This window comes from Poromitra crassiceps, assembly GCF_964638095.1.
Source record: "Poromitra crassiceps genome assembly, chromosome: 3".
Classification (NCBI taxonomy): domain Eukaryota; kingdom Metazoa; phylum Chordata; class Actinopteri; order Beryciformes; family Melamphaidae; genus Poromitra; species Poromitra crassiceps.
Genome location: NC_139625.1, coordinates 7,447,152 through 7,514,308, shown reverse-complemented (window position 1 = coordinate 7,514,308; position 67,157 = coordinate 7,447,152). Strand labels below are relative to the sequence as shown.

The 67,157-nt window shown below is 42.1% G+C and overlaps 3 protein-coding genes across 3 annotated transcripts in view; 1 reads left to right on the top strand and 2 right to left on the bottom strand.

Moving 5' to 3' along the window:
• gpr180 (G protein-coupled receptor 180) overlaps nt 1-4,805 on the bottom strand; it is a gene marked incomplete at its 5' end in the record, with an annotated part of 26,758 nt that extends 21,953 nt beyond the window's left edge. Inside the window, 3 exon segments of the mRNA XM_083634319.1 lie at nt 318-412; nt 2,064-2,207; nt 4,661-4,805. Of these exon segments, the coding sequence (XP_083490445.1) occupies nt 318-412; nt 2,064-2,207; nt 4,661-4,805 (384 nt within the window).
• Nucleotides 4,806-6,865: 2,060 nt separating this feature from the next.
• Nucleotides 6,866-46,578, top strand: tgds (TDP-glucose 4,6-dehydratase). The gene is made up of 12 exons (XM_083632439.1): nt 6,866-7,036; nt 15,446-15,512; nt 17,778-17,846; nt 20,678-20,768; nt 20,919-21,067; nt 21,875-21,973; nt 22,664-22,723; nt 28,484-28,527; nt 37,420-37,585; nt 39,611-39,666; nt 41,857-41,954; nt 44,509-46,578. The coding sequence occupies exons 1-12, from the start codon at nt 6,990-6,992 to the stop codon at nt 44,601-44,603; spliced, it is 1,041 nt and encodes a 346-aa protein (XP_083488565.1). The 5' UTR covers nt 6,866-6,989; the 3' UTR covers nt 44,604-46,578.
• Nucleotides 46,579-57,190: 10,612 nt separating this feature from the next.
• LOC310773733 (putative ATP-dependent RNA helicase an3) overlaps nt 57,191-67,157 on the bottom strand; it is a 97,076-nt gene continuing 87,109 nt past the window's right edge. Inside the window, exons 16-18 of the mRNA XM_083633671.1 lie at nt 65,632-65,785; nt 59,962-60,086; nt 57,191-57,324 (exon numbers count right to left, since the gene is read on the bottom strand). Coding sequence (XP_083489797.1) covers nt 57,242-57,324; nt 59,962-60,086; nt 65,632-65,785 — 362 coding nt within the window. The 3' untranslated portion in view covers nt 57,191-57,241. The remainder of the gene's footprint in view (nt 57,325-59,961; nt 60,087-65,631; nt 65,786-67,157) is intronic.

Below are 67,157 nucleotides of genomic sequence, written 5' to 3'. Positions count from 1 at the left end.
TTGGGTTGAAAGTAATGTATAATAATTTCGGAGGCACACAATTACTAACATAAGACCCTAAATAACATAGTTAGAACGTTTTTGTGGATTTTGGTTTCCAGGGACTTTAATTGGGTGTTTCAGCTCTTTTGTCTGGTGAGGAGAAAAAATGTAAGCCAATGTTGATAATGAGAATAATATGGCTCAATGATGGGCGAGGAAAAACAAAAACACACATGATTCGACGATCAGTCGACGATAAGCAAGAGTTGACCAATCAGATTTGACTGTAAATTCCTAGTCGGGGACACGCCTAGTAGTAATAATAATCTTGTTACCTGACATGTGTATCTGTCGGCGTAGAGGGTCTGCCAGGCTGTAGGGGAGGACTGACGAGGAATGGTCTGGTTGTGCTCCTCCTGACTGAGAGAGACTGGGGGAGGAGCCAGAGGAGAGCAGGGAGATATGGTGATCGTTTAGTCCAGGGCTTCCCAAACTTACCCTTTAACCCAACCCTTTAATCACAACTCTGATCAACACACGAGACTAAGATGATGTATTTCTGCATATATATTTTTATTTCATTAACAGAGCATGTGTGAACTTAGGCATACGGCAAATTAATAACCCATCTACATACAAAACATTTTGGCAAAACACCGAAAAGCCAGATTGCCCACATTTTCTCCCCCTTCTCTTACGCATCAGTAATATTTGCCTGCACAGTGGTTAAAGTGGGATTTTGGCAGGTGATTTTGAATAGAAAATGCACACGCACACTTCCTACCCCTCTCCAAACAATGCACTGCAATATTCTTTGCTTTTAGCTCGATTGAATTCAAATGTGCCTGACATGGTTTGAAAGCTCGCAGGCTGGGTGGGGTACATCACCCAAACCACGTTAGTAATGTTGCTGTTACAATGCGTTAGCTCTAACGGGTTCATGTATGTGGATGGAGTATGCTACCGCCATTAGCGCCATGTATAGTAAAATAAAAACACTAATTTGGCAGCTCTAACCTAGGTTGCATCATTCAGGCCTTCCATTTTTTATTTACCTGTATTTTATCTTTTTCATTCTAGCCTTCTAGTCAAGTACGGTCCATTTGGTAGTATGTATGTAATGTATTCGTAAAAAAAGAAAACAAGAATCTCCTGGCGGCCCACCTGCAGTACCTCCACAGACCACCAGTGGGAGTCACTGGTTTAGAGGAACCAGAGGAGAGCAGAGCAGAGCTGTGACACAGAGCTGCTGTTTGCTTGTTTATTCAAAAGTGTATTCATATTAAAAGTGTTACCTGTCCAAATTACACCAAATCCGGCACTAGTCGACACCTCCTCGGTAGTCTCTCAAGTCAGAGTACCTCTTCTAACATCAGCCAATGCTCCATAGACATTTTCCCATAAAAGATTTGGCCAGAGGCAGACCGGAATGGTATTCGACCAATCACGAGTCGACACATGTAAACGCCGAGGCAGGTGATTGGGGAAGTGAGCGCATGTCCCACCACCTTGAGCGGACGTCCTGCCTTAAGGCGGCACATCTGTTTTAACCCATTGATGCAGCATTTGCGTGTATATCCCTCATTTGTGTGAATGAATGAATGAATGAATGAAAACTTTATTTAACAGATTGCAGATTGGGTACAATACCGTACGGCTCAATACACACAATTGTTAAGGGGATGCAGACCAGAGAAAGACGTTTGTCTTGTTTACATCAGGGTCCCCCATTTTCAATTCATTGTGGTGTGTGTGTGTATCCCTTTAAGACCGCGAACCGCATCACGTGGTTCGCGGTCTTAAAGGGATACACACACAAATGCTGCATCAGGTATCAATGGGTTAAGAGACTACCTTTTCAGGTCCCCAGCGATACACCCGCCAAGTGTGAAGTCGATCGTACGAACGATTCTCGAGATAAGGACAATCATCCAGACACAGATGCCCCTGGCTATATATGAGTCTCACCCTGGACAATCATCCAGACACAGATGCCCCTGGCTATAGATGAGTCTCACCCTGGACAATCATCCAGACACAGATCCCCCCTGGCTATAGATGAGTCTCACCCTGGTACTTACTGCTGAGCTGTGCTCTAGCGAGCCTCTCAGGGCAGCTGAGGTTGTCTAGGCCTTCGTCCATGTCCTGGTAGAGCAGCAGCCTGGACTCTTTCTCCACAGCCAGAGGCGAGTTGTCCAGCCTGCACACCAACAGACCATGGTCTCCTACAGGAAGACGAGAGAGAGGAGTGGCTCAGATGTCTGATAGGATGAACGTGAATGTGTTGCACCTGTCTCGGTTCATTTAGGTTCACACTGCCTAAGAGTGTTGGATCCTGGGAACATAGGACCCTAGTGGGAACATAGCATCTTGGTAACATAGGACCCTAGTGGGAACATAGCATCTTGGACCCTAGTGGGAACATAGCATCTTGGTAACATAGGACCCTAGTGGGAACATAGCATCTTGGACCCTAGTGGGAACATAGCATCTTGGTAACATAGGACCCTAGTGGGAACATAGCATCTTGGTAACATAGGACCCTAGTGGGAACATAGCATCTTGGACCCTAGTGGGAACATAGCATCTTGGTAACATAGGACCCTAGTGGGAACATAGCATCTTGGACCCTAGTGGGAACATAGCATCTTGGTAACATAGGACCCTAGTGGGAACATAGCATCTTGGTAACATAGGACCCTAGTGGGAACATAGCATCTTGGACCCTAGTGGGAACATAGCATCTTGGTAACATAGGACCCTAGTGGGAACATAGCATCTTGGACCCTAGTGGGAACATAGCATCTTGGTAACATAGGACCCTAGTGGGAACATAGCATCTTGGTAACATAGGACCCTAGTGGGAACATAGCATCTTGGACCCTAGTGGGAACATAGCATCTTGGTAACATAGGACCCTAGTGGGAACATAGCATCTTGGACCCTAGTGGGAACATAGCATCTTGGTAACATAGGACCCTAGTGGGAACATAGCATCTTGGACCCTAGTGGGAACATAGCATATTGGGAACATAGGACCCTAGTGGGAACATAGCATCTTGGACCCTAGTGGGAACATAGCATCTTGGTAACATAGGACCCTAGTGGGAACATAGCATCTTGGTAACATAGGACCCTAGTGGGAACATAGCATCTTGGACCCTAGTGGGAACATAGCATATTGGGAACATAGGACCCTAGTGGGAACATAGCATCTTGGTAACATAGGACCCTAGTGGGAACATAGCATCTTGGACCCTAGTGGGAACATAGCATCTTGGTAACATAGGACCCTAGTGGGAACATAGCATCTTGGTAACATAGGACCCTAGTGGGAACATAGCATCTTGGACCCTAGTGGGAACATAGCATATTGGGAACATAGGACCCTAGTGGGAACATAGCATATTGGGAACATAGGACCCTAGTGGGAACATAGCATCTTGGTAACATAGGACCCTAGTGGGAACATAGCATCTTGGTAACATAGGACCCTAGTGGGAACATAGCATCTTGGTAACATAGGACCCTAGTGGGAACATAGCATATTGGGAACATAGGACCCTAGTGGGAACATAGCATATTGGGAACATAGGACCCTAGTGGGAACATAGCATATTGGGAACATAGGACCCTAGTGGGAACATAGCATATTGGGAACATAGGACCCTAGTGGGAACATAGCATCTTGGTAACATAGGACCCTAGTGGGAACATAGCATCTTGGACCCTAGTGGGAACATAGCATCTTGGTAACATAGGACCCTAGTGGGAACATAGCATCTTGGACCCTAGTGGGAACATAGCATATTGGGAACATAGGACCCTAGTGGGAACATAGCATATTGGGAACATAGGACCCTAGTGGGAACATAGCATATTGGGAACATAGGACCCTAGTGGGAACATAGCATCTTGGTAACATAGGACCCTAGTGGGAACATAGCATCTTGGACCCTAGTGGGAACATAGCATATTGGGAACATAGGACCCTAGTGGGAACATAGCATATTGGGAACATAGGACCCCAGTGGGAACATAGCATATTGGGAACATAGGACCCCAGTGGGAACATAGCATATTGGGAACATAGCATATTGGGAACATAGGACCCTAGTGGGAACATAGCATATTGGGAACATAGCATATTGGGAACATAGGACCCCAGTGGGAACATAGCATATTGGGAACATAGGAGAGAGGAGTGGATCAGATGGCTGATAGGATGAATGGACGTGAATGTGTTGCACTTGTCTTGGTTCATTTAAGTTCACACTGCCTGAGTATTGGACCCTGGGAACATAGAACCCTGGGGATATAGCATATTGGGAACATAGGACCCTAGTGGGAACATAGCATATTGGGAACATAGGACCTGGGAACATAGGTAGGTAAGCTACTTATCAATACAAACATATTGTCATCAACTGATTTGATAAGCTAGTCGCATCGATGGGTGAATCAGTCAGTCAGATGACAAGTTAAAACAGCAAGACATGCAACAGTGCTGTCTATTAACTTTACACAATGAATCTCCGACATGTTTGACTGATAATAATGAACAAATAACGAAATAATAATTAGCCATGGTGTCATCAGACACGTTAGCAGCAGCAGCAGTAGCAGCTCTGTGTCCAATCTGTCCATACAGTAAGAGGGAACGGTGTGACGTCATTACCTTGGAACATGAACGTAGTGATGAACTGGCCGCTCTGCTCTCGCGCCGCCTCGCTGTTAAAAAGTCCCGTGACGGTTTTACCGAGAGCCCCGAGCCTGCACGTGCACAGCACAGCAGCCAGCAGCACGGCTACTAAATGGCACATCTTCCCTCTGTCAGTGCATGCTATCATACAGAACCGTTAGCCTCTGTCAGTGCAGCATGCTATCATGTTATCATACACACAGCCCTGTATCAACTGTCCACGAAGCCAGAAGTGAAGCAGCTGTGTCGAGCTAGCTGGAGTTAGCCAGGATAGAACGGGAGTTAAGCCGATTGTACCTTCAAAATAAAAGCATGAACATGTCGTTTAGATTCTACATATTTCCCAACCAGTTCTGTATTATAAATGCAGGACTACAGCACACACGCACACGCGCACACACACGCACACGCACGCACACACACACACACACACACACACACACACACACACACACACACACACACACACACACACACACACACACACACACACACACACACACACACACACACACACACAGAGATGGGCGAAAATACATCATAAAGTATTTTGATACAAATTACAAATACTTGCTCAAAAAATGTATCACAATACAAATACAAAATACTGGTCTGAAAAAGTATTTGAGATACAAATACGTATTTTGTATTTTGAAAATACATAAAAATACATTTTATAAAAACCGATAAAGAGCTGCAACAATTAGTCAATTCATCAATTCCCTAGATATCTGACATCATAACAGTATCCCTGGAGATGATGTGCCATGGCTGCAGTTATGGCCGGCTCCACGGGCTCCCAAAATCATGACTGACAGACAGACAGACACCGCCCACCCACCTTGGTGCCATCGTGCAAATGTGCGCCATCGGCTCATACTACATCAGAGTTGCTCGAGTGACATCACTGATGACATCACAACTGCCTGAGTGACATCACAGTTGGGCAAACAGTTGCTTGAGTGACATCACTGATGACATCACAATTGATCAAGTGACATCACTGATGACATCACTGATGACATCACAATCATGACCCACACTGCCGCCACACACACTGCCACCCACTTTTCCAATTTAAATAAGAAGATAATTAGTTGTGTCTTTCTAATATGACACACTGGTTTGAATATGCAGTAAACCGTTTAATTTGCAGATAGGCCAGTGCATGCAATATCTAATCATCAATTTATATTAGTAATTTATCTCTGGGGGAATTTCCACCAATACAAGGCTTCATACTAGACGTAGAAGTGATGTGAAGTCTGACTCAAGACCCACCCTACTCTGCCTCTGATTTGTGGTTGAGTTTGTTCTGAGGGTAAGCCAATCAGAGGTAGAGTAGAAGTGACATGTCAAAACATTTTTCTCCACAGTTTAAACCTGTGTCAATGGTAAGAATGTGTCAATTTGAGAATAAAATGACATAAAATTAAAGAAAAAAGTATTTTATGTATTTAAAATACACAAAATACAAGGTCTGAAAGTATCTTGATACAAATTACATCTTATTTTTCTCGGTCCAGCCAAATACAAATTACAAAATACACAAATGTATTTGAAATACATGTATTTAAAATACTGCCCATCTCTGCACACACACACACACACACACACACACACACACACACACACACACACACACACACACACACACACACACACACACACACACACACACACACACACACACACACACACACACACACACACACACACACACACACACCAAAAATATTCTAATTGGAATCATTAATGTTACATGTAAAATGGATGTATTTATTGTATTGGTATGATATTGATTGGTATGGTGTTGTTATTTTAAGGCTTACACTACTATGGCCGAGGAACACAGGGACATCCTAGAAAGCTTAAGAGGACGTCTATTATCCGAAATAAATCACACTAAGTCCATAAACACTGGCACAAAATGTTCGCAAAGTCAACACGGCTTATATTGTGAAATCCATCAGCGGAAGTTTGCCCATTGTATTCTAACTAGCTTAACACTGGTAGAGCAGACCGAACAATATGCACCGCCCAGTTTCCTACGTGTCCACACTACCGTAAAACGGCTACTAACTGTCGCAAGTTGCACAATGTTTCTACCGTACTACTGGAGAAGAGTAAACAGTCCAGATAGATACAGGCTAACGGTGGCAGGCGGGAGGGAGAGCAGCTAATGTGTCATGTTGGAGTGTGTAACTGTAGAGGGGTAAAGATGGGCTTGTTGCGGGTACAGCAGAGCTCGCTGTGAGCTGACAGACAGCAGAGGCGCCTGGAGGTGTTCCGAGCCGAGCAGAAGATGGACTTCAGCAGGACGGTGCTGGTCACTGGAGGTTCTGGATTCATGTGAGTGCATCATAACGTTATAGCCTAGGTGTAACCAGTAACATTAACGAGGTCCCTGGCACCCGGGAACACCAACATGGTTGTTAGGAACCTATAGGAAACATAACAGGTGATTGTAAATAATTAACGTGTGATTGCAGTCAAATGACATACACACACAGCCAATGAGCCGTTTAGTTTTATTAGTTTATTTGTTTGACTCAGATTAAAAGGACAAGTCCATCCATGGTTGCAATGCAACACCCAAAGTACGAGTACCTGTTGTAAAGGACCATAAAGCTCTATTCAAAATCTGACAATTGATCTGACTCTTATCAGTAAACAAACACACCTCGAAGAACATGACTTCAGATAGGTTGATGAATCATAGTTTGTTGTAGTACATTTGGCATTCACCTGATTCATGAGGTAGCACATTGTTCAATTCAATCTCAACTTGTTGAATTGGTTCACACTGCTGCTGGCTGACAACCCCCCCCCCCCCACACACACACACACACATAAAGTATTGTGGCCGAGGAAGACGGAGGAATAACATTAGAAGAACCAGTTAGAAAAGATTATCAATTCTATTGAAACAAGTGCTGCTTAGTGTATTGGATGCACACCAAATTGTTTGACTGTCTCCTAACTATACTGAACAAAATATTAACACTTTTGCTCCCGTTTTTTCAGGAGTTGAAATAATTAAATCAAATATTAAAGACCTGGGGGGTACGGTGGTGCAGTGGTAAGCGCTGTCGCCTCACAGCTCGAAGGTCCTGGGTTCGATTCCCACCTGGGACGCTGTGAGCGCTGAAGGAATGCGTGCCCGTCCGCATGCCCGCCGCCCGGGTGGGGTCGTCAAAAGGGCCTTTCTGTGTGGAGTTTGCATGTTCTCCCCGTGCCTCCCGGGGGTTTCCTTCATATAGGAACCCCCTTCACCAAAACATGCAATATCCTGGTTGCTAATGTGGTTCCTCCTCTGGTCGTTAAGGGCGCCTGTTCAGAGGGAGGGGAACTGGTTGGAATAGCGTGATCCTCCCACGTGCTATGTCCTACCGGTGAAGCTTCCCCTGTCAGGTGAAAAGAAGCAGCTAACTGCCCATGTCTCGGAGGAAGCATGGAGCCAGTTTCGGCTCTCCCCAGATCGGCAGAGGGTGGAGCAGCAACCAGGATAAATAAATTAAATTAGCACTAATGGGGGATAAAAATGGGATAAAAAATCAGGGGGGAAAAAAACTTAAATATTAAAGACCTTATATGCAAACAACAGGCTTATTTCTCACAAATGTTGTTCACACTGTGTTTAAATCCGTGTTAGTGAGCACAGATGAGATGAGATGATTGTCCCCGGAGGGAAATTTGTCTTGGGCATTAAAGTGCACATAGCCGCAACCCAGCGTTCCAAACAACGTCAAAGACAGAGACAGACGGGGGACAGATGCTGATTAAACATCAGGATGATTGCACAGGTCGTGCTTTATGCTGTCACAATAAAAGGCCACTCTGAAATGTGCAGCTTGACCACACAACACAGTGACACAGATGCCACAAGCTGTGAAGCTGCCTGCAGGAGTGTCCTCCAGAGCTACTGCAGCCTGGGAATTGAATGTTAGTCATTTTCACTCCCATAAGCCGCCTCCAATGTGTCACAGGGCGTTCAAACCATATACGCCGAAGCAACGCTCAAGCTACGCTGAAGCCACAAGGTTCATTTCGGCATCCTTGTTAACAGGCGAGGAGGCCGCTCACACCAGCCGTGCGCGTGCCACCCTCAAGCCGGGCTGAAGCGATCGTTCAGGATTCAGTTCTATTTTCCAAGCGTGAAGCGTGCAGCTGCCAGGCGTGAAGTCAATGGAAGTTGTGGGCGGGGTCAAGGCACACCGAGCGAGGCGCTGACGAAAAGAGAGTGCTTCTTGTCTGACCGGCTTAGCGTGAGCTCAGCTTCAGCGTAGCTTTAGCCTTCAGCTCTGCTTCTGTTAAGCATGTGGTGTGAACAAACGCTTACTGTATGCTGCCTTCAATGGAACTTGTGGTTATAACAGGGTTATGATATGGCAGGGTTACGACATGGGAAGTCATGTACACGAAAGGCAGAGGGCAGCATAGCCCCTAGGTTATGTCCCCGCCACTTCAACACCAAGTGACACCCTTGATCCACCTGATGATGATTATTATAGCATGATTATTGCACAGGTGTGCCATAGACCCTTTTCACAGCAACCGTTTTGAGGTAGTAAAGCCGGAAGTAAAGCCGGTGTAACCGATACCATTAATGATCGTTCCATTCCATTTAGGTGTTTCAGTGCCAGGGCCCTCATTAATGTTGTTGGTCATACCTGCTTCACTTCCTGCTTTACCACCTCGAGAACGGTTGTTGTGGAAAAGGGCCTATTGGCTGGTCACAATAATGCTGCCTTCAAATCAGAATCACTTTTATTGCCACACTATGCAAGTTACATGCGACGAATTTGTCTTTAGTGTCTTTCTGTCTGTCTGTCTGTCTGTCTGTCTGTCTGTCTGTCTGTCTGTCTGTCTGTATGCAGCGTAGCGGTCAGGTCAATATACAGAGATAAAGAAGTAGGAAAGATAACTAAAAGACAATCACAATGTTGCAACTTCAATCAAATATATATATATATATATATATATATATATATATATATATATATATATATATATATTAGGGCTGTGTTTTTTTTTTTGATTGATTGAGTTCTTTATTGATAATGAATACACAGTATATACACTATACATATATACATACACAGGCCCACCATTATCAAAAGGATAAAAACGCAATAAAGCTAACAGCTTATTTCCATTGCGGTCCTCATGGTGACTGTTATAAAATGTGTACTGTTGTGTGTATGTCTGGATGTGTGTAAGTGTATAACAGTGTGAGTGCCACAAGCACTTGTTAGAGTCTGAGGGTATCGCGTGGGTGTGCCTGCCACGCAGGGGGGAGAATAATATGGCAAAGTGGGGCACAGTGAATAACCAATAAAAATAAGCATAAAATAAAATAAAAGACAATTTGTGCTATTAAAAAATAAACCCATCAAATCCTAATAAAAAACATACATTAAAATATAATCAAGTAAAATAAATAAAATAAAATAAGATCTAATAAAATACAGGGTCGAGTGAAACACCGGCTCAGTTACTGGCTGGCCGACAACAGGTCGCCCCCCACCTCAAACACCTTGGCTACCATCAAATCCAGCATACATGTACCTATACTGGACAATATATTATAAGATATTATAGTATTACATATCATTACCATACAATATTATATATTATATAATAATATAATACCACAATATAACACAATACATTAAATCCAGGTTCTGCTTCTCCTGATCCAATTCTTGACTTTTACTTTGAAAGAAGGATATGGGTTGATTGTCTTAATCTCAGCTGGGAGACTGTTCCAGGCTACTGCCGCTGAGTATAGAAATGAATTCTGGCCAATGCATCTTTTGCATTTTACTGGGACCAAGTCTGTAGGGCTCCCTCTAGTGCCATGACTATGTACGTCGCTGACCTTGGTGAAGTAATTTCTGAGGTATTTTGGGACTACATTATTGACTATCCTGTGGACCATGCCGAGTTTGATTTGTGTTACTCTTTCATCTACTCTGAGCCACTTGAGGCTGTCGAAATGAGACTGTAGTAGGTGAGTCCTGGGGTTCAATTGTAAAATGAGTCTAACTAATCTATTTTGCGCTGTCTGGAGCCTGTTTTTCAGTGACAATGTGATGCTGGTGTACCTTGATGAACATGCGTAATCGTATTGCGTAATCGTATTGGCGATTCACTTATCTCCCGATTCGATACTATCACGATTCTTGGGTGCCGATTCGATTTATATTGCGATTCTTAAGTATTGCGATTCTACGATTATTGCGATTCGATATTACGATTTATTGCGATTTTTGTTTCTTTTTTTCTTTTCTTTTTTCAGTTTGTTTGCTTTTTTACACTAGATTAGAACATGGGAAAAGTTGAATCATACACTAGAGTAGGGGTGGGAATCGCTGAGTAGCTCACGATACGATATCGTCACGATACTTGGTCCTCGATAACGATATTATCACGATACAGCGATACTGCGATAATCGATATATTGGAAGACGATACATCACGATACCTGTGTAACTGAAGAGAAAAAAATACCCCTAAAAGGCAAGAAGCAGGTATTATGTATTTATTAGCAGAATTGACATGAACTCTCTCAGAGTTCACTCACTCACTCATACCATTTTCGATACCACGGAGGAAAAGTTACACATTAAGTCTTTTTATTATTATTATTAAAACAAGAAAACCTATATAACCTACCTACCTATATAATTTCTAAAAGTAGATATTAATGATCAAACATTTCCATTCATGTAGCCTACAGTATTTATGTTTTTGTTTCAACATAAATACAAACATAAATAAACGTCAACTTGAAACTATGTTTGAACTACCACACACAGCATAATATTTTAGCCTGTTTATTAAAAAAATAAAAAAAATAAAAATAAAAATAAATAAATAAATAAACATATTGATACTTGGTGCCAGTGTATCGATAACGTATCGCAAGTGGAAATATCGCGATACCGTGAGTATCGATATTTTGTCCCACCCCTACACTAGAGACTGTATATTATATCATGAGTAGGGCTGAATCAGAATCAGAATCAGAGTTTAATTCATGTCCCAGAAGGGCACTTTGGTTCACATCAGACAGTAGTGGATAATTACAACATCATTACTAGTTTGAGATTAGTAATAAAGGCACACTTCAGAATTGAGATACATTATTACTAGTTTTAAAGTAATAAAGGCGCACTTCAATATTATACAATACATAAACATTTGTTGCATTATGTACAGATTCCAAAGGACCATCTACTGCCCTCAGCCGGGTCGCCACGTGCGCAGCGCCACCGATGCATTAGCTCCTCAAACAACGCAAGTGGCTCGCTGTGATCAGCGCCAGATGGATGTATATCGGAGGAAGAGGGAGAGGCTGGGCGATATAGTTAAAAACAGGGGCGGATTGGGATCATAATTCAGGCCGGGCATTAGATACCAAGCAGGCCAGGCCGATATGGGCCGACGCGCGTGAAATTTGGGCCGCTTGAAGCCCAATTTGGGCCGTTTGAAGCCAGATTTGGGCCGTTTGAAGTCCAATTTTACAATGAGATGCACCCACTTTAACCCTGAAGTGTAATTATTACTTCAGACTAACTAATAAAGTAATAAAACCACTAGTAAACCAGTAGGCGGCGCCTGGCCTGCTGTTCAGTGAGTGGCCTGACTGCGGGCACCCAATTTTTTTGTTTTTTTGTTTTCTTTGTTTGCGATTATCGATTCTGGAATAAAAGATTGATTAAAAAAATCGTGACATTAAAAATCACGATACTTAGGTGAATCGATTTTTTCCAACACCCCTAATATATATATATATATATATATCCAAAGTTTCCAAACAATATTCAAAACTATATATGCTCACAATGCTCACAATTAAAAGGCCACTCTGAAAATGTGCAGTTTGACCACACACCACAGTGACACAGATGTCACAACAAGCCATCTGGAGCAATTTGGGGTCCACTGCAGTATTTTGCCCAAGGGCACTTTTTGACATGCAGACTGGATCCAACCACCGACCTCTTTTCACCCAAGAGATTAGTGGACAACCTGCTGGACCTTCTGACGATATTGTGAACTCAGAGATTTCAGAATTTGTTTTCACTTCCCAAGTCGTGAATACCACAGCAGGGGGGGCGAGGCATCCTTATGGACTCTTCCCGTGAACACGGTAAACATGACCCCATTTGAACACTCCTCCACTCATGTACATATTGTATATATATATATATATACAAAGTTTCCAAACAATATTCAAAACTATATATATATATATATATATATATATATATATATATATATATATATATATATATATATATATATATATATATATATATATTTAGAACACGGCTCTCTTGAATACTCGATTCTGATTGGTCAATCAACAATATTCACCGGTCATTATTTCTCGACAACCGACCGCTGCTCTGCCACACCTGGATTAGTCAGTTGATAAGAGCATTTTGTCAGCAAGACACTACTAATTAGGCCAACCAGTTGCAGCTGTGGTGTCTTGTGTGCCAATTACGAATGAAACCGCTTTGTCGTTGAAAACGCTATTAAAAAATCTATTTGAATAATTATTTTTGTCAGATTATTGAATGATTTAGTTGTAGGCCGTGTTCTAAGCGGGATAATGTATATTGAGGCGGTGATTACTGGGAAATAATGACCTTCAGGTTAAGCCCTCCGCTGGCGCGTCGGGCTCAATCCACCTGTCGGTCATTATTTCCCCCGTAATCACCGCCTCAATATACATTATCCCTTACATATATATATATATATATATATATATATATATATATATATATATATATATATATATATATATAGTTTTGAATATTGTTTGGAAACTTTGGATATGTATATGTATATATATATATATATGTGTATATATATATATATATATATATATATATATATATATATATATATATATATATATATATATATATATATATATATATATATATATATACAATATGTACATGAGTGGAGGAGTGTTCAAATGGGGTCATGTTTACCGTGTTCACGGGAAGAGTCCATAAGGACGCCCCCCCTGCTGTGGTATTCACGACTTGGGAAGTGAAAACAAATTCTGAAATCTCTGAGTTCACAATATCGTCAGAAGGTCCAGCAGGTTGTCCACTAATCTCTTGGGTGAAAAGAGGTCGGTGGTTGGATCCAGTCTGCATGTCAAAAAGTGCCCTTGGGCAAAATACTGCAGTGGACCCCAAATTGCTCCAGATGGCTTGTTGTGACATCTGTGTCACTGTGGTGTGTGGTCAAACTGCACATTTCAGAGTGGCCTTTTAATTGTGAGCAGCCCAAAGCACGACCTGTGCAATAATCCTGTTGTTTAATCAGCATCTGGATATGCCAACCTGTCAGGTGGGTGGATTATCTTGGCGAAGGAGAAGTGCTGAGTCACTACTAACACGGATTTAAAGTTACAATCTCAAAGATGTCCATGTAAATAAATGTCTGTTTAGTCACTATCTATCGCAGGGCAAACTGAGTTAACACACTGGTGATTGAGCCTATATGGCCCATTGATGGAAGCCTTTGCATTTTCAGTATTGCAGCATTTATGAACCTGGTGTCTGTGGTGGTGACACGGGGTGGGCGGAGCTAACGCAACAGACTCACTCTAATGTTACGGGAGGTTCGTCTTGTGTGATGTAGGATAACTAGCTACTTTTTTACGGTCTCTGCTAGCATTAGGGGTGGTTACTAAACTATGGCTGAACAAACTGACAAACTGTGTCCCATAATGCAACACTATTTGGATCCCACCTGCAATTACCACTCATCGCCATAGGTGTTGGCAAAGAGAATGAAATGGAAATCTTTGAGATTATCACCTTAAACAAATTTGTGAAAACTGAGAGAAATAAGCCTTTTATGTGCATAGAAAAAGTCTTGGAACTTTTATTTCAACTCGTGAAAAATGGGAGCAGAAACAAATGTGTTGTGTTTATATTTTTGTTCAGTATTTGGAAAATGTCTCAACTCAAGTTGTGCTCGGTCTGTACGCTACAGGTTTTCTGATGCAGCCTAGTTGCTATCACCTGTAGGCAGTGTTGGGCAAGTTACTTTCAAAATGTAATATACTACATATTACTAGTTACTTTCATTTGAAAGTAATAACTTACTTTACAATATTACTGTCTGTGTAGAGTAACTCATTACTTATTACACTACTTTTGCATTACTTTCACCAAAACAACAGCAGCAGCAGAATGATATCACTGTCCCGGAACATCCCGATAGATAATGTCAACCGCCTTGAAGTCGGTGTAAACAATCCAAAATTCAAAATGTTATTATTTTCCTTTGTTATTGTCATCTGTAGTGGTTATTTGCATAATAACAGACAGTTTGATTAGGAAATGATTGTATCTTTATTTAAATATGTGCTTTGATTTTTTTTTTTTTACTCAATTTGTAACTTGAGTTACTTGACAAAGTAACTGGTATAATATTACTGAAATCCTATAAGTAATAAGTTATATTACTGAGTTACTGCTAAAAGTAATATATTACATGTAATATGTTACTTTTGTAATGAGTTACCCCCAACACTGCCTGTAGGACACACAAGAGCCATACGATAGCCTACAGAAGTGCAATTTGAGGTGCAGGACGTGCAAGGACAAAGTGGTTACACAGCCATTCTTCTTCATGTGTATAATAATTTGCGACATGTGTTTACAGGGCCATTCTTCTTCGTGTGTATAATAATTTGCGGCATGTCTCTCTCTCCAGCGGCTCCCATCTGGTGTGTTCTCTGGTCAACAGACATCCTGACTGGAGAATCATCAACTTGGATAATGTAAGTCATTCTGCTGTCTGTCTCTCTTTGGGAAGCCTATGTGCTGTTATTAGCCATCAGGTCTATACCCACTCACTGTGGCCCTCTGTTCTCATAGAGACACTGCGCCGCTCTCCATTCACCTCCATACACCAGCGTCATTTTCCTTGAATTAAAGGAGAATTTCGTTTTTTTTTAACCTGGAGCCCTCTCCTCACATTAATTATTATCTGACGACTCACCCAGTGTTCTCCGCAGCGATTTGGACCGTCGTAGGCATTGTTGTGATTGAAATAGTACTCCAAGCCAGTCCTTGAATGCGCTCCGTCGGGACATGGCAGCGTGCTCTTCCTCCATGTAAATAGACAGTTTTCTTCTAGTTTTCGACCCATATCGTCATTATATATATATAAAGAAACATCAGACTGCCAATCTCCCCCGGGCTATTCGGCATTTACAGGGGTCTCATTTCCTCCTTTCGGGTCACCTCTTTCGCCACTCACCAACTCTCGTCAAGTCAGTCCACAGGCCAGCGGCAGGAAAGTCTCGCGGGACTTGGCGAGAGTTGGTGACACTGACCCGACAGGAGGAAATGGGATCCCTGTAAACACCGCTGGAAATAGCCCGGGGGAGAATAGCAGTCTGATGGTTCTTTAGGGATCAGATTATGACGATATGGGTCGAAAACGGGAAAATAAAACTGTCTGTTTACATGGAGGAAAAGCACGCTGCCACGTGGCCCCCACGGAGCTCCATTCTAGGACTGGCTTGCACACTATTGATCTCAAAACAACGCCTAGGATGGACAAAAATGCTGCGGAGAACACTGGGTGAGTCGTCAGATAATGATTAATGTGAGGAGAGGGCTCCAGGTTAAAAAAAAACGAAATTCTCCTTTAAACATGGCTAAAACATCCACCGTCTAAAAATATGGACAAAGTCAGCGTGACGTCACCCATTGGTTTTGAAGCCTAGAGGATGCGGGTGTGGCCGTCGCCCGGCTCACGTGAGACGACACGAGACCAGGGGTTTCCCGCCTGCTACTGTTCCGTGATCGGCAAGCTGCGCGATCACTGGACAGGTGACCTGTCAATCATCACGCCCAAAACATCATCTTTGGCTGCAAAAAGAAGTCGGATTGTATGGAAGTGAATAGGAAAATGGCCCTACTTGTCACTTGATTTAGGACCCCAGTAAACACTTTCCTAATGAGTTGATGGTCTCAATCGCTAGTTTCAAGTCTTCCTCAACACAGCCTGATGTTCATTTAGTCAATGATGGTCCCATTTAGAGTCAAATACTGGACGATACAGCAGACGATGTTTTGGGGCGGGATTGACAGGTCGCCTGTCCAGTGATCGCACAGCTCGCCGATCACAGATCAATAGCAGGCTCTGTCTGCCTAAAAATAATCATAATTAAAAAAAGAAAGTGGCAACTGTTACGATCGATCCAGTCGCCCTTCACGTGTAGGGATCATAATCTTCACTGTTATTGATTGTGGCTGGATTCTATCTGTGATGAAGGTGTAGTGTACGATTGTAACGGCAGGTGGCGCCCTTGTGTCTCTTTTTGGGCTGCCAGGGTTGTCTCTATATCATGGCCGCCGCACACATGCGTGCTGGGGCTCAGTAGATCACACGGCAGCTCGTAGCGGACAAGAGCGCTTGTTGCCAGTTAGGGTGTAGTATTGGAGCACTATTTTAGGGATTATTGTTTGCCCTACTTTTGGGACTATGTGACCGCAAGAGGCTATCGGGGCTATCATTATTACCAGTCCGGCCCTAGACAACGATAACATATAAGATTGGACTGGGCTGACACGTGACACAACCATTACTTTTTACAGACTGTATATAAACAGGTGAGTTGAGTTATATAAGAACATATTCTGTAAAGTCAGGCATTTTAACATGGGGTTAAATGGGGATGCGCTCGCTTTTGGATTCGAGGAACTGCAGTTTTTGGCACATCCGCGTTGGCTTCATTTTTCTAAGTTGGAAGTTGCCGCTTGGCTAAACTGAACATGTGGAATTTAATATTGTGACAAAATATCAGCAGCTTCAATCCAAAAAGATATGTCTGCCTTAAAACTGAAAAATCCTAAAGGTGTATAGATGGGTTTAACTTGAGAACATAAACATTGTATATAGCTTACTTCCTGTTGGAGTGTTTGCTAATACAATAGCTGACAAGAAATAAGTTAGGTTTCAAACTGTTCCCTAGCAACACAATTCTGTGAAATCCGTCTATATGTGACGTGTGTGTGTGTGTAATGTGTTCCAGCTGGACTACTGCTGCAGCCCCAGGAGTCTGGAGACTGTTAGAGCTCAACTCAACTACACCTTCATCAGGGTGAGAACTGACTAGACTCAACTACACCTTCATCAGGGTCAGAACTGACTAGACTCAACTACACCTTCATCAGGGTCAGAACTGACTAGACTCAACTACACCTTCATCAGGGTCAGAACTGACTAGACTCAACTACACCTTCATCAGGTTCAGAACTGACTAGACTCAACTACACCTTCATCAGGGTCAGAACTGACTAGACTCAACTACACCTTCATCAGGGTGAGAACTGACTAGACTCAACTACACCTTCATCAGGGTCAGAACTGACTAGACTCAACTACACCTTCATCAGGGTCAGAACTGACTAGACTCAACTACACCTTCATCAGGGTCAGAACTGACTAGACTCAACTACACCTTCATCAGGGTGAGAACTGACTAGACTCAACTACACCTTCATCAGGGTCAGAACTGACTAGACTCAACTACACCTTCATCAGGGTCAGAACTGACTAGACTCAACTACACCTTCATCAGGGTCAGAACTGACTAGACTCAACTACACCTTCATCAGGGTGAGAACTGACTAGACTCAACTACACCTTCATCAGGGTCAGAACTGACTAGACTCAACTACACCTTCATCAGGGTCAGAACTGACTAGACTCAACAACACATTCATCAGGGTCAGAACTGACTAGACTCAACTACACCTTAATCAGGGTGAGAACTGACTAGACTCAACTACACGTTCATCAGGGTGAGAACTGACTAGACTCAACTACACCTTCATCAGGGTCAGAACTGACTAGACTCAACTACACCTTCATCAGGGTCAGAACTGACTAGACTCAACAACACATTCATCAGGGTCAGAACTGACTAGACTCAACTACACCTTCATCAGGGTCAGAACTGACTAGACTCAACTACACCTTCATCAGGGTCAGAACTGACTAGACTCAACTACACCTTCATCAGGGTCAGAACTGACTAGACTCAACTACACATTCATCAGGGTGAGGACTGACTAGACTCAACTACACCTTCATCAGGCTGAGGACTGACTAGACTCAACTACACCTTCATCAGGTTGAGAACTGACTAGACTCAACTACACCTTCATCAGGGTCAGAACTGACTAGACTCAACTACACCTTCATCAGGGTCAGAACTGACTAGACTCAACTACACCTTCATCAGGCTGAGGACTGACTAGACTCAACTACACCTTCATCAGGCTGAGGACTGACTAGACTCAACCCTCTGATACCAGCTCAGTATCTGAGTTCCCACAGAGCCTTGAAATCCTTGAAAGTTTATGAATTTGAGAGAGAGAAATCAAGGCCTTGAAAGTTTTTTTTAAATAAACATAAATAGACATGGGTCATTGAAAGTGTTTGAATTAATATGTTTTGTGCAAGAATTGAAATTGAAGATTCTTTTTCATTTTTGTACTGAATGTTAGTAAATAGGTTGAACACAGCAGAGTTGAGAAGTGTTCACACATTCAAGCCTCTCTGTCTTTTTCTAATTGTCTGTGAGCTTCTGTAAAGCTGCTAGTTCTCACTATAGCTGGTCTAAACTCGACAACATCAACTTTCTAAATTTGCTGTTACATATTTCCATTCATGTTTTTTCTTCAATATGTTTGACTGCTGTTATTTTAATTTATTTTATTTAACACGTTGAGTGCCATGGACGAGATATCTCGTCTTACATAATCCAACCGTTGAGTGCCAAAGACGAGATATCTCGTCTTACATAAACATTTTTTTTTTTTGACGGTGGGACATCAATCAACCCCTTTTACGTCTTCTATATCAATATTGGAGGAAGAGAATGTGTATAATCTATTTTACCGACCACTAAGTGGCGACAGTTCTCTCCAGACAGAGAGAAAGCCACAGCCACGGGTCCGCTGGAGAAAGCCAGTCTAATTTTCAAGGAAATAGCTGGGCGAAAACTCTTTCGATTTCACACACACACACACACACACACACACACACACACACGCGCGCGCGCGCGCGCGCGCGCACACACACACACTCGAGTACCTTTGCGCATAAATAAGACCAGAATCGCAAAAGCTTCTTCAAAGATCTCAGCCGACACCTCAAGAAACGAACGAGCCAGTTTTACAGTCCAGACTGCCCGAGAGCGGCCGCGGAGCCTCCTCCCTCCGCAGCACAGACGGAGGGAGGAGTTTGGAGACACACACACACACACACACACACACACACACACACACACACACACACACACACACACACACACACACACACACACACACACACACACACACACACACACACAATACAGTATACAGACTTGCCCAAGGGCACCCATAATCACAGGCACGTGAGGTGGTTCTAAAAATCCATTTATCTCTAAACTCTCTGAAAATCTCTGAAACCATGCTGTACTCAACGGCTAATATCTACATAACTACTAACTCTGCAAACTAACTCTTTTAGACAGAGAAAGCACACATTCTATTAGTTCTTTTTAGATGATTGGTGTTCACGAAGTCTTAACAGAAAAGAATCCTCGGCTCTTGTAAAATGAGCCAGAATCCTCAAAAAAAAACCTGGCACAACTTAACTACAGCATTGAAAAAACGGCTGGCACTCAATGTGTTAAATGTTCCCTGTTTCTAGATTTCCTCATGCTGTAATTATGCCGTAACTCATATTGTTTAATGTGTTTCATTCATAAATATGAGGAAGGGTCGGTATATCCTCATTGGCTCTATTTGGTTAATATTCCATATTTCTTTGATGTAGCTGCAGCAAATACCCTACAGGGGTCAGTAGAGCGAGGTTGTTTTTTTCTTGTGTAGCTGTGTGCTTTATACAAGTCACACTGTATCTCTGACCGTTTAACAGGGTGATGTGTGCAATCCGTGGCTGGTCAACCACATCTTCAACACAGAGAACATCGATGTCGTCTTTCACCTGGCGGCCAAAACGCACGTTGGTGAGCAGCACTTATTGAAGATGGGGTTAGACTAGTGTGGTACCCAACCTTGGGGTCACGACCCTAAGTGGGGTCGCCAGGAATTTCAACCCCCCCCCCCCCCCCGTTTAAGTTGTCTTACCATGTGTTGCCTCCTCTCCCCTCCCTCAGAGTCGTCCTTCGTGTCACCGTCCAGTTTCCAGCGGGTGAACGTCGATGGGACCAGGGTCGTGCTGGGAGCTGCTCAGCAGGCCTCATACCGCCCACAGCGCTTCCTCTACGTCAGCACAGACGAAGTCTATGGAGCCAGTCTGGACCAGGCCAGTACACTGAGTCCTTGATTGATCCACCAAAAATCATATCTCTGTATTTAATTTTTTACCTACCAGAGCCCAAACATCAAACCGCCAAACCAGAAACAGCACCCAACTCAGCCAAAAAAAAAGAACAAAAACATATGAAAAATCACCCATCCCATTCCTCACATCTCTCCTGAACGCCAAATAATATAAAATGAACAGCCCTACACATCACTGCCATAGACTGTTGATAAAACACAGAAGATTCACCAATTTAGCATTCTTTTATTCTAAATTGTGGTTTTTATATTTTTATGTTGTACTCCATTGATTTTATCCATTGTAAATATTCTCGTATTTCAGTTACATAAACTGCCAAGAGAATATTCAATAAAGAAAACTTGAAACTTGAATTTAGGCTGAATGGTGACACTATATATCTCTGTATTTTCTACAAAGTGGGCTAAATGTTCAGTTGTGAGTCAAAGCTACGTGTGAGATGTCACAAGCACTTTGATTCAAACCAGAATGTGATCAAAATAAAATGCAAAGACAGGGTTTCCTTCCCTGTAGTAAAAAGTACAGCTGCACACAGGGTTTCCACGGGTCCTTAAAAAGTCTCCTCTGCGGAGACAGACGGCCGATTGGACGTCTCCTCTGCGGAGACAGACGGCCGATTGGACGTCTCCTCTGCGGAGACAGACGGCCGATTGGACGTCTCCTCTGCTGAGACAGACGGCCGATTGGACGTCTCCTCTGCGGAGACAGACGGCCGATTGGACGTCTCCTCTGCGGAGACAGACGGCTGATTGGACATCTCCTCTGCAGGTGTTTGATGAGAGCGATCCAGTGAGACCCACCAACCCCTACTCTGCTACCAAGGCTGCTGCTGAGCACCTGGTCATCTCTTACTGGGACAAATATAAGGTACACACACACACACACACACACACACACACACACACACACACACACACACACACACACACACACACACACACACACACACAGACACACACACACAGACACACAAAGACACACAGAGACACAGACCAAGGTAGCTTCAGAATGGCAGGCTGTACTGAATCCAAGACATAAATCCAGCCAGTAAGTGTACACAGAGTACCTATGAGCCCTTAAAAGTCTGAAAAAGTCTTAAAGGTGAGACATGGCAGGTGGATAGGGTAAAAAACATAGAGAATGATAACGTTAATCAGGCAATCTGTAAACTGTTACCGTGCCCGGGGAGTTTGTCACAATCACCTGGAGAAGGACACTATTACTATTACTAGGATTAGTCCTGTTCTTATTACAGCTGCTACCGTTACTACTGTCGTAACTGTCCATTACTATTAACTACTGTACTTATACTGTCTCTTATTATAGTTGTTAATGGTATCATTATTACTGCCATTACTGTGCCCCTCTCTCTCTCTCTCTCTCTCTCTCTCTCTCTCTCTCTCTCTCTCTCTCTCTCTCTCTCTCTCTCTCTCTCTCTCTCTCTGTCTCTCTCTCTCTCTCAACCCAACCGCTCATGGCAGATGAACGCCCACCAAGAGCCACGTCTGCTCAAGGTTTTCTTCCTTGTTAATGGCGGTGTTGCTTTTCCCTCACCAGCTTCCCATCCTCATCACCAGGAGCAACAACATCTACGGGCCCAGGCAGTACACTGAGAAGGTACAGCAGACTGTCTGACTCTGCCTTTACAACCAACACTGAGTCACATACAAGGGATTTGTCTTAGTGTCAGCATGCAGTGTAGTGGTCATATTAGCATTGAGAGAGAAAAAGAAAATAGGAAAACATCTAAAAGACAAAATGTGCAGTCCAATGTATACAATATATACCTGTACACCAGTGTTTCTCAAACAGTGGTGTACAGGTAGTGGTCCGCGAGTAGATTTATATTTTTTTCCTTTTTTTTTACCTCCCACCATCCAATCAGAGAAATGTTTACATTTTCTGGGAAACTCAAGGTCAGATCTGCCTTTAAAGGACTATATGTATTTTTTCCACCCCTAATCCAATGCCACCACCCCTACGTCCACTCTGCCTGCAGGGCTACAGGAGAGAGACAGCGGGTGGTTGGGAGTTCCAAGTTACTGACCAAACAGTCTATTTCAGTAATTGCTGTCAGAATATAGAGCCATTTAACACTTATTTTAACACAAAAACATCACTGAATGCAACTTGAAGATGGCAAAAGATAGCCTATTTGACTTTGGCAACATTGTGCATTTATTGAACTTGAAAAAACTTTCTTTGAGCTTTGAATATATTTGAACTGAACAGGAGAAATAAATGTAAAAAAAAAAAGTAAATGGACTAACTAAAATAAATTACATGTATATTATGTTATATATGTTTTCATAATTGTGGGAAGCCAAAAATTTGATTAATTGTACTGCTATTTGTCATTTAATTAGCCTGTAATTTGCAATTTACAGTTGAAGTAGTAGGCCTATTGTTTTTGGGGATGTTTTGGGAGTTAGGTGGTCCCTGAGTTTTTTTCATTGGTTTAAGTGGTCCTTGGTCTGAAAAAGTTTGAGAAACACTGCTGTACACGAATAGGAGGAGTGTTATGTAGGCATTAAATAGGAATTTACAGTCCAAGTTAAATAGGCATGAAATAGGAATTTACAGTCCAAGCTGTGCATGATGTAGTTAACAAGAGTAATCTAAAGTTCTGCTAGAAGTAGCAGCTATATTACTTTAATGTAACGAACGTAGTCCAGCTGCTGTTGCTGTAAAGTGACGTATGATGGAGGGGGAGGGGGCGTCATGTCATGTGTTCAGGGGGTAGTGTGTGTGTGTGTGTGTGTGTGTGTGTGGGGGGGGGGGGGGTGTTGGTAGAGTCCTTAGTAGAGGGGGCTTTCGGCCTTGTTGATGAGGCCGATGGCAGTTGGGAAGAAGCTGTTCTTGTGAGCAGAGGTTTTGGTCTGGACAGACCTCTTGCCGAGGGGGAGCATTTCAAAGAGCTTGTGTCCGGGGTGGGAAGGGAATGGAGGCTATTGTGGTAAAACTATGAAACTATGGATCAAACCTCAATTGATTATGTGTTTGTGACGTCTCAGATACTACTTATTCTACTCAATGAGTTTTGGCACACAACTTGGGGGAACGGTGCATCTCACCACTCACTCATGCACTCTGGCACAAACTGGACCGTTAAATAGGAGAGTGCTGTTAACGTTCGGTTATCCAGAGCACTGCACTCCTGGAGCGCTAGAGCACACTCTGGGTTTCTCTGTGTGACAGTTAGCTAACTGCTAGCTAGAGCACACTCTGGGTTTCTCTGTGTAACAGTTAGCTAACTGCTAGCTAGAGCACACTCTGGGTTTCTCTGTGTAACAGTTAGCTAACTGCTAGCTAGAGCACACTCTGGGTTTCTCTGTGTAACAGTTAGCTAACTGCTAGCTAGAGCACACTCTGGGTTTCTCTGTGTAACAGTTAGCTAACTGCTAGCTAGTAGCCTGCATTTCTAGAACTTCTTTTCATAGGCATATTGTGAGTACCGTATGTCTCATCAACTCTTACACTGTCATCTTCCTCACTGTCGACAGGCTCTTGCACAAGAGACGGAACATTTTGTATCATGCATATCGATAAGAAAAGTTTATTTTATCCATTTCTGAACTGACAGTTGACCCGTTTGTTAATTCATATGTATTCTTTTATATAGAGATATATACATATATATATATATATATATATATATATATATATATATATATATATATATATATATATATATATATATATATATATATATATATATATATATATATATATACATATACATATATATAACATACAAACATCATCAACATTCAATATTACAACATGGTGCTACCAGCCACATAAGGCTCATATGTGCTTAAAAGAAATGTACACGGGATCCCACGCGAGGGGTCCATGATAGGGATGTTCATCAGTTATCGAAAATCGATAATTGATCGTTAAGGAATGGAATCGATCATGTGGAATTTTTATCGATTTTGTTATAAAAAAAATAAAATAATAATTGCGGACTAGGTTTGGGTGGAATTCATTCCTCCTCGCCCCACTCCATTGCACAGCTGACTAACGTGAGGTGGAGCTTCATATAGTCTCTAGTTTTCTGGCTGGGCACGGGCCTTTGTGCCAACAAAACTGTTTTAAACATGGGAAATTCACACCGGCATGCGCCGGGGACAGCAGTGTGTTGGAGAGGAGACACATTGAAATAAAGAGTTCATTGAGGAGAACACGTTGTCTTTCGTATTTTCTGCCATAGGCATTCATTTTGTAAAAAAATAAATAATAATATATATATATATATACCGTAAATTCCGGACTATAAGCCGCGGCTTTTTCCCCGTTTTTTGGCCCCTGCGGCTTATATAACGGTGCGGCTTATCTATGGATTTTTTCAGCAAAAAAAAAAAAAAAAAACGGAATTCTCTTCTTTAGCACTCTTTCTAACTATAAATCCACTTCTGTTTTAATTTCCTGTCTTGCCCTCTTTTCACCACACCGCGGACACTGTGTGCACTGTAAAAAAAAAACACAGGTGGTGTTGTGTTATGTTGTTTTGTTGAAATGTTAATAAATGGGAGCTTCCTCAAACAGCCATCTCTTTCCCGACAATCCCCTCTGTGCACGAACCCTTACATATGGTAATTAAACATTAAAACACAATTAAAAAACAAAAAAAAAACAAAACAACAACATTAAAACACCCGCGGCTTATAGTCCGGTGCGGCTTATATATGTAACAAACAGGCAATTTTGCTGCTGCGGCTTATACTCCGGTGCGCCTTATAGTCCGGAATTTACGGTATATATATTAATAGATCGATAATCGTTAATTGATCGTTAATTTCCCCCGATTTTCGATTATGGACATTTTTCAAAATGAACATCCCTAGTCCATGAGAAACCAGCCATGCGAATCACCCGTCGCCCCCTAACCTCATCGAGGTAGACTAGAAACGGGTCCCAGATCGTTAATTCATGTGTATTCTTATGTATGAGCGTCAGATTGGATTAACAAACAAAACGTTAGTATCAAAATGACATTGATTTGCCCAATGGTGCTGTCTGAAGGACATGACATTTGGAGCACAGCTATTCTTGATATACAAATTTGCCCATAAGACCATCACAGTAGGTCATATTGGGTTTTCACCCCTTTTCAGTTACAGTTTCAATAGTCTTTTTAAGTTTTCAAGGGATGATAATCAACCATTTTGTGACCGTCAATTGTATGTATTTATGTATGTTCTATACTGTAGCTTACTGTGATGTCCAGTACATTATAATGTATTTATGTAAGTTCTATACTGTAGCTTACTGTGATGTCCAGTACATTATAATGTATTTATGTATGTTCTATACTGTAGCTTACTGTGATGTCCAGTACATTATAATGTATTTATGTATGTTCTATACTGTAGCTTACTGTGATGTCCAGTACATTATAATGTATTTATGTATGTTCTATACTGTAGCTTACTGTGATGTCCAGTACATTATAATGTATTTATGTATGTTCTATACTGTAGCTTACTGTGATGTCCAGTACATTATAATGTATTTATGTATGTTCTATACTGTAGCTTACTGTGATGTCCAGTACATTATAATGTATTTATGTATGTTCTATACTGTAGCTTACTGTGATGTCCAGTACATTATAATGTATTTATGTATGTTCTATACTGTAGCTTACTGTGATGTCCAGTACATTATAATGTATTTATGTATGTTCTATACTGTAGCTTACTGTGATGTCCAGTACATTATAATGTATTTATGTATGTTCTATACTGTAGCTTACTGTGATGTCCAGTACATTATAATGTATTTATGTATGTTCTATACTGTAGCTTACTGTGATGTCCAGTACATTATAATGTATTTATGTATGTTCTATACTGTAGCTTACTGTGATGTCCAGTACATTATAATGTATTTATGTATGTTCTATACTGTAGCTTACTGTGATGTCCAGTACATTATAATGTATTTATGTATGTTCTATACTGTAGCTTACTGTGATGTCCAGTACATTATAATGTATTTATGTATGTTCTATACTGTAGCTTACTGTGATGTCCAGTACATTATAATGTATTTATGTATGTTCTATACTGTAGCTTACTGTGATGTCCAGTACATTATAATGTATTTATGTATGTTCTATACTGTAGCTTACTGTGATGTCCAGTACATTATAATGTATTTATGTAAGTTCTATACTGTAGCTTACTGTGATGTCCAGTACATTATAATGTATTTATGTATGTTCTATACTGTAGCTTACTGTGATGTCCAGTACATTATAATGTATTTATGTATGTTCTATACTGTAGCTTACTGTGATGTCCAGTACATTATAATGTATTTATGTATGTTCTATACTGTAGCTTACTGTGATGTCCAGTACATTATAATGTATTTATGTATGTTCTATACTGTAGCTTACTGTGATGTCCAGTACATTATAATGTATTTATGTATGTTCTATACTGTAGCTTACTGTGATGTCCAGTACATTATAATGTATTTATGTATGTTCTATACTGTAGCTTACTGTGATGTCCAGTACATTATAATGTATTTATGTATGTTCTATACTGTAGCTTACTGTGATGTCCAGTACATTATAATGTATTTATGTATGTTCTATACTGTAGCTTACTGTGATGTCCAGTACATTATAATGTATTTATGTATGTTCTATACTGTAGCTTACTGTGATGTCCAGTACATTATAATGTATTTATGTATGTTCTATACTGTAGCTTACTGTGATGTCCAGTACATTATAATGTATTTATGTAAGTTCTATACTGTAGCTTACTGTGATGTCCAGTACATTATAATGTATTTATGTAAGTTCTATACTGTAGCTTACTGTGATGTCCAGTACATTATAATGTATTTATGTATGTTCTATACTGTAGCTTACTGTGATGTCCAGTACATTATAATGTATTTATGTATGTTCTATACTGTAGCTTACTGTGATGTCCAGTACATTATAATGTATTTATGTAAGTTCTATACTGTAGCTTACTGTGATGTCCAGTACATTATAATGTATTTATGTATGTTCTATACTGTAGCTTACTGTGATGTCCAGTACATTATAATGTATTTATGTAAGTTCTATACTGTAGCTTACTGTGATGTCCAGTACATTATAATGTATTTATGTATGTTCTATACTGTAGCTTACTGTGATGTCCAGTACATTATAATGTATTTATGTATGTTCTATACTGTAGCTTACTGTGATGTCCAGTACATTATAATGTATTTATGTATGTTCTATACTGTAGCTTACTGTGATGTCCAGTACATCACACAACTACTGATTTTCAGAGAAATCTCATCTCACGTAGGTAAACTGATTCTGTGCCTCTGCCAATGCTCCTCTTGTTGTTTTAGGTCATTCCAAGATTTCTAACTCTCTTGCAAATGAACAAGAAATGGTGAGTGTGTTTTGTAACGTTTACTTATTTACCCTGCTCTACATACATTTACCCTGCTCAACGTACATTTACCCTGCTCTACATACATTTACCCTGCTCTACGTACATTTACCCTGCTCAACGTACATTTACCCTGCTCTACATGCATTTACCCTGCTCTACATACATTTACCCTGCTCTACATACATTTACCCTGCTCTACGTACATTTACCCTGCTCTACATACATTTACCCTGCTCTACATACATTTACCCTGCTCTACATACATTTACCCTGCTCTACATACATTTACCCTGCTCTACATACATTTACCCTGCTCAACGTACATTTACCCTGCTCTACATACATTTACCCTGCTCTACAGTACATTTACCCTGCTCTACATACATTTACCCTGCTCAACGTACATTTACCCTGCTCTACATACATTTACCCTGCTCTACATACATTTACCCTGCTCTATGTACATTTACCCTGCTCTACAGTACATTTACCCTGCTCTATGTACATTTACCCTGCTCTACATACATTTACCCTGCTCTACATACATTTACCCTGCTCTACATACATTTACCCTGCTCTACATACATTTACCCTGCTCTACATACATTTACCCTGCTCTACATACATTTACCCTGCTCTACATACATTTACCCTGCTCTACATACATTTACCCTGCTCTACGTACATTTACCCTGCTCTACAGTACATTTACCCTGCTCTATGTACATTTACCCTGCTCTACATACATTTACCCTGCTCTACATACATTTACCCTGCTCTACATACATTTACCCTGCTCTATGTACATTTACCCTGCTCTACATACATTTACCCTGCTCTACATACATTTACCCTGCTCTATGTACATTTACCCTGCTCTACAGTACATTTACCCTGCTCTACATACATTTACCCTGCTCTACAGTACATTTACCCTGCTCTACATACATTTACCCTGCTCTACAGTACATTTACCCTGCTCTACATACATTTACCCTGCTCTACATACATTTACCCTGCTCTACAGTACATTTACCCTGCTCTACATACATTTACCCTGCTCTACAGTACATTTACCCTGCTCTACGTACATTTACCCTGCTCTACAGTACATTTACCCTGCTCTACATGCATTTACCCTGCTCTACATACATTTACCCTGCTCTACAGTACATTTACCCTGCTCTACAGTACATTTACCCTGCTCTACATACATTTACCCTGCTCTACATACATTTACCCTGCTCTACATACATTTACCCTGCTCTACATACATTTACCCTGCTCTACATACATTTACCCTGCTCTACATACATTTACCCTGCTCTACAGTACATTTACCCTGCTCTACATACATTTACCCTGCTCTACATACATTTACCCTGCTCTACATACATTTACCCTGCTCTACAGTACATTTACCCTGCTCTACATACATTTACCCTGCTCTACATACATTTACCCTGCTCTACATACATTTACCCTGCTCTATGTACATTTACCCTGCTCTACAGTACATTTACCCTGCTCTACATACATTTACCCTGCTCTATGTACATTTACCCTGCTCTACATACATTTACCCTGCTCTACATACATTTACCCTGCTCTACATACATTTACCCTGCTCTATGTACATTTACCCTGCTCTACAGTACATTTACCCTGCTCTACATACATTTACCCTGCTCTACATACATTTACCCTGCTCTATGTACATTTACCCTGCTCTACGTACATTTACCCTGCTCTACAGTACATTTACCCTGCTCTACATACATTTACCCTGCTCTACAGTACATTTACCCTGCTCTATGTACATTTACCCTGCTCTACGTACATTTACCCTGCTCTACAGTACATTTACCCTGCTCTACATACATTTACCCTGCTCTATGTACATTTACCCTGCTCTACGTACATTTACCCTGCTCTACATACATTTACCCTGCTCTACGTACATTTACCCTGCTCTATGTACATTTACCCTGCTCTACGTACATTTACCCTGCTCTACAGTACATTTACCCTGCTCTACATACATTTACCCTGCTCTACATACATTTACCCTGCTCTATGTACATTTACCCTGCTCTACAGTACATTTACCCTGCTCTACATACATTTACCCTGCTCTACATACATTTACCCTGCTCTATGTACATTTACCCTGCTCTACAGTACATTTACCCTGCTCTACATACATTTACCCTGCTCTACATACATTTACCCTGCTCTATGTACATTTACCCTGCTCTACAGTACATTTACCCTGCTCTACATACATTTACCCTGCTCTACATACATTTACCCTGCTCTATGTACATTTACCCTGCTCTACAGTACATTTACCCTGCTCTACATACATTTACCCTGCTCTACATACATTTACCCTGCTCTATGTACATTTACCCTGCTCTACAGTACATTTACCCTGCTCTACATACATTTACCCTGCTCTACATACATTTACCCTGCTCTACAGTACATTTACCCTGCTCTACATACATTTACCCTGCTCTACATACATTTACCCTGCTCTATGTACATTTACCCTGCTCTACAGTACATTTACCCTGCTCTACATACATTTACCCTGCTCTACATACATTTACCCTGCTCTATGTACATTTACCCTGCTCTACAGTACATTTACCCTGCTCTACATACATTTACCCTGCTCTACATACATTTACCCTGCTCTACAGTACATTTACCCTGCTCTACATACATTTACCCTGCTCTACATACATTTACCCTGCTCTACATACATTTAACCTGCTCTACGTACATTTACCCTGCTCTACATACATTTACCCTGCTCTACGTACATTTACCCTGCTCTATGTACATTTACCCTGCTCTACAGTACATTTACCCTGCTCTACATACATTTACCCTGCTCTACATACATTTACCCTGCTCTACAGTACATTTACCCTGCTCTACATACATTTACCCTGCTCTACATACATTTACCCTGCTCTACATACATTTACCCTGCTCTACATACATTTAACCTGCTCTACGTACATTTACCCTGCTCTACGTACATTTACCCTGCTCTATGTACATTTACCCTGCTCTACGTACATTTACCCTGCTCTACGTACATTTACCCTGCTCTACGTACATTTACCCTGCTCTACGTACATTTACCCTGCTCTACGTACATTTACCCTGCTCTACGTACATTTACCCTGCTCTACGTACATTTACCCTGCTCTACGTACATTTACCCTGCTCCACGTACATTTACCCTGCTCCACGTACATTTACCCTGCTCCACGTACATTTACCCTGCTCGACGTACATTTACCCTGCTCTACGTACATTTACCCTGCTCGACGTACATTTACCCTGCTCGACGTACATTTACCCTGCTCTACGTACATTTACCCTGCTCGACGTACATTTACCCTGCTCTACGTACATTTACCCTGCTCCACGTACATTTACCCTGCTCCACGTACATTTACCCTGCTCGACGTACATTTACCCTGCTCTACGTACATTTACCCTGCTCGACGTACATTTACCCTGCTCTACGTACATTTACCCTGCTCGAGGTACATTTACCCTGCTCGACGTACATTTACCCTGCTCTACTCTACGTACATTTACCCTGCTCGAGGTACATTTACCCTGCTCTACGTACATTTAACCTGCTCTACGTACATTTACCCTGCTCGAGGTACATTTACCCTGCTCTACGTACATTTAACCTGCTCTACGTACATTTACCCTGCTCGAGGTACATTTACCCTGCTCGACGTACATTTACCCTGCTCTACTCTACGTACATTTACCCTGCTCGAGGTACATTTACCCTGCTCTACGTACATTTAACCTGCTCTACGTACATTTACCCTGCTCGACGTACATTTACCCTGCTCTACGTACATTTAACCTGCTCTACGTACATTTACCCTGCTCGACGTACATTTACCCTGCTCTACGTACATTTACCCTACTCTACGTACATTTACCCTGCTCTACGTACATTTAACCTGCTCTACGTACATTTACCCTGCTCGACGTACATTTACCCTGCTCGACGTACATTTACCCTGCTCAACGTACATTTACCCTGCTCGACGTACATTTAACCTGCTCTACGTACATTTACCCTGCTCGACGTACATTTACCCTGCTCGACGTACATTTACCCTGCTCGACGTACATTTACCCTGCTCGACGTACATTTACCCTGCTCGACGTACATTTAACCTGCTCTACGTACATTTACCCTGCTCTACGTACATTTACCCTGCTCGACGTACATTTACCCTGCTCGACGTACATTTACCCTGCTCGACGTACATTTACCCTGCTCTACGTACATTTACCCTGCTCTACGTACATTTACCCTGCTCGAGGTACATTTACCCTGCTCGATGTACATTTACCCTGCTCTACGTACATTTACCCTGCTCTACGTACATTTACCCTGCTCTACGTACATTTACCCTGCTCTACGTACATTTACCCTGCTCTACGTACATTTACCCTGCTCTACGTACATTTACCCTGCTCTACGTACATTTACCCTGCTCAACGTACATTTACCCTGCTCTACGTACATTTGCTCTACGTACATTTAACCTGCTCTACGTACATTTACCCTGCTCTACGTACATTTAACCTGCTCTACGTACATTTTCTTTACTGGTTTGGGGATTTGACCTGGTAGCCCTCTCGTCATGAACTCACAGTGTGTAAGTGTATAGAAAAATAGGGATACCCTGATAATTAATTATATTTTCGGGTTGTCTGTCCGTCTATACGTCCGTCCGTCCGTCTGTCCGTCCGTCCGTCCAATGCTCAATATCTCACGAACGCCTTGAGGGAATTTCTTAAATTTTTGCTCAAACATCCACTTGGACTCAAGGATGAACTAATTCGATTTTGGGGGTTAAAGGTCAAAGTTCAATGGCATTGTGACCTCACGTCCGTCCATTCTATCAAGGAAGGGGGCGGGGCTACATAAAAGGGGCCATAGCTAGGGATAGGAAGGTCATAAAGAGTCGAGGGGTGAGTAGGGGGAGTGGCTTTGGGTATGTGGGTTGTGGGAGGATAGGGGGTAAGACCATTTCCCATGTTGAAAACGATTAGCAGTGTTATTGAGGTACTCCCAAACATTGCCTAAAGGCTGAATGACCACACCGAGGGCTTCAAGGTTTGATTTTATTTTATTTGATTTTATTAGCACCATACAGAAAAAAAGGCAAGCAAGAACACAAAAATAAATAAAAGACAGTGCAGGGAGAGAAAGGAAGCCCAGTGGGCTTATTCAGAGCCCTCTCCCATGATAAAACATTAATTTATACAGTTTATAGGAAAGACAATTTAACAAGAAAAGAAAAAAAACAAAAAGAAAGAAATATGTATAATCAAAACAAACACAAGGATTCAGGATAATTCAATATTACATAACCAATTCAATAATTACATTGACAATTAGGGTTGCGGTTAATAGAAAATAAAATATGAAAGGAGAAACATATAGATCAGGGGTGGGCAACTATTTTTCATGGGGGGCCACATGAGAAACCCAGATTGTTGCCGGGGGCCGAACAAATATTGTCATGCCGTAACCCATGGATGGGCGACTTTGATGATAGAGAGGGCCACAAAAAAATGTCCTCGCTACCAGATTTTGCTGAGGGCTGAACGGCGCCAGCACGAAAAATTTGGGGCATTTGAAGCCAGGTTTAGAGGAATAACTCATTTTAAATTAACAATTGTGATGTCATTATTCAGTCTTAACCACCAATATTTGATCCTTTTCCTCACTCACTCCTATGTCCCTGCAGGGCTTGAAATTAACTTTTTTCACCACCTGCCAATATGGCTGCTAGATTTTAAAGTTACCAGCCAATTAGAATTTCCACTAGCCAAAATGTTTTTCTTGAAATAAACCAGAATATGAGTGGGTTAATTTAAGCATAAGTATCAGTAAGTGGCCCGGGATTCTCAAAGCCTGTGTTGAGGGTCACACAAGAACACAAATGCACTCTTGAAGCTAAATAAATCCAAAACCAACAAGATAATTATTTAAATTTCTACTTCAATGTAGAACAGTCATTTCTTACACATGAGATTACTTTTAGCCTTTTAGTCATAAATATTATTGAAAGATATTCCATATTTCAGACTGAAATGCTATAACAGAAGAGTATTGCCCAGAATGACATGAACATTTGGACACTTATTCAGCGGGTATATTGCATGTTGCGTTCAAGTGCACTGAAAAAAAAAGAAGAAAAAAATTGCAATTCCATCGCGGGCCACACAGGGGGCGCCCGCGGGCCGTATGATATAGATGGTCAGGACAATATGAGATGCTCTTTAAGGTATTTGTGCTTGTATGAGTCTGGACAGACATGGATCTAGACTGCAACTTGGCTTGTTGGCAGAGGCATACAACCGTTATCTTATTATTATTATTATTATTATTATTATTATTATTATTATTATTATTTTTCAAATCTGTTATTTTCACCTATTCCATTTGAAAATTCCTGCATACTGGGTCCTTAAACAGTCTTGGAATTGCATAAATTGGGTATGACTGGAAAGCTGAGACTCTTGTGGATTCAATTAGCCCAATTGTAGTCATATGTGATGATGTTAGTTCCCATAGTAGCCATTTCATTGTACTGAGGGCATAAAAAAAAACTCACCCTCACTGTAATGACCTACATGTATTGTGACCTCTAGGATAATCACAGCCTCAACCACAAGTTAGAGACCTCAACCACAAACTAGAGACCTAGGGCACTAGGGTATGGCTTTGTACAATAAAGGGGTTTCTGTGCCATTTCCAGAACAGAAGTGCTCGCCACCCAATCGCCAAAAAAATTCAGTTTTTACAGAAATCAAAGGTCAAAGGTTTTTGATACCAAATCTCACCATGAATTTTTCTATGGTGTTCCTCAAGGTCTTGGTGTCTTAATGTGGTATTTTGGAGGGATGTCAGTCGGCCTGCACCATTTATTACAGTACAACAGTTACCATGGTCAAAATACTGAAACCAGAATTTTCCCCCTTTTTATGCCTATACGGGTTGTCCGTACATACGTACGTACGTCCATACGTCCGTCCATACGATGTTTGTTAACGCGATATCTGAGGAACGCCTGGACGGAATTTCATCAAATTTGCCTCAAACATCGACTTAGACTCAAGGATGATCTGATTAGATTTTGGTGGTCAAAGGTCAAGGTCACTGTGACTTCTCGAACGCCATTTTCAAGCTTGTTAACGCGATATCTCAGGAATGCCTTGACGGAATTTAATCAAACTTGTCTCAAACATCGACTTGGACTCAAGGATGAACTGATTACATTTTGGTGGTCAAAGGTCAAGGTCACTGTGACCTCTCAAACGCCATTTTCAAGCTTGTTAACGCGATATCTCAGGAATGCCTTGACGGAATTTAATCAAACTTGTCTCAAACATCGACTTGGACTCAAGGATGAACTGATTACATTTTGGTGGTCAAAGGTCAAGGTCACTGTGACCTCTCAAACGCCATTTTCCAGCTTGTTAACGCGATATCTCATGAATACCTTGACGGAATTTCATCAAATTTGCCTCAAACATCTACTTAGACTCAAGGATGAACTGATTAGATTTTGGTGGTCAAAGGTCAAAGGTCAAGGTCACTGTGACCTCTCGAACGCCATTTTCAAGCTTGTTAACGTGATATCTCAGGAATGCCTTGACGGAAATTTAATCAAACTTGTCTCAAACATCGACTTGGACTCAAGGATGAACTGATTACATTTTGCTGGTCAAAGGTCAAGGTCACTGTGACCTCTCAAACGCCATTTTCCAGCTTGTTAACGCGATATCTCACGAATGCCTTGACGGAATTTCATCAAATTTGCCTCAAACATCGCCTTAGACTCAAGGATGATCTGATTAGATTTTGGTGGTCAAAGGTCAAAGGTCAAGGTGACCTCTCGAATGCCATTTTCACGCTTGTTAACGCGATATCTCAGGAATGCCTTGACGGAATTTAATCAAACTTGTCTCAAACACCGACTTGGACTCAAGCATGAACTGATTACATTTTGGTGGTCAAAGTTCAAGGTCACTGTGACCTCTCACACACCCAATTTCCAAGCTCTGTAACGCAACATCACAGGAGCGCCTTGACGGAATCTCTTCCAATTTGCCTCAAATGGCGATTTGGACCCCAGAATGTACTAATGGCAGAGGCATAAGTCCGCGTTGCGGTCGTTCTAGTTTATTTCATAGATAATAATGTTGGATATTTTATTTAATGATATAATTGACTGCCGAACTGGAAACGTCCCTGATTTTCATTTCAGAAATGCGGTCACCTTATCCTCCCATACACGACAGATGGCATACATGTGTTGCATCTGCCTCATACACTTTGTAATAGTTCCACACCGCCGACATGTTTTAGGGTTAGGGTTAGACATGTTTTAGGGTTAGGGTTAGACATGTTTTAGGGTTAGACATGTTTTAGGGTTAGGGTTAGACATGTTTTAGGGTTAGGGTTAGACAGGTTTTAGGGTTAGGGTTAGACATGTTTTAGGGTTAGGGTTAGACATGTTTTAGGGTTAGGGTTAGACAGGTTTTAGGGTTAGGGTTAGGCATGTTTTAGGGTACTTTCCATGCGACAATGACACCAACTCACAACAAATGGCTCCCGTGTTTTGCGTCAATTGCTTTTTATCCGTGACTATAACGCCTTATCCCAATTCTCCGATCTCATGCTGAATATCGTTGGTTTCCGATCACCATCCATACATATATGTGTGTGTGTGTATAAATATATATATAAAAAAATAATAAATAAATAAAAGTTGTATTAAATCCAGATTCCTCTCATGATCCTCTCTGCCTCAGCACCATCCAGGGAATCCTCCCGATATCCCGCCACTTCCTGTTTGTGGATGATGTCATCGAGGCCTTCCTGTTTGTTGTGGAGAAGGGGACTGTGGGAGAAATCTACAACGTGGGTCCCGGCTGTGAGGTGCCCATCACACAGCTGGCCAGGGAACTGATCAAGATGGTGGGCCAAAAGAAAACCCCGCCGCCAACATTTATACTCATTTAAAGGGACAGTTCACCCTAAAATCCAAAATACATATTTTTCCTCTCACCTGGAGTGCATCTAGATCGTTTTGTGTTAGTTTCCTGAGTTTTGGAGATGTCGGCCCTCCAATGGAACTGGATGGCACTCGGCTTAAGTTATCCTTTATTTATCCCCATGGGGAAATTCATCCTCTGCATTTGACCCATCCTCTACTAGGAACCTTCCTAGAACTAGGAGCAGTGGGCAGCCCCAGTGCAGCGCCTGGGGACCAACTCCAGTTCTTTTGCCAGTGCCTTGGTCAGGAGCACTGACAGGAGTATTAACCCTAACATACATGTCTTTGATGGTGGGAGGAAACCGGAGCACCCGGAGGAAACCCACACGATCACGGGGAGAACATGCAAACTCCACACAGAAAGGACCTGGGACGGACCGGGGTTCGAACCCGGGACCTTCTTGCTGTGAGGCAACAGTGCTAACCACTGAGCCGCACGGTGGACGGCATGGTGCTCAAAGCAACACACACACACACACACACACCCTTTTTTCCCCTTTTGACGAAACTACACCCGCTAGCTGCTAGCTAGTTCCTACAGTACATGAAAGTGCAGCTAGCAGCAGCTAGCAAGCAACGTAGCTAGCTGGCTAGGTGTAGTTCGGTCGAAAGAAAATAGTTCCTAGATGAAACTGCTCACAACAAAGTCTGTGGACTGTCTTGAGTAACCGGGTCATGATTTCTGGAGACAATGCTGTTGGCGTTTTCAAATGTATTTTTTGGTGCTTTGAGCACCACAAGCCGAAATGCCATCCAATTCCATTGTATTGGAGAGAAGGCAGACATCTCTACGGCCGATATCTCCAAAACTCAGGCAACTCACTACAGGTGAGAGGACAAATATGTATTTTGGATGTTAGGGTGAGCTGTCCCTTTAAAGCAGCTACGAGCAACTTTTTCGATTGTTATTAAACAGTATAAATTTAATATCAATGCATCACATCTTACCTCTAATAGTAGACGAGACCAACGCAGAGTAGTCTCGCTTGAACCCCGAGTGAATCGGCCAGTGTAGTCTGTCTGTGGCCAGGGAAGATCAGGAAGTGAAATGAAACGGTTTGCAGCAGTCACTTCGGCCATAACCACAAAATAACTTCCAAAAAACCTGTTAGAATATAACGAGAGATGTTCACGAGAGTATGCATGGTGTTCACATTGTTTATGATATGTTGCTAGGCAGCGCGAACGGGGTAGGCAGGCAGCTGCGTTTCACTTCCGGGTTTCACTTCCGCGTTTATCCGGTCCGGCGGTAAGGAGAGAGAGAGAGAGAGCCCCCTGTTGACGCGAGTTTAGACAGACACAGACTTAATAATCATCTAAGGGAGCAATCTCCGATTCACACGGCTTTGGTCTCAGCTACTATTATAGGTAAGATGTGATGCATCAATATTGTAATTATACTGTTTAATAACAATCGAAAAAGTTGCTCGTAGCTGCTTTAAAATTATTTTGAGAAATTAAAGGTGCACTACTTTGCTTCAAATGGGAGCAACATGTGTGTGTGTGTGTGGGGTGGGGTGGGGGGGGGGGGTGTGAATATGTTACAGAAAGTCTCTACAAACGTGTTGTAAGAACTATTCACCTCATCACATAATGTATTTTTAATTTGCAGATATAGAGAAATACAGAATGTGTAGATTGGGATATGTGCATTACTATCTGTTCACATTTTTCCAAACTCGTGCGCTAAGGTTTGTCAATTGACAAACGTATCAATTCAAATGATAAGGAATTAGCCAATTAAATGGTTTAAATACAGACCGAAACTTCACCATTGAGACTAAACCGAGCTTGAACCATTATGCTATAGGAGCAGCGTATCCCCTTTAACGAACTTTGAATGGGGCAGACAAACAGCGCTCTATGCAGCAGCATAGAATACATGGAATGATTACACATCTGTGTGTGTGTGTGTGTGTGTGTGCGTGTGCGTGTGTGTTTTACAGGTAAAGAACGTGCCCGACTCTGAGCTTAACGACTGGCTGGAGTTTGTGCCTGACAGGTGAGTGAAGTTTGAGTGATTGCATAATCTGTAGAGGTGATCCATACTGCACTCACACTGGTTGTCTATGCAAAGACCTTCATCTGACTCTTAAGGAGATGTCTTGATCACATGACACACAGGTCCTTCATGACAGAGATGCTCACAAGTCATTTTTTCCAAGTCCAAGTCAAGTCTCTTATGAATGAGCGTTCCATCATCTGCCAATGACAGAGTTTGTAATGAGCCGGGAGCGGATCTCCGGCTGCCACCGAAACAGTCGCTCCAATGGGAGAGCAGCTGTAGAGCAGGGGAGGGTTTATCCCAGTTGCCTGTTTCCGCGGCGCCAGACTCCTCGTGACGGAAGGGAGAGGAGGCTGGCCAGCGAGGCTAATGCGGAAGTGATCAAAGCTGTAGTTCCTCGAATGGCCACTATAGGGAGTTGTTGCCTGTTCACCCCCACATTAAAATGCCCGACTTTACAACAGGATTAAACATGTTTACAACAGCCTGGTCCAAAACACGGTTTTGGCCTAATAGCTAATTTCACCTTTCATAACAACTGTACGGGGGCTGAGTTTTTAATATAATAAAATAGATGATAGAAAAGACTGTTTTGAGTAGAGCTGTGCATCTTCACTGATCTCACGATTCGATACGATTCGATTATACAAGTCTACGATTCAATTCGATTCGATTATACGATGCATCTTAAATCGATGCATCACTTTTTCCGCAATACATGATTTATTTTTTCTCACTTTCTTTTTTCTCACTGTGTGGCTACTTTTAAAATAAAAGTGCATTTGGAATTGCATTGTATTATGATCCATAATTAAAATAAACAACTGCATGTACTTACATTCTATTTTATTTGATTATAATTTTTTTTTTTTTTTTAAATAATCGATTTTTGATATTTGTTAATCGATTCAGAATCGTCCTATTAAGCATCGCGATGCATCTCTGAATCGATTATTTTCGGCAGCTCTAGTTTTGAGTGTGATTGACAGGTCGCCTGTCCAGTGATTGCGCAGCTTGCCGATCACAGACCAATAGCAGGCGCAGCTGCGGCTCTGGGAAACCCCTCGTCTCGTGCCGTCTCACGCAAGCGCCGCAAGAACCCCAACATGGCGACGGCCACACTGCCATACTCTAGGGCCCAATTCCAATCCGCCCCCTAAAGACTCAAGCCCTGTTCCCTCACTCCCTCTAATGGCCGCCATCTGAAAGTGGTTGAGTCATCAAGTGTGGAAGGGATCCACATTGGATAAATAGGAGGATTGGGACAGCAGAGCCCTTTGCACTTGACAAGATGATGTTGACTCTGGCAGGTTTCGGGCTCGCTATATATTGTTTATTGTCAAGACACCTAAGGTGTTTGAGGGATAGACTCCCTGATGAGTCTGTTCTCATCCAGGCTCTGGCTCTACAGAGTGGACAACAGGTAATTTAAAAATAATAAATGTAGCCTACTGCAAAATCTGCAATTGATAACTGTAATTAGAATTAAAATAAGCTTAATAATGACATGTCACCCAACATTATACACAATGTCAATACTGTACGGTAGATTCGGTAAAACTATCATTCATCAAAAAAGTTGTGGATTGCAATTGTAATAGAAATGATCGATGATAGTAGGATTGTGTAATATAACCACTTGCATTCCTCTGATATAGCCTAATATTTTTGTCTAATCTGAAATCCCTATTGATGTCATGTTTCATTGTAAATTTAGGCATTCCAACGCACCCCGTACACACGTTCGTTTCACGGGTGTGTTCTTTTTTCTTTTTTTTTTTACATATATTTGCGGAATTCCCCGGTAACCCCGTTTCTTTTTACGTCACAACGCTATGCATTGTGGGCAATTCCCTTTCCGTAAGTGGCCACAGCTGCTCCCTTACGGTAAGGGGGCAGAAAGGGCTCACTAGGAGCCCTCATTCACTTTGCGATTTCACGGTGGGACATCCCTAAGCCCTCACTCCCTTCACGTGAACGCGCCTCTAAGGGCTTGAGTCAGTAAGGGGGCGGATTGGAATTGGGCCCTAGGCTTCAAAACCAATGGGTGACATCACGCTGACTCTGTCCATATTTCAACATCCCGACAGGAGCTCGGCATTCTGGGTGTGCAGGCCACGAGGGTGGGGCTAGTCTCTCCCCACAGACATACCTGACTCTGTCTAACCTTTGACCTGTGACCCGTAGGCCGCGGGTGGACCTGCGCTACCCCATCAGCTGTGAGAAACTGCAGCAGCTGGGCTGGAGAGCCCAGGTGTCCTGGCCCCAAGGCCTCCGACAGACCGGTACGGTACACACATCATAATAACACTGACATATATATCATCATGATAACACTGACATATATATCATCATGATAACACTGACATATATATCATCATGATAACACTGACATATATATCATCATGATAACACTGACATATATATCATCATGATAACACTGACATATGTTAAAGAGACAGTTCACCCCATAATCCAAAATACATATTTGTCCTCTTACCTGTAGTGCTATTTATCCATCTAGATTGTTTTGGTGTTGAGTTACAGAGTTTTGGAGATATCGGAAGTAGAGATGTCTGCCTTCCCTCCAATACGATGGAACTGGATGGAACTCGGCTTGTGGTGCTCAAAGCACACAAAAAAAAAATACATTGAAGAACTCAACAGCAAGACCACGGACCTTGTTCAGAGTTATTTTCTTTCAACCAAACTACACCGTCTAACTAGCAGAGCAGTTTCATGCAGACACTGTTTTCAAAGAATATAGTTCCTACATGCACCTGCTCAGAGCAAGAGTCTGTGGATTATCTTGATTTATGGTCGATTTATGGAAAGATACATTGCTGTGAGTTTGCCCTTTATATATATATGTGTATGTATGTATGTGTATATACTGTATATATATATACTATATATATATATATATATATATATATATATATATATATATATATATATATATATATATATATATAAAAAATATATACAGTATGTATATATATGTATATTTATATATATATATGTATATTTTTATATATATATATATATATATATATATATATATATATATATATATATATATATATATATATATATATATACACAGTATGGGGGGGGGGGGCTTTGAGCACCACAAGCCGAGTGCCATCCAGTTCCATCGTATTGGAGGGAAGGCAGACATCTCTACGTCCGATGTCTCGAAAACTCTGCAACTAACACAAGATGATAGAATAGATGCATAAATAGCACTAGATGTAAGAGGGAAAATATGTATTTTTGATTTGGGGGTGAACTGTCCCTTTAAATAACCTGGGCTGATGGCACCAGTCTTTGAAAAAACAAGAGATAACTGAATTTGTGTTTAATGTGAGTAAAAACAAATGTAAGATAAACAGCATAGCGCATTACAAGTGAATGGGGTAGTCCCACCACTTTTAAGAGTGATGACATCATAGCTCAGCTGTTTGGTTGGTGTTTTTCACAGTGGGCAGCTGCAGTCATGTATGTTTACATTCTACTGTACTGTTAAGAAGTGAAATAATGTAGTTCATACAAAATAATTAACTGGAAATTGCTGCAGGGTTAAAACTGCTAATGCAAAATATATTAAAAAACACTGAATAGTAAATTAACTGCTCAACAGTGCCCACCAACGTTTTCACAGTTCTTGTCCACCAGAGAATTCCCCATTCATTTTCTCCATACACATTTTGAAAAAAATCCTTATATAAAGTTTTAAGCCTGGAACCAAGAAAACCAGCCATCAGATGAATCTGGAGTGACCATTGGACATTTCACTTGGAAACGTCCCCCCCGGCAGTGTTTGGGGGATTATAATTTCATTTTTCTTCTAAATTTTTATTTTTGCTCCAAGTTAAATGTTTCATGGTGTATCATGATTCATCTGCTGGCTGGTTTTCTTTAACCTGACGCTGCCAGATGGACGGCATAGCTCCACATAGGTTTCACTAAACCAGTCGATCTGGGAATGAAGTCACCAGACCCGCTGACGGAGGCGGGCACTTTGTCCAAGCTACTTGGCAGGTGATTGGATGACCCATCTGTCTATCACCGCTGGTGGGTGTTAACTTCAACCAATCAGATCGCCGAAGGTGCCTGCCTGTGGATGATCTCCGTGGTATTCATTGATTGAGTCCTCGCGGTCGTAAAGTCACCTTCGAAGCATTTAGTTAGATTATAACGAACTACCGTAGTTGTGTGGCTTAGCCTTCCCAAATGTTGAGGGTCGTTTTTTAGAATTTAATACATAGAATTGGGAACGTTACATTCAATTTCATTCAGACTGCCTGTCACTTCCGCGGCGGCAGCCATGTTGACAAGTGAAAAGAACTACAAAGACCATGTACCCACTACTTGCCCAGACGAGCCAGAGCCCGCCTACGGCCGCCGCTGATTCGTCGAGCCGGCATGGCTCGACCAATCATCTTCCAGACCGTCACGGAGAACCAAATGAAATGTGAGTTCACGTGACGGGCGGTTTACCAGGCTAGGTTTTCTTGGTTTCAGGCTTAAAACTCTTTATACAAGGATTTTTCAAAATTTCTATGGAGAAAGTTTATGGGGAATTCTCTGGTGGACAAGAACTGCGAAAAAGTGGGTGGGTACTGTTGAGCCCTATACAGTTGCACTTAACCCAAGGTTGGTTTTTGTGTGTGTGTTTTTGTGTGTGTGTGTGTGTGTGTGTGTGTGTGTGTGTGTGTGTGTGTGTGTGTGTGTGTGTGTGTGTGTGTGTGTGTGTGTGTGTGTGTGTGTGTGTGTGTGTGTGTGTGTGTGTGTGTGTGTGTGTGTGTGTGCGTGCGTGCGTGCGTGCGTGCCCAGTCAAGTGGTATCAAGACAACCCAGATTTCTGGCCAGATGCATCAGAAGACCAAGGACCAATCGGCAGCAAGCTTGAAGATGCTACGGACCAATAAGGATGCAAGATGCAGATTGAACTGAGATACCAAACAATGTTTTTTATTATTCAAGTCTGGAAGCTGCAAATATCCATGATTTCGTCTAAATGAATTTTTTTGTGTGGATATTAGTGTCAGATTCAGTCTTTTAATTTGACCAATTTCATGCCCAAAAATCATTACTCAATGGTTGAATTTTATTTGTCAAAGTGTGGAAAAGGCTCTGAAACGTTGGAATCTAAAGGTTTACACTATATTAATCAACTCTTTTCTAATCCTGTCTTAAGAATCCTGAATTGGTGACTTTTCTTCTTTCTCTGATACATTTAAGGTCACACAATTCCAACTTGAAGGACCATTCTGTTGCATTTTTGGTAGAAAGTCAGAATCTCTGACTTTACATCTCTGAAATGCAGAATTAATATAAAATGCACACATTGCAACTAGAGGGCACTCGGCCTGCACCAAACTTTCTACAAAGTTTTGTGGTATTATGTGAATCGAAGTTGGGCACCTTTTTGTGATTGGACACGCCCATCGAGTGCGTTTACATGCGCACAAATAAACCGTTTATCGGTTTTATATTTACCGGATTATAAAGTGGTCATGTAAACGGCATCCTTTACGAGATAAAGTCCGTTATCGGTTTATGAGAAAACCAATAAACCCACCTAGGTTTCTGCTGAATCATCAGGTTTATTCATTGCAGTCAATGTCCACTCTTTGAGGCGAGTTCCCGCTGTTTACTAAGTGCATGTAAAGGCAGAAATCAGATTATTGCCAGTTACCTGATTATTCTCGGTTACGTTTGTGTGCATGTAAACGCACTCACTGTCACGAACATGCCCCCGTTTGGCCAATGGGTGTGGAAAGTTAATCAGTTCTAAATTGCCCATAAACTACCTTTTATGGAAATCCATCCATCACTTTCTGAGCTCTCCTGTGGTCAAGCAGACCAGCAGGGATATGGATATGGAGGGGGTGAAGAAGTTGGTGAAGTGGGTTTATGGTTAAGGTTGCCAGGTTCTAAACTCCAAATCAGTAAACAGGGAAATTGAATGCCGTCTGTAATCTCAAACATTATGATCTGGGCCAGACGAGAGCCTGGATGTGACCAGGCATCGTCGTGTGTATATCTGTCTCTCTCTGCGTCAGCAGCTAATCTCACATTCTACTGGACCTATCAGCTGAATATTTTCTGTGCATATTTATGCCCGTATGATGAACTCTTATGATTGGGGTCGTTCATATTTTTTTGAAATTTTATTGACTGTTTTATACCGTCGTCATAACCGACTGCTGACTCCTCACTCTGGCCAGTAGGGGCACAAGCGAACATACTTCTTCAGAGGAAATCTGCCTTCTCATGCATAAAAATAAAGCAAACTTTGCACATACATGTAGGTCCAGTCCCATGCCATTGGTATATATGGGGATGCAGAATAAAGATGCTTATGCCTACTCGGGCATTGTGGTGTGGGTTAGACTAGAGTTCTCAACGGGCATGAAAATTCAAACCCGACCCTAGTAAGTTGAAGCCAGACCCGACCAATTAGCACAAATTGTAAGCCCGAACCCGACCCAAAAGCCTGGTGGGTTCCTTCGGGCTCAGGCTGAAGTTGAATTCTACGCTGTGTGTGTATGCATGAGAGAGATAATAAAGAGTGTGTCAATCTGGCCGATGTAGAAAATACAACTGTAAATGCATAAAAATATATACTGTATTTTCATTTTTTGCTCATCCCGACTCATTAACATAAACTGTCAGCACCGAGCTCGGCCCGCGGGCTGAAACAGAACTCTAGGTTAGAGACACATTTCAAGGTTTAATCATATTTTTGGTCTGGAAAGTTCTGATGGACCCTCATGTATTTCTCATCTTCACGTCTTCATTTTGATGTCTTCATCAAAATGCCCGGCCCAACTCACCGTTGCAGCAGATATAATTTATGTTGTTTTGTACGAGATCCAAAGATATTTTTTTTAACTTGAAATAAACGATATTAATTCAACACAAGCGGGGTTTGTTTTTTTTATTATAATTGAGACTTCACTTCTGCCCATTGAAAAGGTGGATCAAAGAAAAGACAAAACACTCGAAAAACATTCGCAAATCCAAACTTTTAATTGTGGTAAAATCAGAATAGATGCACACATAAGTCTTGTTTTTTTTCTCTTCGTGCAGTGCTCCTCTTCGTGCACAACCACTAAACTAATACATAAAGCAAATACTAACTAGCAGGCCAACAGTGCAGTGCCTCCAGGAGTCGAGCCACTCATTCATTTTCAATTCAATCGCTTCAAAATGTACAGTAAATACAAACTGAAGTCTATTCATTTCTGATTGGCCAGAAATTTCCAGAGTAGAGCGTCAACACAAAGAGGCCTGAAATATGCAAATTACAACAACATAGCAATAGAACCACATGTTTAATTGTGTGTTATAAAGACTTTAAAGATGGCCACTTGCCAGACATTCACAACAAGGGTGTTACGGGGAAGGAAAAGAAAAAACAACTCAAATGAAAAAAAAAAAAAAAAATACACAAACAAAAAACTGAATTGACTTTGAGAGAATCTGGACACTTGTTTTTTATACTGCATGTTTTGTCTTTTTTACAAAATGGTTTTTGATCATAACATTTTATTTGAATTGTATTTTTTTTATTTATATTTTATTTTTTTTAATCCAAACCTTGGCATTGGTGGTTGTATTGTCGCAAATTTTGCTCGCCAATTAAAACGACGGATTTCGGTAGATTATCACTATTGGCAATGGATCCTGTTGCAGGAACAGGTTATGGATCTGATATTGAGTCCAATATGACTTTAAAGGTAACCCGTGTAGGATTTTCTCTAAATATATCACTGTCAAATCCACTGCCATCACAGTGCTCTAGACCCACCCATCTTTATCATTTCTCCTTTTGGAAACTTTTGGTGTGTAATTTAGCTGTGTGACATCTACCAAAAGAGATTCATTTCCATAAAATAACAGCTTTTTCTGGGGCTTGCATTCAAATGTTATCTCTATGGAGCCCTATGGGGACATGGGTGTGGGTGGGGTCTTTCTCGTGTGCACCAGAAACTAGCGCTTCTGGTGCGTACCCGATTTTTTCTTTTTCTTTTGCCATGTCCCCTTAGGGCCTCCGTACATCACAGCTCGCTACACAGTGATACATTCAAAAGAGAAATCCCTACACGTCGCATCTTTAACATTAAAAAGCTCACACTACCCCAGAAAAATAGAAATTTCCACTCATACCAATGACATTCGACATTCAAGAGCCAGTGTTTTTGTTTACCGTCTTTTGGTCAAGTCACTTTTAAAATATCAACTTTTTATTCGGCTTATAAAAATAAATATTTCTCAAAAATGCTTTGATAAATTAGACAAACTAGCAGCGAAAGTAGACTCTAGTATTCTGTGTGCAAATAGCTGAATCCCTCAGTTACTGTTAACTAGAATTCCCCCTGGTCCCAAACAAACTCTGCCTCATTGTTGGGGGGAACGCCGCCCCAGTTTCACACACACACACACACACACACACACACACGTGTGCGCGCGCACACACACACACACACACAGCTGTGAAGGACCCGCTCCTTTGTAATCACACCTTACGGTGTAAACACACCAGACGCTGAAGCACGTTTGCTTGTTAACAGATTAAGCTGTGTCCACACGCTGTCTTTTTTTGTTAGCGTCGGCGCTCTTTCCTCATTAAAATCAATGGGAAGTGGCCGCAAGGTGCACCAAAGACGTAGACAAGCGCTGCAGCCATTGGAACCGCACCCCCCCCCCCCCCCCCCCAAAGTTCAGAAAGGTGAAAGTGCCAGCGACGTGAACCGCTTTTTCAAGCCGACCAATCACGCTCAGGAAGTTAAAGTGCTGGCGGTGGAGGAATAGCACGTTGCAATTATTGAATTGACGTTACTGTAACAGCGATCTTTAAAGGCAGTATGGATACAGGTACTGTTGGAACTATCTGGTAAGCCTTTGCTTGTTCCACAAAACGGTATTGTCTGCTAGAGGAGCTAACAGCTGGTTGAACAAGCAGCAGGTGACGTTATCATCCGCTTTCTATTTCTCCTCCCAAAAAGCGCATAAAAGGGCGATTTTTTTTCCCACGCCAAAAAAAACGCCATGTGGACAACACGCCCTTAGCTCGTTCAGATCGGCCATGCGGCGCCAGTTTTTCGGCCGTCTGGTCTATTTTTGTTAGCGGACGATTGTGCGCAGCCAGGCAGGAAGTCGGTACAAGCGGTGACAGGAAGTCAGTATGCAGCCAGGCAGGAAGTCGGTACAAGCGGTGACCGGCACGGAGCAAAACCGAGCGTGTCTGGTGTGAACGGCCCCGGCTCCTGCCTCCAGCTGAATTTACGCTCGGCGGCGCGTTGGCGGCTGGTGTGTTTTCACTTGAATTGCAAACCTTCCATCTCTTTCACTCACTCACTCACTCACACCTACACCTCTTGGAGGTTTTGAAGTACACGTGTAGAACATAAAAGTCTAAATGTGCTGTAATAAAATAAAAGGTTTCTTCGTCAAACTCGATGGGCTTTGAAGTGTGACCAGAGACGGGGGGGGGGGGGGGGGGGGCCTCCACGGCCGCAGCCATGGGATTTATAGCACCGTTCATTGCCCAATTACCACGGAGACGCCGCTGCCGGTAAGTCCCTTAACGAGGCGGTGTGGGACTCAGTTGCCTGTCTGGTGATGCTGTATAAAGTGTAACGGCCTTCACTGTCGGCTGGGCTGCGTGTCCCTGCATTTAAGGCATCACAAGGTATCCACTCGTAAGTGTTGGACTTTTAAAATGAAAACTTTACTATGGATTATTATTATTTTATTTTTTTTACAGAGGAAATCAATTGAACATTGTCTGATTCAATTTAGTAATGCAGATGTTACATATAAAATTATCTACTAGCGCATAATGACATTTACAAGAAATGTATTGCAGAAACTATCAGTTTACAATAGTTGTATTTCGTTTTAGATCTGGTAAGACTGATATCCGGCCCCAACCGCCATGCTTCAATCTGTAGTGATTCAGTAATGTCAAGGCAGAGTATGGGTTGCATTTGGTCGCACTGGAAGCCACAAAATGTCATATTTTAAAGGGTCAGTCGGCGGCGTAGTGATACAACACAGGTGGATGGTAACATGGGCGGGTAGGTGGGTTTACTCAACGTGAGTATGCTGCCTATTTATACAAACACTCTCAACTACACTAACGCTGCTCTTACAGATGCCGTTCGTTTAGGGAGCGTGAGCTCATCACAATTGTATCTCCCTCGTTTGATATTCACAAAATCGCACAATTCGCTAATGCCCATTTCCCGCCTATGCCCACTTACGGCCGGCGTTTCCGAAAAGTATTTCAAACTCTCACATTATACCACGCCTTACACCAACAATACCTAGCTGTTAGGGGTATGTTCTTATTTTGTCCAAGTTACCCTAAAATGGCCTTTTGACGTTTTTTTTTCTTTTTTTAATTGAAAACGAGCCTTCGTAGGATCACGCTTAAAAACACGTTTGACCTCTGAGTGACCTCTGAGTGATCAATATTTGGAAACGAGGCCCTGGCTTGTTGGCCAATGACTGATGATGATTCCCTACACAGAATAGACCCTTCTCACGGGAGGGGCATTTTGTGTTGAAAAGGCGGAATAAACACAGGTGCAAGCAAAACACTAATGAGGGTTTCCAACTTCCATGATTGGAATTTGGAAACCCTCATTACCGTTTTGCTTGCGCCTGTGTTTATTCTGACTTTTCGACACAAAATGGCGCCCGTGAAAAGGGTCTATGGCAGAGTCGAAAAGAAGCCCAGTTCATCCCGTTACTCACTAATTGTTTTATTACACTCTGGGTAACGGGGGATAGATAATTGCATAGGTAATGGGATTGAGTTTGGTATTTATCGGCCCGTGTATTTGCCTGTATAGAGAAGGCTAATTATTCTGGTGGAAGTGCATCTCGAGTCATCCCGGATACCTGCCAGGACATTTCTCCCGTCAGGAAAATCACTGGGTGGTGTTGGACAGGCAAAGAGACCAGACGTGACTTTTTCCAAATGTGGAGTCTCAGAAGACCACCAAATGGAAAGGCCGCATGACCACTGACCACAATGTGGAGGTCCAATTTAGCGCCAGGACGACGACTCGTTCCCCTTCCCATGACAAATGTGTGGTCAACATTCTAGAGAAGTCTAGAATCTAGACTAATCTAGATCTAGACTAAAAAGTCTAGATTTTAAGGCATCTCTGTAATCATTATAATGTACTTAAATGAGGGAAAGGAGACGGTGTTGAAGCAGGTTTGGGTGGGGACTTAAGCCGAACCCAGGGAAGAGCATCACCCAAGCCTCTTTAAGTAGGACGAATCTTACGGTTTTGTTTGAAGAAATGTTAGATAAATAAATCGATGGCATATTTTACATCCCCTAAGTTGAAGTTGTTTTCTCCTTTTGCCCGGCAGTGAATTTGGACATTTTGAAAAGCATTGTACTGTATTTACGTCTGCATCTGCCAGTGGGCCATGGCCGTAAGAGCCATGTACCCACGTAAGAGCCATGGAGCATAACCATGTCTTATTTCAGCTACAGGAGAGACTTGATGGGTCTCTGAAATTAGGCGGGGAAATCGCCAATCGGCCAAAGGACTCTGAAGATATCGGCGCAAAGGAAATCGTCAAAAATACCAATATGGTGCATCCCTATAATGCAGTCTTTATTCTGGACTCCACACAAAAGGAGTGGTTAACTCGCACTGCAAGCAAAGGCCTGGTAAAGGCTTGGTGTGGTGGTGAGGAGGATACATTTGAAAACTGGTACTAGAAGAGGAAATGAAGGCTTTGGCTGATGAAACATCTTCTTGGGACCTCAAGGAACGCTAACCACTAAGGACATCGCATTAACCCTCCGATATTAATCACGTGCTCTTCAACTGAGTGGGCTCATTCGGATTTTAATCTGCCGAATGCAAATGAGCAAAAGCCCAATAGTAACCTTCAAAAATAAACGCAAAATTCTCCATCCCATCAAATTCCCACGGCAGCGATTGTGAACTCAAGTCACGCATGGGGCTGAGCAAGTACAGTCCAACCATGTCCTACTGTCGCCTACCAAGATGTGCATGATACAAAAGTTGGGAATTGGACAATCACCGCTGAAAAACTTCAGAAATGAATGGATCTCAAAAATCTGGAGCGATAAGTTCACATTTTACAGTACAGTACAGCTATAGCTAGCAACTGGAATCTAGCTTTGATGGCTAGCTGCTAGAAAACTCCCCTACTAAATTTGAGTTGTTGCAGAGATTGCTAGCTGATTTCACAACTGCTGGGTCTATCAAGACGTCCTCACTTATGTGTTGAAGTAACGCTAGTTTTATATATACACACACACATGCCATCTTCCAGGTAAGAGTAAACGTCAGTTAATTTCAATGAATCCTACATCATGGTTATAATAGATCCTCATATTGTGATGATCATATACAGCAGATATTTTCTAAGGCCTTCACTTGTACTAAAACAGGATTTCTGGAGAAGATGTAAACTTGAATCCTTCAAAGAATGTGTAAAGTAAAATAAGCTTACCAGTAGTTTTGTTTTTACTCAAGTCATTCTATAAGTGATTGTCATGTGCACTTTTCTCTTCAACTTATTGATTTCTGTCTTCCTGTTGGTTCTGCCTTCCTACTGAACAGCAACATTATGTTTTTGTGTGTCAGAAATACTGGGCGGGGCCATTAGTGCGGGACGGGGAGTAATTACAAAGTGTCACCTGACTACTTTCTCCAACATTCCTAGGTGCATGTGTGCAGTTCTTTAGTTACCTTGCATGGTGTGGCTTTTTTACAAAAGTATCTCGGCACCAAACTCAATTGGGGAAAAAAAACAAAGAAGTTGGCGTCTGCACCAAAGACGCTTTTAGAAAATGATGTTTGTAGATGTAGCTGCTTTCTGCTTCAGCTCTGAGGTCTGGTGAGAACAGTCTGGGGCCTCGGACCACACATTTTGCCAACGTCAATGGTTTTCTTTTGCATGACTCTGCGGACAGTCAATCAAAACGTTCCCAAACCTCTCTATCAAACTGTACTGGCGTAGAAGGGTCTAGTTTGTCACTGAGTTTAAAGGTTTAAACTGGAAATTACTTCAAAAGTAGCCAAATAACATAGAAGACAGGGAAAATTAAAATGTGTACAAAGTGTTGTAACAAAATTAAAAGCCTGCCGCGGAATTTTCCATTTTGCTTGGCATTTTAACTCCTTGACCAAAAAACAACACTCTCATATGTTTGATTGCCTTGGTCTGGCCTTGACATTTTTCAAATCCAGTGGGCAATTTGATGACATGAGATGGCATCTTCCTTGTGAGCATACATTGCTAATTGAATCCCCCATGTTGCTTGAGGACTTTAGAGAAACTGGCCAATAATCTTGTGACACAATCTTGTGATAAATTTGTACAAATTGCCCACTGAACTAAGCTGACCAGGCAGTGTGTGGTATGTTAAGTGTTGTTTCATTCGTGATACCTAACATGTTTTCATTGGAGGTTCTTGTCTCTTTTTTGTCATTTGGATTTCTTCCTCGGTTCAGAGTTTTCAAATCGGTTTGTCACCATTTACATTTAACCTATCAATTTCCCATCCACTAACGTGGTTCATGTAAACAAAACAAATTCCACCCCTGATGAAAGTTAATAAACCATTTCTCCCAGCAGGCGGCGACGCAACGCTTCCTTTGCCTGCTGTGGGGAACTGAACAGTCCAAATGTACAGCGGACTTTCCTTTAGAATCTCAAGTCAGGGGATGAAACCTAGATATCCTGAGCACCGACTAGTCCACTGCCCCCTATAGCCTGGTTCCACCACAGGGCCAACACGGGCTGACACGCTCAAACGCACATTTCTGTGATCACCTTGTGGCCAAAGAGAGGCGTTTGATTTTGTCCCGTTAGTTCGAGTCCTGCCCTAATCCCTCTGGAAGCCGCAGTTGTCCCTGCAGTGAAGTTGGGCAGGGTAGAGTAGCCCCTGACCTAAATGTATCATCTTTACAGACCTACATTAGATGACTAAACTGGAATGGCTTATTTTAGAGAAGACTCTTCATGTAACTCTCCAGGATAGAGTGAGCCAGAAAAAAATTGAACTCTTAATCTTTAGGTTTTTGTGTATCCCCTTGAAAGACGCTTTTGACAAAGGGTTTCGATGTCCGCGGCCGAACCGGAGACAGTTTCCCAAGAGCATGGTGGCACTAAGAGTACGTCTACTAGCTACAGCCACTGATTCCAAGAATTTGGTCGTGGCCGTTTTCAGCGGCAGCCATGTTGGGGTCCGCTGTTGCTGAGGAACGTAACTCTGGTTTTTATCCCGCGTTCACGTCATATCGGAGGTGCTGCAAGAATGGAGTGACGGCTCCACTCGGGACGCATTCACGCACTGGTCCGCTCCCATCGGAAATGATTTCAATTTAGGAATTAAAAAATCAACCGTGGCCAAACTTCTACAGAAATTGCTCAATTTCTGGAATCCTACTTGTTATTGCCACTAGGAGGCGGAAGTGATCGGTTATTCCCCCGTGGGCAGCTCATATAATGCTATGGTAAATACTGTCCATCATCAACCAAAGTTAGCAACAGTCTCCCAGACGTAGGCACGCAGCCTCGGTGAAATGATTTCAGTGAGTGTTATCGGTACGTTTTGAACATTTTCCGCACATTTTAACAATACTGCGATAACACTGATGACGCCGATCATTTTGGTCACTATAATCGTGATATAAACGTTTCATACAGTTTCATCTCTGATATGCTAAATTGATGGTGAATGTGATATGACGTGAAGGCTGCATTGCACTCTTTGGTGTCTTGCTATGGTACATTCTGGAGGACACTGTTCCAGATTCACAGCCACACGTTTTAATGCCCAGGAAGGAGCAGCAACATGGCACCCGCTGCACGACTAGGCTCGACTCTTCATCAGTGGCTCTGCTACTGACGTCAAATTAGCCAAAAAAAATAGTGACAAGATGGCTTTGGGAAACCCTACCTAGAGCCCAAAGCTCTAGATCTGACATTATAGGTCAATGAACAAGGCTTGGTTTCCCAAAAGCATATCACCCCACAAGAATCCTTCTTGTTGTCGTCCAGTCCACTTGACCCGTTTGTGTTCAGACTTCTTGTTCAAAACGCCGGCTGTTTTACCTGCTCAGACCAGAGCTAAGTGCCTCCCTGGAAGCAGCAGGCTGCGGGGATAAGCTCCGCCACAGGAAGTGTAAACTCAGTCGGTTCCGATTGCGTTTACACTTCCCGTTAGTCTCTTAAGCCAGACTGTCTCTTCTACATACGGTGATTAACAGCCGTTTTGTTGTCCCTAGCGCTTTTGCCAAGCTAAATGTGATTTTGACGATACACATTTATTCCAATAGTTCCGTTTTCTCTCAATTGCACTGGATTGTTCACTCGGTCGTAACCCGTGTTACTCTTGATCAAGTGAATTACAGAACCAGTAAATAGAAGTATAGTAGTGAGATGCTTTTGGGAATCAGCTCTTCAGAGACCCTGTAACAAATTTGAACTTCATTGGACGAATGAGGAATCGCGTTGAGTCGCGTCATCATCACTTTTTTTTTCTTCTTTTTTTTTTTGCCAAGGTTTGATTTAGTTCAAGCCTAGTTTGTTTTCCTTCCAAATAGAAATAAAGCAAAACAAAAAACACATTTAAACCCAAATATTAAATTAAATACATATTTTAGTCACAGTTGGCCAATACTTCTAGCCAGTTATATATGGCAATAGAAACAAAGACAAATAACTACGAGAGAAAGTTCAAATTCTTAAAGGCACAGTACATAAACAAATGATCTTCCATTTTGTTTTCGTTACAAAGAAAGAAAATACATGTCATTTGTAGCTGTGAAATTAAGAACCACGTGTCCCAAGCTTCTATGTTTGCTAGCGTCACTGCTAAGGGCCAAACACACTGTCTCCTGGCAGACCCGCTGACTGGGCATTTCCAAGTCATTTCCTTCAGTCAGCCCCTTCTTTCTCTATGTTAGACCTCTCTCTCTCAGACCTGGGCCAATCAACAGCTTCAAAACATTTGGAACAAGTGAAAGGAACCAACGAATCTTGCGATTGGGTGTGGCCTCTTTTCAGGCGGTTTAAATATTTGTCATGTAAGTGAAGGGAACACCTCAGCCAGTTCCCGTATTTTAAACCAAATTTTGATCAAAAAAAAAGAAAAAAAAAAAAGAAAAGAAAAATGTGCCCAGGTCTGACCTCTTGTTCATCCCTCTGCTCGTTGTTCTGGAATCACAGCCTGGTCATGTACTGAATTCAGAGCTCAGATGTGGAGCTACACAGGAAAGTCTAGCTGGCGCAGGTTACAAGACTTTGAAGCCTAAACTTATGACCAAAGTGAAAATCTATGGTGATCTCACCCTGACCCTTCTAAAGGTGCATCATGGGAGGACTCGGCTCATTCAAAAGTTTAGAAAACTCCACCCACTCTTACGGGCGGGGGGGGTTAAGGAACACCTTGAATTTGGAATTTCGTTGGTCGTTTTTCTTCCGACAATTGTCACAGTGAGGAAAAAGTTCAAAATGCATCCTTCAGGTCCCCCCCCCCCCCCTCCCCCCATAAAAGCATGTTAGCATTGGCAGCATTCCTCATTGAAACCAAATGCCGCTGCTGGGTGGAAGCTAACGAGCGAGTCTGTGGCCTGTGCTGCCCATTGCAAAAGAACCAACTCAAAGTGAGGAATCCCTTTATGCTGTGACATTTACCAGGAAAGAAGGCAGGGAAGGAGGAAGGGGTGGGGGGGGGGGCTATATACAAGGACCCGAAAAAGAAGGAGAAGACATCGCTCACCTCACAGCGTTCGAATTTTGCCTCGGGGCCAGTTCTATTGAAGCGAATGGGGTGGGCAAGGTAACCGTCCCACTTGTAAGCCATCATATATCTGTGTCGTTTCACCTTGGATTGAAAAACTGCGTCCACCAGATTAAAGAAAACACATTACGACTACGTGATGGTGAACGATGTGTATTCTATGCAAATGTGAGCATTTGCTTTCCTTATTATTGTTGTTATAGTACACAGATATGATTGGTTTACAGTGGGACTTTCCACGCCCACCCCATTCACTTCGATACAACCGGCCCCAATGCAAAATTCGAAAGCTGCGAAGTCGGTGATGTCTTATCCTTCTTTTTAGGGTCCTTGACTGTAAAAAGGAAGGCGGAGGTGAAGAGAAAGACAGCGAGATCAAAGTTAAAAGGGGAGAGAGATGACGATGTGCATGAGAGCAAATGATGGAAGAAGAGATGGATAGATGGATGTTAGTAGTTTAGTAGCATGCATGTGGGCTGTGGGGAGGTGATGACTTCAGGGAAGACCTGCTCAGTGTTGCCAGGTCCCGCGAGAGAAACAAGCAACCCTGGTCTTCAAGCTACTCCAGGAGGGGCAGAAGGGCCTCAGGCCCCGGGCTGGAGCTTAAGACCTGGCTGCTTGTTTCTCTCGTGGGATCTGGCAACACTGGATGTGGTGTAGAGAGGAGTGTGGAGAGAGGCAAGGAGAAGGAGGATGAGAGTGAAGGGAGAAAAAGGGGGATGAGTGAGGAGGGATGGAGGAAGCCTAGTTTCCCCACCAGTCGACCTGGGAGTGGGAGTAGTTGCCTCCGTAGCCGTCGCCGGCGCTGTAGAAGTTTCCAAAGCCACCTAAGAGCGAGGCAAGAGAAAAGACACATTTAACAAAGTGAGTTACCGTCTTGTGCCCTATGGATGATGCGGTCCCATTTTGGACCAAGCAGTAACAACTTTTACAAAGGTCAAGGGAGGGGGGTCAATCGCCACTGATTTCCTTAAATCGAGTCGATTCCGGTTCTCAAGGTCCTTGATTCGGTTTGGGATATTTCAGTGGCAATACCAGAAATGGCCCCCGCATTGGCCGGATGTGCCCTGTAGCTCCGGGAGCTTAAGGCTGCACTCACACAGATTCCAGCGAGATGCAGCAGCTGCGTGTAGTGCAGCTGTAGCAGAGACCTTTACTATAGATGGAGACACCCCAACTTGCAGTCCCTTCCAGGATCTGTGCCACGGAGATTTCGCCACTGCCACGCCCCCTTAGGAGACGGGTCAGCCAATGAAGTCTCATACCATTGACAGACAAGCTGAGAACCACGCCCATTTTGGAGACCGGAAGAGTTCAATTTCTTACAATTGGCAGAGCCTGGAGTGGGGTGTCTCTAATATTCAAAGTCTCTGGCTCTGTCTCTGTAGTAGCTGGAGCCGAGCGCTGCCCTCTGCCAGGCTGGCAGGAAGAGAGCGTCTGGAGGACGGCATGGCAGGTGGTCAGCGATGCAGGGGCCACAGAGCGATGCAGGGGCCACAGAGCGATGCAGGGGCCACAGAGCGGCCACACAGGTAAGCTACCTTAGTCTGGAGCCGTTAGTGAGGTTTTGGGAGCTGGGGGTGTGACCAATACGCAATGGCAGGAACCAAAATCCGGTTACCGGATACAGTGTTTCCCCTACCATTCTACAGGCCTGGCGACCCGCCACCCCAATGAAGCCCCCGCCAAGGCCAGGGGAAAAAATTTGAAAAAGGGAAGGGAGGAGAAAAAAATCTGCTATCCCCAAAATTTCAATAAACCTTTCTGGCATATTATTACAATACAACAATACTGGTGTTGACAGTAATAGAAGATGCCAAATCATTGAAAACAATAAGCATTTTGCTTTTAGGAGCATTGTGCCAGCGTGCGGCGCCGTTACAAAACGTGTCAACGTGTGCCGTTGCCTGGGAAACGCACATCCCATAATACAACTGTTCGCATCGCATCCCATAATAGTATGATGATACTTGGGATGCCATTGCGAAAATAGATGGAAACAGGTTAGCTAAAAGTTTAGCGTCGCCAGCGAGGGCCCCCACCGTTGCAGTCAGGGTAGGTTTCAAAATCCCTCCAGGCCTGAACATTTTTCTAGGGGAAACACTGATATGTGTGTGCTGGAAAAATCCTCTGTGTAGCTAACGTTAGAGTCTGATAACACGAGGCGACTAAAAAGTTACATAGTACATAAAAGTTTTAAAACAAATCGATGCAATATGGCATCGCCGCGCGACTAGTTAGCCCAGTGGTTCTCAAATGGGGGTCGGGGGACCCCCAGGGGTCCGTGGCACTTTGCAAGGGGGTCCGCGAAAAGTTTTCAGGAAAATAAAAATAAAAACTTTTTTGTGTGCAAAAGCTTCATAGTTCAACGAGAATATTTTACGCTTTGAATCTAAAATGGTTCATGGATTACATTATAATCTAACAAACCTATACATTTAAAAGTTAAGCACGTTACCGTGGAAACAATTAAGCTTAGCCCAAAATCACAAATCAGAATGAGGGGGTCCCTGTATATATTCTATCTTGTAAGGGGTCCTTGGCTGAAAAACATTTGAGAACCTCTGAGTTAGCCTACACAACTCGAATCGGCGTTTCAACGGGGGGACGATAAGAATGTGGCACGTATCCGGTTCCGGCGGTTCCGGTTCCTGGTGATGCGAGGTCATTCCCCCTGGACTCCATCTTATGATATCTCCAAATCTACTTGGTCGATTCACAGCATGCAGGGTAAAGCCTCCTCTGTTGCTGTAATGTGAATGCAGCGCTTGGGGTGCGTTTGTTTTTTCCCTGCGATGCTTTGAACTAGCCATGTGATCTATAATCACACCGGCGTGATGGGGGACTCCGTAGGGTTAATGTCCGAACAAGCTCCTTCGTTAAATCAGAATGTCTGAATTCTTTTATTTTAATGCCACTGAGAATGAAATATAACAACAAATTTGAAAATGAACTGAATATAAAAATGAAAATCACTGTAGTTCAGAATACGGGCGCAGCACACCAAAAGTTCCAAGCTTTAAAGCCCGTGGAAACCAAAACATCTGTTTTGAGTTTGTCACACCACCGAAAAGTGTGTTATTAAGCATGCAATGCACGCAGAAATGTCACAAAGTATATAAAATTAGGTTTCAAAATGATGAAAAACTAAGCAGTATTCTCTGCTCTGAAACGGTGGGGGCGTGTCTGTCTCCTGACAAAATGACTGAGTGCACAGTGATGTCATCAAGCAGCACCTCAGTGAACCTAGTGATGTCATCAAGCAGCACCTCAGTTGGCGAAAAGGTGAAATGTTGTTGACCTTTCTAGCAAATCTACGGTAGGTACATTTCTAGGCCTTTGATGTCATTTATTTGACATGATCATTAGCAGTAGTGAGAATTGTCCTGTAGCAGAGTGAGTATATAGACTATATGACTACTATGAATGCATGAAAGACAGTGTTGTAGAGAACAGATCCTCACCTCCTCCAAACCCGCGGGTCCCTCCGTGTCCCGATTGGTTGCGCGCACCACGACCTCCAAAGCCTCCACCGCTGCCGCCGGCGCTCGTCTGTCGATAATCCCGTGCCCCGAAACCACCAGAGAACCTTGAAATAAACCAAACACAGTCATCTTCAAACCACCAGAGAACCTTGAAATAAACCAAACACAGTCAACTTCAAACCACCAGAGAACCTTGAAATAAACCAAACACAGTCAACTTCAAACCACCAGAGAACCTTGAAATAAACCAAACAGTCAACTTCAAACCACCAGAGAACCTTGAAATAAACCAAACACAGTCAACTTCAAACCACCAGAGAACCTTGAAATAAACCAAACACAGTCAACTTCAAACCACCAGAGAACCTTGAAATAAACCAAACACAGTCAACTTCAAACCACCAGAGAACCTTGAAATAAACCAGTCAACAAACCACCAGAGAACCTTGAAATAAACCAAACAGTCAACTTCAAACCACCAGAGAACCTTGAAATAAACCAAACACAGTCAACTTCAAACCACCAGAGAACCTTGAAATAAACCAAACACAGTCAACTTCAAACCACCAGAGAACCTTGAAATAAACCAAACACAGTCAACTTCAAACCACCAGAGAACCTTTAGATAAACCAAACACAGTCAACTTCAAACCACCAGAGAACCTTGAAATAAACCAAACAGTCAACTTCAAACCACCAGAGAACCTTGAAATAAACCAAACAGTCAACTTCAAACCACCAGAGAACCTTGAAATAAACCAAACAGTCAACTTCAAACCACCAGAGAACCTTGAAATAAACCAAACACAGTCAACTTCAAACCACCAGAGAACCTTTAGATAAACCAAACAGTCAACTTCAAACCACCAGAGAACCTTGAAATAAACCAAACACAGTCAACTTCAAACCACCAGAGAACCTTGAAATAAACCAAACACAGTCAACTTCAAACCACCAGAGAACCTTGAAATAAACCAAACACAGTCAACTTCAAACCACCAGAGAACCTTGAAATAAACCAAACAGTCAACTTCAAACCATCAGAGAACCTTGAAATAAACCAAACACAGTCAACTTCAAACCACCAGAGAACCTTGAAATAAACCAAACAGTCAACTTCAAACCACCAGAGAACCTTGAAATAAACCAAACAGTCAACTTCAAACCACCAGAGAACCTTGAAATAAACCAAACACAGTCAACTTCAAACCACCAGAGAACCTTGAAATAAACCAGTCAACAAACCACCAGAGAACCTTGAAATAAACCAAACAGTCAACTTCAAACCACCAGAGAACCTTGAAATAAACCAAACACAGTCAACTTCAAACCACCAGAGAACCTTGAAATAAACCAAACACAGTCAACTTCAAACCACCAGAGAACCTTGAAATAAACCAAACACAGTCAACTTCAAACCACCAGAGAACCTTGAAATAAACCAAACACAGTCAACTTCAAACCACCAGAGAACCTTTAGATAAACCAAACACAGTCAACTTCAAACCACCAGAGAACCTTGAAATAAACCAAACACAGTCAACTTCAAACCACCAGAGAACCTTTAGATAAACCAAACACAGTCAACTTCAAACCACCAGAGAACCTTGAAATAAACCAAACAGTCAACTTCAAACCACCAGAGAACCTTGAAATAAACCAAACAGTCAACTTCAAACCACCAGAGAACCTTGAAATAAACCAAACAGTCAACTTCAAACCACCAGAGAACCTTGAAATAAACCAAACACAGTCAACTTCAAACCACCAGAGAACCTTTAGATAAACCAAACAGTCAACTTCAAACCACCAGAGAACCTTGAAATAAACCAAACACAGTCAACTTCAAACCACCAGAGAACCTTGAAATAAACCAAACACAGTCAACTTCAAACCACCAGAGAACCTTGAAATAAACCAAACACAGTCAACTTCAAACCACCAGAGAACCTTGAAATAAACCAAACAGTCAACTTCAAACCATCAGAGAACCTTGAAATAAACCAAACACAGTCAACTTCAAACCACCAGAGAACCTTGAAATAAACCAAACAGTCAACTTCAAACCACCAGAGAACCTTGAAATAAACCAAACACAGTCAACTTCAAACCACCAGAGAACCTTGAAATAAACCAAACACAGTCAACTTCAAACCACCAGAGAACCTTGAAATAAACCAGTCAACAAACCACCAGAGAACCTTGAAATAAACCAAACAGTCAACTTCAAACCACCAGAGAACCTTGAAATAAACCAAACACAGTCAACTTCAAACCACCAGAGAACCTTGAAATAAACCAAACACAGTCAACTTCAAACCACCAGAGAACCTTGAAATAAACCAAACAGTCAACTTCAAACCACCAGAGAACCTTGAAATAAACCAAACACAGTCAACTTCAAACCACCAGAGAACCTTGAAATAAACCAAACACAGTCAACTTCAAACCACCAGAGAACCTTGAAATAAACCAAACACAGTCAACTTCAAACCACCAGAGAACCTTGAAATAAACCAGTCAACAAACCACCAGAGAACCTTGAAATAAACCAAACAGTCAACTTCAAACCACCAGAGAACCTTGAAATAAACCAAACACAGTCAACTTCAAACCACCAGAGAACCTTGAAATAAACCAAACACAGTCAACTTCAAACCACCAGAGAACCTTGAAATAAACCAAACACAGTCAACTTCAAACCACCAGAGAACCTTTAGATAAACCAAACACAGTCAACTTCAAACCACCAGAGAACCTTGAAATAAACCAAACACAGTCAACTTCAAACCACCAGAGAACCTTTAGATAAACCAAACACAGTCAACTTCAAACCACCAGAGAACCTTGAAATAAACCAAACAGTCAACTTCAAACCACCAGAGAACCTTGAAATAAACCAAACAGTCAACTTCAAACCACCAGAGAACCTTGAAATAAACCAAACAGTCAACTTCAAACCACCAGAGAACCTTGAAATAAACCAAACACAGTCAACTTCAAACCACCAGAGAACCTTTAGATAAACCAAACAGTCAACTTCAAACCACCAGAGAACCTTGAAATAAACCAAACACAGTCAACTTCAAACCACCAGAGAACCTTGAAATAAACCAAACACAGTCAACTTCAAACCACCAGAGAACCTTGAAATAAACCAAACACAGTCAACTTCAAACCACCAGAGAACCTTGAAATAAACCAAACAGTCAACTTCAAACCATCAGAGAACCTTGAAATAAACCAAACACAGTCAACTTCAAACCACCAGAGAACCTTGAAATAAACCAAACAGTCAACTTCAAACCACCAGAGAACCTTGAAATAAACCAAACACAGTCAACTTCAAACCACCAGAGAACCTTGAAATAAACCAAACAGTCAACTTCAAACCACCAGAGAACCTTGAAATAAACCAGTCAACAAACCACCAGAGAACCTTGAAATAAACCAAACAGTCAACTTCAAACCACCAGAGAACCTTGAAATAAACCAAACACAGTCAACTTCAAACCACCAGAGAACCTTGAAATAAACCAAACACAGTCAACTTCAAACCACCAGAGAACCTTGAAATAAACCAAACACAGTCAACTTCAAACCACCAGAGAACCTTTAGATAAACCAAACACAGTCAACTTCAAACCACCAGAGAACCTTGAAATAAACCAAACACAGTCAACTTCAAACCACCAGAGAACCTTTAGATAAACCAAACACAGTCAACTTCAAACCACCAGAGAACCTTGAAATAAACCAAACAGTCAACTTCAAACCACCAGAGAACCTTGAAATAAACCAAACAGTCAACTTCAAACCACCAGAGAACCTTGAAATAAACCAAACAGTCAACTTCAAACCACCAGAGAACCTTGAAATAAACCAAACACAGTCAACTTCAAACCACCAGAGAACCTTTAGATAAACCAAACAGTCAACTTCAAACCACCAGAGAACCTTGAAATAAACCAAACACAGTCAACTTCAAACCACCAGAGAACCTTGAAATAAACCAAACAGTCAACTTCAAACCACCAGAGAACCTTGAAATAAACCAAACAGTCAACTTCAAACCATCAGAGAACCTTGAAATAAACCAAACAGTCAACTTCAAACCACCAGAGAACCTTGAAATAAACCAAACACAGTCAACTTCAAGTTCGAGTTCAGAGACGTGGAGAATCCAGAGCACTGAAGCTGTTCTGGTGGTGGCATATGGTCCCGACACCTTACTATTACTTAAGGTCCTTACACATCAAGAGCGATGCGAATATACAGCACGGAATTGCGATGCGAGTTTTGACCCACCTGTCAATCACAGCCACAGATGTGCACACGTCGGAAGCGAATTTCTGAAAAATCGACCGTGGTTCGAAAAAATAAACACCGCAATAACGCTCGGCGAAACTTCGCCGTTGGTATGCACGGTTGCATTGACTGATATAGGTTCGGAAAATATTATTGACGTGCAAATTAATCGCACGAAAAAAACGCTCCCGATGTGTAAGGACCTTAACACTTAATCTTGGTGTTTCTTTTCATTTGTCACCCTTTTGTATTTACCCTCTTTTTCATTTAACCCAAAAGCACTGATCATTACTCAGTTTGTGAAGCAAAAAGATGACGTGAAGTTGGAGTAGCAACTAACTGCCAGAAGCCAAAATTAGCTACTCTGTACAAAAACACCCTGTAGTCCTGAGTCCAGCAACAGCAGTTCACAGTAGAGCTGCAACAATTACGGTAGTCGGTCGACAAAAAATATATATAACTATTTTTATGAAGAATCAATATGAATCGATCGGACACATTTTCAAGACCATGGAAAAAATACGAAAATCCTCTGGTTCCAGCTTGTTAAATGCAGGCCCGGCTCCAGACCCAAGTTACAGAGGGGGCCTGCCACTAGCTTGGGGGGGCCAAGCTACCCAAGGGGGGTCCGGGGGGATTCTCCCCCGGAAGAAGACTTTGTACATTTTAAAGTAAAATTCGTCAACCTGGTGCATTTGAGAGCAAAATGAAGAGGCTAAATCTGTGAAGAACTACACACATCTCTAATGTGTTGTGACTTTACAAATAATTAGGCCTAAACAATTAATATTAAGTGTATTTACACATTGTGCACAAATTGCATTCATTGTGACAAATTTACAATAGTTAATATCCAGCCAGAATCATTGCAAATGGATGTTCAAAGTAACAGTTAGCAATAGCATTCAGTTAATCAATGCCTAATGACAGCCAGATTCCATGTTAAACTTTAAAACGGAAAAACGTTTAGCAAAAAAAAAAAAAAAAAAAAAAAAAAAAAAAAATTGGAATGGGGGGGCCAGTTTGTTGAATGGGGGGGCCCGGCCCGGTCAGGCCCGCCCCTAGCGCCGGGCCTGGTTAAATGTGAATATTTTCTAGTGTCTTTAGTCTTCTATGACAGTAAACTGATTATCTTTGGGTTGTGGACTGTTGGTCAGGAAAATACGGCATTTGATCACGTCATCTTGGAGTTTGGGGAAAAAGTGATCAACATTTTTCACCCTTTCGTGACATCGATTACTCGAGAAAATAATCGACCGATGAATCAATATTGGAAATTGCTGCTCTTGTGTTGTCTGTGGCCCAGTGGCCCAATAGGACACCGTGTCTCTGTGTGTGTACCTCTTAGAGCGCCCCCTGTTGGTGCTCTTGTGCTGGTGCTCATAGGCCAGGCTCTCAAGCCATGAGGGCACTTCTTGTTTGGCCTCCACCAAGATGTCCAGCAGGTCTTTAGTGATGTTCCCGTTCTTGTCGTTGAAGAATGACGTGGCCAGACCTACGGGAGACACACACACTCTTTCAGACCTTCCCAATGCTATTAATGCAATTAGCTACTGGCTGCTCAGGAAGTTGCTAGAAGTGGCCAGATAATAACATCACATGATCATTTAGGTGCGATCCCATCTCAACATGGTCGCAGGTTAAGTATAGTCGTACCCAGTGGCGACACCCCCCCCCGGCTTTCCTCTGATGACGCCGAAGTAGGCCTGCACGATATGAGGAAAATCTGCAATGTGCGCTAACATTGTTCAATATTCACCATATTCTTTGACCATACAAGGACGCTTCTGCATGACGTCATTTTGTAATCTTTCTTTCCGGTTTTAGACACGGAAGTAGATTACGCCTACCGTAGTCATTTTTAGACTTGCCAAAAAGCTGTTTTCAAGCAAAAAAAAAAAAAATGTTTTAAAGTTTTAATATTTTTCGGGTGAGAACGTAACATATATGTGACCAGTTTATCAGTATAAGCCTATTTTGAAATCTTTAATGAGCAGCGTGACACCGGTCGGACTAGCTATCTGTCAAACCCTACTGTAGGCTACTGGCAGTTAACATTAAATGCCGACCGGGTACAGCCATCGGCTCCTCGCAGCAGTAACGCTATGAACATGTAACTGAAGTTGGCCGCAGTGTAGCTTAATTCTGAATGTTGCCAAACTTCATTCATTATTATAGTGACGATTTGTTTTGAAATTGGCCGCCAACTAGCGCTGAACCGGAAGAACAAATACAATTGCGTGTAACGCGGAAGAGAGAAAAAGTGGGCATGGTGAATAAGGTGAATAGCGATGACGATACGACTTGCGATAAATAAACTAATATTAAAGTATGCATATTAGCTATACAGTTCCTATGTCTTTCTGCTTTAATAATGCTAACATAGACCCCAAACATAGCCTATGCCCACTGAATAAAGACATGAAATACAAACTGACTCTAGCTGAAACTACACACAGCGTGTTTGGGCTTTGGCAGAGGGGTGGAGCGCACTGTTGCAAGGGAAAGGTGTACGCTGGATTTACAACACAAGACAAAATGATCAGATGCTGAGTGGGAATGCATGAGGCACGTAAATAAAACCACTTTTGTTATTCATTGCGTTTCACGCAGTCTTTGCGATGTGTTTATTGTGCATGATCATATTGCGATGACGATGAAAATACGATTAATTGTGCAGCCCTATGCGGAAGTGAACTGAAAAGCTGTAGTTCCTCGAATGGCCACATGAGGTCGGGGGCAGTAGGCATTCCCCCCATGTTAAAATGCCCGACTTTGTAACAGGATTTAACGTTTTTCCACTTAGCACTCTGCTGACGAAAAATCAAGATGGTGACGGCCAACGTTCCAACTCCAAACGGGAGACC

Coding starts and splice junctions, on each gene's coding strand:
- tgds (XM_083632439.1), top strand. CDS start 6,990: ATGGACTTCAGCAGGACGGTGCTGGTCACTGGAGGTTCTGGATTCAT. Junction 7,037..15,445: donor ACTGGAGGTTCTGGATTCAT/GTGAGTGCATCA, acceptor CTCTCTCTCCAG/CGGCTCCCATCTGGTGTGTT. Junction 21,974..22,663: donor CTTACTGGGACAAATATAAG/GTACACACACAC, acceptor TTCCCTCACCAG/CTTCCCATCCTCATCACCAG.